At 41.0% G+C, this 72,089-nt stretch overlaps 4 protein-coding genes and 1 pseudogene across 4 annotated transcripts in view; 4 read left to right on the top strand and 1 right to left on the bottom strand.

Annotated features, from left to right (window-relative positions):
- Positions 1–424, top strand: part of LOC121560534 (zinc finger protein 239-like) — an 8,829-nt gene extending 8,405 nt beyond the window's left edge. Inside the window, exon 2 of the mRNA XM_045218171.1 lies at positions 1–424. This exon is cut by the window's left edge and continues 1,200 nt beyond it. The gene's annotated coding sequence lies outside the window, so the exon portion shown is untranslated.
- A 16,941-nt stretch (positions 425–17,365) lies between these two features.
- Positions 17,366–28,069, top strand: LOC121560536 (cilia- and flagella-associated protein 251-like). The gene is made up of 2 exons (XM_041873474.2): positions 17,366–17,958; positions 27,990–28,069. Exons 1-2 carry the CDS (start codon positions 17,541–17,543, stop codon positions 28,067–28,069), a joined length of 498 nt encoding a protein of 165 aa, XP_041729408.2. The 5' UTR covers positions 17,366–17,540.
- Positions 28,070–33,906: 5,837 nt separating this feature from the next.
- Positions 33,907–55,823, top strand: LOC123486991 (zinc finger protein 664-like). The gene is made up of 2 exons (XM_045218170.1): positions 33,907–34,516; positions 54,822–55,823. The coding sequence occupies exons 1-2, from the start codon at positions 34,099–34,101 to the stop codon at positions 55,667–55,669; spliced, it is 1,266 nt and encodes a 421-aa protein (XP_045074105.1). The 5' UTR covers positions 33,907–34,098; the 3' UTR covers positions 55,670–55,823.
- Positions 55,824–59,393: 3,570 nt separating this feature from the next.
- On the top strand, positions 59,394–63,649 carry LOC121555586 (annotated as a pseudogene).
- A 6,385-nt stretch (positions 63,650–70,034) lies between these two features.
- Positions 70,035–71,054, bottom strand: LOC123486992 (zinc finger protein 180-like). Its single transcript, XM_045218172.1, has 2 exons — positions 71,051–71,054; positions 70,035–70,874 (listed from the first exon to the last, which is right to left on the bottom strand). The coding sequence occupies exons 1-2, from the start codon at positions 71,052–71,054 to the stop codon at positions 70,081–70,083; spliced, it is 798 nt and encodes a 265-aa protein (XP_045074107.1). The 3' UTR covers positions 70,035–70,080.
- Between the last annotated feature and the right edge of the window lie 1,035 nt (positions 71,055–72,089).

Here is a 72,089-nt window from a genome sequence, read left to right as displayed (position 1 = left end):
GAAAATGTATTGACTCACTAACTGTAAGGCTCTGGATAAGAGCATCTGCTAAAATGTAAAAAATATGAAATCTTACTCAGAAATAGGCTTACTTTTGTTTGAGTTTCTTCCTCTCGAGACATGATCACGTCTAAAATCAAATTACAATTTTAAAAAGTTTAATTTGGATTGATGGAATACAAGTACTGTATGAACCCTCAGATGTTCATTATATGATTTGGATATTTAAAACATGTAAATGATTAAATTGATGAATCCAATGTGTATTTCTTGATTTTAACCTTGAAACCTCTTTAAGTTAGTTATTGTGTTTCATTGACTTCATTTGTGTACTAGTTTTCAAGCTAAAGATGTATGAAAACTACCTCATGAATGTTCATTATATACATCTACATGATGTATTGTTACACCATGTAGGAGCAGTATAGATCTAGTCTGTTCATTATATACATCTATATGATGTATTGTTACTCCATGTAGGAGCAGTATAGACCTAGTCTGTTCATTATATACATTTATATGATGTATTGTTACACCATGTAGGAGCATTAAAGAGCTAGATGCTTATTTTGATACTGTCTGTTTGGTTGACTGACTGACTGAATAAGAAATTGCCTTAAATACAGATGTAAATCATTTATTCTCACTCATTAAAAATCTTCACTAATCAATCAACACTTACTTCTCTTTGTACGTCTCAGTATAATATTGTTGGCTATTTAGTTAAAAGAAAAACAGCTTTAGGTCTGAAAAACAAAAACTTTTCCATCACTTTCTGGTTCAGTAGCTTCAGCCCAACATCACAAGTGCCTGAATTATTTATTTCCACCATTGCACTGTATACACAGAGAACCAGCATCATAGACACAGAGAACCAGCATCATAGACACAGAGAACCAGCATCATATACACAGAAAACCAGCATTATAGACACAGAAAACCAGCATCATAGACACAGAAAACAAGCATCATAGACACAGAAAACCAGCATTATAGACACAGAAAACCAGCATCATAGACACAGAAAACCAGCATCATAGACACAGAAAACCAGTATCATAGACACAGAGAACCATTATCATAGACACAGAAAACCAGCATCATAGACACAGAAAACCAGTATCATAGACACAGAAAACCAGCATCATAGACACAGAAAAACAGTATCATAGACACAGAAAACCAGCATCATAGACACAGAAAACCCTGCATCATAGACACAGAGAACCAGCATCATAGACACAGAGAACCAGCATCATAGACACAAAAAACCCTGCATCATAGACACAGAAAACCAGCATCATAGACACAGAAAACCAGCATCATAGACACAGAAAACCAGCATCATAGACACAGAAAACAAGCATCATAGACACAGAGAACCAGCATCATAGACACAGAACACCAGTATCATAGACACAGAAAACCAGCATCATAGACACAGAAAACCAGAATCATAGACACAGAAAACCAGCATCATAGTCACAGAGAACCAGCATCATAGACACAGAAAACCCTGCATCATAGACACAGAGAACCAGCATCATAGACACAGAAAACCAGCATCATAGACACAGAGAATCAGCATCATAGACACAAAAAAACTGCATCATAGACACAGAGAACCAGAATCATTGACACAGAAAACCAGCATCATAGTCACAGAGAACCAGCATCATAGACACAAAAAAACAGCATCATAGACACAGAAAACCAGAATCATAGACACAGAAAACCAGCATCATAGTCACAGAGAACCAGCATCATAGACACAGAAAACCCTGCATCATAGACACAGAGAACCAGCATCATAGACACAGAAAACCAGCATCATAGACACAGAGAACCAGCATCATAGACACAGATAACCAGCATCATAGACACAGAAAACCAGCATCATAGACACAGAGAACCAGCATCATAGACACAGAAAACCAGCATCATAGACACAGAGAACCAGCATCATAGACACAGAGAACCAGCATCATAGACACAGAAAACCAGCATCATAGACACAGAGAACCAGCATCATAGACACAGAAAATCTATATCACATTAACAGAAAGAAAACCCTGCATCATAGACACAGAAAACCAGCATCATAGACACAGAAAACCAGCATCATAGTCACAGAGAACCAGCATCATAGACACAGAAAACCCTGCATCATAGACACAGAGAACCAGCATCATAGACACAGAAAACCAGCATCATAGACACAGAGAGCCAGCATCATAGACACAGAGAACCAGCATCATAGACACAGAAAACCAGCATCATAGACACAGAGAACCAGCATCATAGACACAGAAAATCTATATCACATTAACAGAAAGAAAACCCTGCATCATAGACACAGAAAACCAGCATCATAGACACAGAAAACCAGCATCATAGACACAGAAAACCAGCATCATAGACACAGAGAACCTGCATCATACAGTGCATTCGGAAAGGATTCAATCCTCTTCCCTTTTCCAACATATTGTTACATTACAGCCTTATACTAAAACGGGTTAAGTTGGGGGTTTTCCTCATTAATCTACACATAATATCCCATAGGTCACTAACAGGCGGACCGCGGTCCGGATCCGGACCCAGAAGCCGTCCCATACGGACCCGGACCAAAACAAAAGATTATGAATTAAAACCTGACGGGGCGCTTCTATTTTAATATGCACAGCTTTTGTAGTCTTTACGGTACTCGTTTTGTGAATGAGGAAACTCACCGACCAATTGCATGTGAGTTAAGCGATCCCACGTGATACCACTCAGCCAATGAAGTCTTTGCATTCCTGGCGGTAAACATTGGGACTCTACAGTGCAGACAGATGAGAGTTTTAGAGGCAAGTTACCAAGGAAAAGAAAGTCGGATTAAAAAGATAGCGATATATGTAGAAAACAAAGGGAGCGAAAACAGACGAATGAGACGGAGAAAGGGAACGAAACAGACGAGTGAGAAACAGACGAATGAGACGGAGAAAGGGAGAGATACAGACGAGTGTGCCGGAGAAAGCTGAGGAAAATACGAGTGAGACGGAGAAAGTTGACGAAAATATGAGTGAGACGGAGAAAGGGAGCGAAACAGACGAGTGAGGCAGAAAAAGGGTAACAGTTAGAGAAAATAAGGAACAAATGGCACTCTCCAAAAAAAGAAAAGTGGACAATGAAAACAGAGCATTTAATCCAGAATGGACAGACTCATTTCAACAACGTGCTCTTGAGTGTTCCCTCAGAGTTTCTTGGATTTTGGGTAAACACAAAAAGCCATTTACAGATGGAGGGGTTGTCAAAGAATGCATGAGTGCAGTAGCTGAAACACTACTTGAGGGAAAACAAAAAAATGAGCTTTGTGATAAAATAAAGCAAATTCCCATGTCAGCATCATCTGCCACAAAGAAAAGTGAAATATTAACTCAGGATGTGCTAACCCAGCTAGATGAAGCCATGCATAAGGCACCATGTGTAGGCTTAGCTGTGGATGAGTCCACTGACATATGTGACAATGCTCAGCTGTTAGTGTTTGCCAGGTTTTTCAACACAGCCCAGAAAACATTCTGTGAAGACATGTTAGGTGTCACTCCCCTTCAGACCAGTACAAGAGGAGAGGATATCTACCTGGCCATTAAAGAGATGTTAACAAAAAGAGGAATAGAGCCAAAACAAGTGGTTTCAATAACCACAGATGGAGCCCCTTCTATGATAGGGAAAGAAAAAGGAGCTGTAGCAAGACTGAAAGGGGACAATCCTGAGCTTTTATCTTACCATTGCATCATTCATCAATCTGTCCTCTGTGCCTCCCTGTCAGATGAGCATGCTGAGGTGATGAATACAATGATGAAAATGATAAATTTTCTCAGGGCATCCTCTTCCTACCAGCATCGCATGCTTAGGGAATTCCTCAGAGAAGTTGATGCCAATGCTGATGATCTTTTGCTGCACAACAATGTGAGATGGCTCAGCAAAGGCAGGGTGCTAGAGCGCTTTTGGTCCATCAGGAGGGAATTAGCATCTTTTTTGGCAGAGCTAAGCAGTCAGAAGGCAACACAGTTTTCTCTCTTTTTAGAAAATGAGAAATGGATGGATAATGTGGCCTTTTTGGTTGACATCACGTCACATCTGAATGAACTGAATTTGAGGCTACAGGGCAAGGACAATTCAATTTGTGAACTGATGACAGCTGTTCGCTCCTTTCAGAGGAAACTTGAAGTGTTCAAGGAAGACCTGCAGGAGACTGTGTACACTTCCCAGCAGTGCAGGAACAGGTTCAGGGACAGAGAATTTGTCTTCTTTTGTTGATTTTATTGATAAGCTGATTGTAAACTTCAGCAACCGTTTTGACAGCTTCAGCTTTGGAGAGCAGCTCACCATGTTCATTCAGAACCCATTTCTGATCACAGATGTCAGGGGGTTCTCAAAGGAAGTCACACAGCACTTTAAATGGGTAAATGCTGGGTCTCTCCAGATGCAATTGGTTGATCTCCAAGCAGATGTGGCCCTGAAAGAGCAGTTTGTAAGAACTGACCCTTCCACTTTCTGGTTCCAAATGGTCCCTGAGACTGCTTTCCCGGGTCTGAGGAAAGTAGCCCTATACATCTTGACCATGTTTGGCTCCACATACAACTGCGAGGCAGCTTTCTCCACAATGAACATAATTAAAACTAAATATCGTTCCAGGCTCACCAATGAGCACCTTCACATGTGTATGAGAATGGCCCTGACTCCATTCAAGCCCAGGTTTAAAATTCTGGCAAGACAGGCTAAAGCTCAATTCTCTCACTGAGCAAAAACATGGTGGAGTGGGATATGAGGGGAAGAAAGTGATATTCTAAAACTGTTCAATTGTTAAGATCTGTTGAGATTTATTATTTGTAAAATTGGTTGAGACTGTTGAGTCAAGATGTGAAACAGAAAAGGGGAAATTCAAACTTTTCCTCCCTTTATATTATTTTTCTGAAGTTAAGCACTTTTTTTTGAAAATGCACAATTTTCACATTTTATTTATTTTCTCTTATTTTGACATGCAGCCCTAGTTTTATTTAGTTAATTAATGAGAGCACATTGTACATATCTACAGTCATACATATATGTTCAGTAGGGCTGCCCTCTTAGTCGATTAGTCGACTAATCGGTCGTTTTGGTCTTAGTCGACTAAGATTTCTTTAGTCGATAAGTCATTTTTTATGCTTATTCATGCTTAATTACTCATTTCCAAGTAACTTATGAGAACATTTCTGGTGAACACGAGATTTAAAGTGGTGCTTTTGCAGGATTAATTTCGGAGAAACTCAGTTTTACAGATGGTTAATTAACTACATTTATATTGCGCTTTTCTAGTCTTGCACAGCTCTGTCGATTAAATCAACTAATCGATTAGTCGACAAACTCATATAAGTGTTAGTCGACTAAGAATTTCTTTAGTCGAGGACAACCCTAATGTTCAGTTCTATGTTTCGTGATAATAAATATTGTCAACAAGTTTTTGAATTGTACTGAATTAATTTGATTAGACGGTCAGTTATTGATTACATTCAGAACTACTAGGCTACTTAAATATATATACCACTAAATTGTTAGACATTATGATCTTCTGGACCTTTGCTTCAAAACATTTTCTCTAACTGGACCTTTTTTAAATTTTGTTGAATACCCCTGTAATATCCCATAATGACAAAGCAAAACGTTTTTTTTTCTTCAAATTTATAAAAACAGAAATACCTTATTTACATAAGTATTCAGACCCTTTGCTATGAGACTCGAAATTGAACTCAGGTGCTTCCTGTTTCCATTGACCATCCTTGAGATTTTTCTACAACTTCATTAGAGTCCATCTGTGTTAAATTCAATTGATTGGACATGATTTGGAAAGGCACACACCTGTCTATGTAATGTTGCACAGTTGACAGTGCATGTCAGAGTAAAAACCAAGCCATGAGGTCGAAGGAAATGTCAAACTGAGCAATCGGGGGAGAAGGGCCTTGGTCAGGGAGGTGACCAAGAACCCGATGGTCACTCTGACAGAGTTCCTCTGTGGAGATGGGAGAACCTTCCAGAAGGACTCCCCAAATACAGGTAAGCTTGTAGCGTCATCATACCCAATAAAACTAGAGGCTGTAATCGCTTCCAAAGGTGCTTCAACAAAGTACTGAGTAAAGGGTCTGAATACTTACAGTACCAGTCAAAAGTTTGGACACACTGTCGTATCGCGTCGATGCTGGTAATTATTGCTGTCAAACAAAGAGTCCGCTTAGGCTGTCCTTTGATTATAAGTTTTATTTATATCACAAAGATGTCAGCATAAGGTTACAGACCCTGCAGGGCTGGAGAACAGTTTCCAAAGATAATCTGTCTGTTCTAACCTCTTCTTTGCTTTTACCCAGTATATATAATCTTCCCAAGATATGGGTGGCTCCCTCTACTGTCCAATCCCCTGTCTACAACACACTTCCTGTCGGTTGTATGTGGCGTCACACTAAAACATTCCTTCTGACACTAAATAAACATCCTTTCAGTTCCACTTAAAAAACATTAACAAAGACATAATACTAATACACTACATTCCCCCCTTCGAGACGAACTAAAAGTCTCGAAAACAAACAGACTAGGATTATGACAAGTAACAATTTATCTTATTGAGTATCTTTAACATTAAAGCAAAAACATTTTCCTCTAGAGTGTAAATACCTTTCTATGAACTATGAACAAATGTTTATGAAGTGTGAATACATTACTATGAAATATGAACAAATCTTTATGGAGTGTGAGAGCGAAAAACTGTCTGGCAACCTTCGTTCCAAATATCCATCCATCAATCAAGACAGTAAAATTCTCTCACGGTCCCTCTGCCCCAGGCAACCACCTAGGTACTCCCGATGAATTCATAAATCTTTATCAATGCATTTGAAACTATGATGCAATTAAATACACATGAAAGCCCCAGCAAACAAAATACTATCCAAAATGTCCAAGGCTGGTCAACCCATCGGACCCTACAGTGGATCTCTCCCTGCCTAAACTCCCTGTCCCTAAGCATTCACGAAATAAACAAAAACATCTAAGATCCCCACATGTATCCAATAATCATCAAATATCATTCTACAAAAATTAATACCTAAGAATATGACACACATTATGTATTACACATGCAAATATGTCTATATTTAATTGCAGACACTGGAATGTAGTCCACTACACTTCATCTCCTCCGTAGTCTCCTCTTCCAATGCATCGTTGATGATGGAATCGGAATCTTTCCACACCTTCCTTGTTCCATCTCCTCCAGTCATTCTCCTTTCATATTGTCCCTTCATATTGTCCTTGTTTGAGTATTTCAATCTTTACATTTTCCCCCCAAATGCTTCTGGAAGAAAAGAAAAGACCAAACAGTATCTTTTGCAAAACAACACTTTCAAATTAAACATCAATATCAACTAAGAATATAAAAATTATATATAAATGATGTATGAATCACATTATCCTATTTCCCCCTTTGATTCATAAAATCATACTAAAATCACACTAATATTGATTTTTTTTTTTTAATGATCAAATAATCAAAAAGGATATTTATCCATCAATACTCCATCCAGTCCCCCCTTCTCCATCTTCATCCAGATCAGGAACAGTCAACAACGGCATCTGAGTGTTGTCTCCAGGCATCACAACTCCAACCCATCTTAATATCATAGCTTTCGCAAAGGTCAGTAACAAAGTACAAAAACAAAACATCACACACAACGCTATCAGAGCTGCAACTAAAATCTGAACCATCACTGCTCCTACTGGGCCTAACTGATCTTGCAACCAAGACTTCGCTGACCATCCAGCTCCTTCAGATCTACCAAACGCATCCCTTATATTCTTCAATGAATCTATAACTATCTGGAATCAAAGTATAGGTAATATTATCAAGATGATCTGCCAAAAAATGTTACACCATACCATGGAAAAAGTCCCCACTTCTCTCTTAGACTTATCCTCCAATGATAGGCTTCAAGACTATGAAATGTCGCCATGTCTCTTTTCACCCTATTTCCAAACCTAGATTCAGATTTATCTGTGTCCGGTGCTACCCCTCTTTAATGGTAGAAACCTCATATGGAAGCTTGAACGTTGACATGTAACAACATCCTGTCCATCCATAGGGTAAGAATATATACGCTTTATCACCACAAACCCTCCAAATATCTCTAAAATTCCCAATAGTCACATTGTCAGGCAAAAAGCTAATCTTTTAACCATCAAAGTCCTGCTCTTCTTACTAACTGGAACATAAAAAGTAACATTATATTTCTCATTACTACCCTTAAGGTCATGCTTACCCAAAGTCATCATATAATCATCACAATCTGATATTCCCATAAACATACCCTTTACCTCATATGTTTTATTAGAACAAAAACAACTTTTAGCCTTCACTGGTTTCACCTCCAATGCTTCAGGGTTCGCTGTTACCTGATTTTCCTTCCCATCTAACAAATTCACATAGGGTAATTCATTTAACCAAGAACACTTAAACCTAGGCTTAAACCAATGTTTTGACAACGACATTATTTTATCTGTTACTGATTGTTGCTGATACAATAGCCATGACAAAGCATAAGACTGACACATACTTGATAGAGGCTGAGCGACCGTCTCTAAACTGTAACCCCACGTGTCTGGTGCTGGAATTCTCAACAGACATGAACCCTCAAGATTCCTCACTGATCTTACAGAATGAGCTAGCTGCTGGAACCAAAGATTCCTACCTGCCCATCCATCTTTAATTTTCACAACAGAAGAATCAAACCCATATGCCTTCCATTTAGTTTCTCTCTTCCCCTAACGAGCGGTACTGATCAGATACCTCTCCTTGTCTGTCATTAAAATCAAAGACCTCATCCTATACCTTCATGATAGTATCCTTCACTATTTCAGATGAATCTATATTGTTCTCTACCACTATCTGCTCTCCCTATTTTAACCCTATCCTTACTACCATTGACAGCACTCTCCATCCGTACCATAAACTCCTGAGTCCCTCTTGCTACCCCCTTTAATATCAGAAAAGTTGTTGTCGGTGTCGATGTCATACTTCCTACATTTGTTATTGCCGTCGCATCATTAATCCCTTCCAAAGTTACTATTAAAGTAGTTGATTTAGTTGATGTATTAACACCCTTAACTACTTCTAGTGGGAAAGCTACCAATATCCTCTGTGTATTATTTACTGTTGGAGTGGCTACTGTAATATACTTCTCCTGAACTCCTTTGGTGACTGTGGAAGCTTCAACAGACTTCAACTCTTCCATTATAAGCGTCACTTTACGAATTACATAGCCTTTTAACCAATAATTCTTAACCGGAACAAATTTTAATGCTTGCACTAGATAAGTACACATATATTCTCCCTAATCTTCTCTTATCATTCAGCAACGCATACTTTCTCAATGCATCTGCTCCTAACAGATCTAAACTCCTACCATATCTATCTTCCCACTAAACTCTAAAATTTCTTCACCACTGTTCTCTCTCTCTTACTACTAACTCTGAAAGTTTACTGTCTTAGAGTTCCTTCAACCCTAGTTCTCCTAACTTTTTTAATCTAATCTTTTCTCCTAACCTTTAAAAACCTTTTCCACTGATTTATTCACAAAATCCCTTTACCACCAATTTTAGAATATGTGATTGGGAAGTCCCCACCTGCTTCTGACTTCTTTACACACAGACTTGGCAAACGACTAAACATCTTTTAGCCTAGTTTGAAAACCCTTGGTGTAGAAATGTAACCAAGAATAAGTCACCCCTTTTTAACTTTATTTTCCAGACAGATTGTCTAATAGGCAGTCTAATAGATTATCATCCTTCCTATGATATTATATTTTCAAGCAAATATGATTCCCAAAAACCCTATTCTTTTAAAATCTTCTACCAGACAGCCGTCTAGTGTACATCTTATTGTACAGTTCAATTTACACCATGCATCTCTTCCCAACAATGCAATAGGTATATGTTCTAATATTAGTATGTCTATTTTAATTTGTCTTTGATTTTTATAGAAGAGCTCAATTGGTTCCTTAAGAGTAATCAACGGTTTTACTACCTCAAATCCCTATCCTAATTAGTTAATTTTACATAATGAGATGTTTAACCTCTTTAGGCTCAACACAGATAAAAGCTTTTCACCATCATTTCTCATAGTCCTTTTTATTTCACTTCAATTGTTAGATATTTTCCTTCTTCTCCCTAAATCGGTTCTATCAGCTGACACCCCCCTTCGTATCTTCTAGGCAGTCTAGAATCCTTGCTCCTTTAAGGGTTCACCTAGAGAACAGGTGATCTTCACTTGCTCCTTTATCTTCCTCAGAAATGTCCTCTGTTGTTTCCTCCTGGCCCATTGCAGTCACAGGTAAAGTAACCAATCTGTCCACAATTATAACATTCTTCTGAAAGTTGCTGGAAGTGTGGCTGAAATCTTCCTCCTCCTTCTAAGCCTTCTCGTCCTCTTCCTCTCCAATTCTGTGTCTGTCCAGAAACTGGCTGTGGATATGAAACAACTGGTACCTCCCTTGGTGGCTGGTACAATTGCGGTTGGAACTGGTCCTGTTGAAGCTGTGGCAGTGATTGTTGATTTGGTGCACACTGATTCTGCATAACCAAAGCTTGTTTCTTCTCCTTCTTATTCTCCACCAGTTGTATTTGATTGAGTTTTCTGAGAGTTTCTTGGTCCTGTTCTTTCTGGTTGTGTTCCTTTTTCCTGTACAGATCCACTTGATGGGCTATATGATCGGTATAGACGCCTTTTGTCATGCTTCCAAGTCCAACCACCTCTGCCAGTTTGTTCCTTACTGGTGAGGGCAGTCCCATTTGCAGTTTAGCTCTCAAAATTGACTGCTCAATTTGACTCACATCTGGATCATTTCCAGTAATATTTCTCCACACTTGATGAACTCTTGACACATAGGCTCTCTGATTTTCTTGTTGTCCTAGTGGGTCAATCAGAATATTATCAGGATGCACATTTGTTGGAAATGTATCTTTCAATGCTCTCCACAGACGATTCCTACTTGCAGCCAACAATTCAGGATCGTTCACTGCAGTCCCTACATATCTATTAAGTCCCGCTCTCTGAAAGACTTCTTCCATATCTGGAATCCCAATGAGATTAGCCAAAAGTCTCTTAACGTCTCCTATGGCTGACTGTGTTCCCACCGTAATTTCTTCCAATTTCGAAATCCAAGGATAGGCCCCATCTTGAAGAATAGGCAGCTTCTCAAGTATATTTGACATATCGGTATTTTGCAAAGGCTTATATTCTAAGTTTTGACCTCGAATGATAACTGGCATAATTTTACTCGTGGCCTCTTTCCTTGGCCTCAATTCATATTTTCCCTCAACTTCTTTGGATTCTTTTCTCCACAGTTTCTCCCTCTGTATCTTCAGCGTCTTGAGTTGTTCCTCTAGTTCTCTTACCTCTTCGAAAGTCCTCGCTTTATCCAGGCCTGATAAGCATCGGTCTATATCTCTTTCTATTTCTTCTGTGCCAGTGCTTGTAGGATAAACTCCTCTTGAATACACAGCACCTTTAGTCTCCTCTTTATCGCTGTCTTCATCTTTGCTTTCATCAGAACTAGAATATCTTGTATCCTTCTTCTTCAAACCTTCCTCACCCCTTCTCTCCGTTCTGGCCAACCTCCGTTTGATCACAGGATCATATCCACCCATGATCTCCTCTGAATCACTCTGATCATCATCGTCCTCATCCAGTTTCATCCTATTTATTAACCTCATTCCACCCTTAGTTTCCAGACATCTCGTTTTCTTTTTACTTTTGGAGTCTGGATGCATTTTTATGGTCGTTTCTGCTTGTCCTCTCTCTATTATATGTTCATCTTCATCTCTGATGCAATAATCACCCTGCTGGATGATCACTGGAAGCTAAGGATAAACATCCCTAAGCTCTACTTCCTTCTCATAAGGTGGGGGTCTTTTCGCTGAATCCGTATGTGAGAAAGGTATACTGACTTCTGCCCTTAGTTTTTCTGTTGCCTTCTCTTCCTTTAGCATTTTCTCTATACCTTTGTTTCTCTTATCGTTGGTATCTTTCATCAGTTTTTGTCCTTCATCTTCAAACAGCTTAAGAACACCCAGCTCCCTTTGTCTCTTTTCTTTACGTCGTTCCCTTTTTTTTTCCCTTCTTTTGATCTGCTTTGTAAATTGACAGAAGCACTTTCATGATGTTGATGACGTCAGGGTTAAGAGTCCCTTCCACTGGCCATGGTTGGTCAATGTCAGGCCAACGTTTGTTCCATTTGCCGGATAACCTCGCAATACCCTTAACTAAAGGATTACTATTTTCAACTATATCAACCGGTGTAATGACTTTCATAGCCTTGCTGTCCTTTCTCCCCATTGTAACAACCCTTTTATATTCCTTTATTGTGAATTATTTTATTTTAGACTATATAGCCTATGGATTCCCCCCTTTAATTATTAATATAAACTAAGAAACCCCCCAAAAAATAAATAATCTATCAATAAAAATATGAATATTAAAAATAAAAAAAATTCTATTAAAAAAAAATATATTCAAAAAAAAAAAAAATATATATATTTCTAATTAAAATAAAAAATCTATTAAAAAATCTATTAAAAATTATGAATATTTAAAACAATTTTTTTATTTCCATATCCTATTTTACCAATTTATCAATTAGTGGCTATCTTACCACAACCCATCCGGAAAGTAAATGCAAGTAGTCAACTTCAGACTACAATACCCATAAACCCCCTTGCTTTATAAGCACCCAATTATCTTAATTTTACAGAATAATGTCAGTACTCGATTTCCAACAGAACTCCAATCAACCCAAGTGATGCACAGAAACTCCAAAATGCAAATTTTTAATGAATCAGTATTTGCCAAGCCTCTGTGAAATTGTCATAACATCAAATAGTCTCCTGAGTGGGGCAGTGGTCTAAGGCACTGCATCGCAGTGCTAACTGTGTCACTAGAGATCCTGGTTCGAATCCAGGCTCTGTCGCAGCCGGCCGCGACCGGGAGACTCATGGGCGGCGCACAATTGGCCCAGCGTCGTCCAGGGTAGGGGAGGGAATGGCCGGCAGGGATGTAGCTCAGTTGATAGAGCATGGCGTTTGCAACTCCAGGGTTGTGGGTTCGATTCCCACAGGGGGCCAGTATAAAAAAAAAAGATGTAAGTCGCTCTGGATAAGAGCGTCTGCTAAATGACTAAAATGTAAATAAAATGTAAATATCCTGTAGGGGAAGATTTTGTAAACAGAATAGTACCAAAACCTTTTTGACTCGATCCTCGGTCGCGTCACCCCTTGTCACGTGACGTACACGCCCCTCCTCTCTTTCTCTCTCTCTCTCTCTCTCTCTCTCTCTCTCCTCTCGTCCTAGCTTCCTATTTCCTCTCATATGACAAAAGAGCATAGAAACAGACAAGAATTTAAAGTTTATACATTCACTGAGTTATTTCCAGCATTCAATATTCCACTCACATTCGCTCCAAGTATTAACTCAGGAATAAATAGCTCAATAACATTTTTGTTTATTTTAATCCGGTCATTTTATTTTATTTATTTTAATCCGTCAACAGTTTCATTTTCAAACAACAGCCGACGTAACACCCAGACCATTCCATTCGTTTTCACATCTCTACGTTCGTCTGTGTTTGTCTCTCCCCTTGCAGTGTAACAGAAGTATGACCAATTTACCCAAAATCCCCCGTGTTGTAGTTTTACTAAAATCCCTCGTGTTGTAGTGTAGTGCCGTAAAATCAAACGTGTCATAATCTAGTGCCGTAAAATCCCCGTGTCGTAACCTAGTGTAGTAAAATCAAACGCATGCGCAATACATTCAACGATACGATTTCACCATGGAAGGGAAATTATCAGTTCTCTCCCCAACCCAAACACACAGTTAACAGTCCTGCTGTAGCTCCGTTTTCCCCTCATAGTCAAACAACATTTAACAGAGCTCACAACGCATAGAACCTGAATTCTACACACACAAACATAATTTAAGAGGCTTTATTCCATCGCAATGGCCCTCTAAGGTCACCTGTTAGCATGTAGCATGTAACACAATTAGCATTTAGCATTAGCATTTAGCATTAGCATTTAGCCTCAGCATATATCATGTGGCGTGCAACATGTAAAAATGTAACCTGCATTGCCCTTTTTGTCTTATTCTCTACCTTTTATGCTGCCGTGAGTTCAATGAATATCTAACGAGAGGTCCCCCCAAACAGATATCCCGTCGGATAAAAGATGAGCAGTAACCACAATCAAATAAATTCCACAAACCCGAGTTCTTAGAACCCACCTAATACACATCTAATGCGCAGAAGGTTTTTCGGCCCATCCTGGATGGCCCCCCTGGGGTCTTTACAAGATTGCAATGCCCTAATTGTATACGTATATCTGCCTTTTTATATCTGCCTTTTTATATCTGCCTTTTTATATCTGCCTTTTACTACCATCGATTGCTCTAGACTTCCTATTGAAGCCTATTTCTTCTCCTTTTGCGCCGTTCACCAATGTAACCCAAATTTAGAATAATTATTACGAACCCTTTGTCGACAGCAACAAAAACACATCAGCACACACCCTAGTAATTTTACACGGTACACCCCTCCAATGCGCACTCATAAGCCAGCGAACCAACGCCCAAAATTTGTGAGGAATCTCACCTTATAGCGGGAGTCACCTCGTGGCTCATGAATGGAACACAAGGACGATGCAGACCGATCCCGGACGAGCCCCCCATTTGTCGTATCGCGCTCGATGCTGGTAATTATTGCTGTCAAACAAAGAGTCCGCTTAGGCTGTCCTTTGATTATAAGTTTTATTTATATCACAAGATGTCAGCATAAGGTTACATACCCTGCAGGGCTGGAGAACAGTTTCCAAAGATAATCTGTCTGTTCTAACCTCTTCTTCGCTTTACCCAGTATATATAATCTTCCCAAGATATGGGTGGCTCCCTCTACTGTCCAATCCCCTGTCTACAACACACTTCCTGTCGGTTGTATGTGGCGTCACACTAAAACATTCCTTCTGACACTAAATAAACATCCTTTCAGTTCCACTTAAAAAACATTAACAAAGACATAATCCTAATACACTACAACACCTACTCATTCAAGGGTTTTTCTTTATTTGTTACTATTTTCTACATTGTAGAATAATAGTGAAGACATCAAAACTATGAAATAAAATTTGTTTTATATACCTTTTGATTTTGGATCCCGCAATGCTGTTAGCCACAGTTGCTGTGACCGCTACTATCTGTCCCGGGATCCTGCCAAAACGTCTCAAGTTGTTTGCCGTAGTTAGCTACTAGCCTAGCTGGTAGCTATCAAGCTAGCAGGGTTTTCCACGAACAGCTTGAACACAGCCTGCTGCGCGGTTAGCCCTTGTGGCTGGGACCGCGGAGGTGTCCCAGGCTAATTGTGGCTGTATTCCCTGCTACCTGACCTGGCTGAAACTGCGTTGTATAGCTACCAACATTAGCCGATGCTGCTACCAACAGCAGTTCGTGCAAAGACGATGCTTTCGTGTTCACCGCTCTGAGAAGATTTAAAGGAGGACACATCTTTTTAGTTTTCGCCATTTTTGTGTGTTCTTTTTTTAGAATTCCCTGTAAGGAGAGAGACAAGGAAGCCCAGAAATCCTAGCTGGCCGGCAGTCTCAAATGGAGGACTATATTGAACGTTTTCAACGCTGCAGGAGCTGTGTTTATTTTGCTTTATTCCGGGACAATGTGGACCGCCCGGACTTTCAATGTATTAACTGTTTGCTTGCAGAAAACTACAGGGGCGAAGTGGCTACTCTTAGCAAACAAGTGGCAAACTTACACATTTACATTTTAGTCATTTAGCAGACGCTCTTATCCAGAGCGATTTACAGTTAGTGCATACATTATTTATTTTTTCATACCCCCTGTGGGAATCGAACCCACAACCCTGGCGTTGCAAACGCCATGCTCTATCAACTGAGCTACATCCCTGCCGGCCATTCCCTCCTCTACCCTGGACGACGCTGGGCCAATTGTGCGCCGCCCCATGGGTCTCCCGGTCACGGCCGGCTACGACAGAGCCTGGATTCGAACCAGGATCTCTAGTGGCACAGCTACTGGGGAATCCTCCACAAGCTACTGGGGATAATAGCAGACAGTACTGCCACTCCTATTTGCCATCTCTTCAATCTAAGCTTACAAAAAGTGTGTGCCCTCAGGCCTGGAGGGAAGCAAAAGTCATTCCGCTACCCAAGAATAGTAAAGCCCCATTTACTGGCTCAAATAGCCGACCAATCAGCCTGTTGCTAAACCTTAGTAAACTTTTTGGGGGAAAATGGTATTTGACCAGATACAATGCTATTTTACAGTAAATAAATTAACAACAGACTTTCAGCTTATAGGGAAATTGATAATAGAAAGACGGTGGCTTGTTAGACCTGGAAATATCACAGTTACATAAGTACTCAGATCCTTACTCAGTACTTTGTTGATGCACCTTTGGCAGCGATTACAGCCTTGAGTCTTCTTGGGTATGACCCTACAAGCTTGGAACACCTGTATTTGGGGAGTTTCTCCCATTCTTCTCTGCAGATCCTCTCAAGCTCTGTCAGGTTGGATGGGGAGAGTCGCTGCACAGCTGTTTTCAGGTCTCAGAGATGTTAGAACGGGTTCATTTCTGGGCTCTGGCTGGGCCATTCAAAGACATTCAGAGACTTGTCCAAAACAGTTTGGACCTACTCAGTACTGTTACACCATGTAGGAGCAGTTTGGACCTACTCAGTACTGGTACACCATGTAGGAGCAGTTTGGACCTACTCAGTACTGGTACACCATGTAGGAGCAGTTTGGACCTACTCAGTACTGGTACACCATGTAGGAGCAGTTTGGACCTACTCAGTACTGGTACACCATGTAGGAGCAGTTTGGACCTACTCAGTACTGGTACACCATGTAGGAGCAGGTTGGACCTACTCAGTACTGGTACACCGTGTAGGAGCAGTTTGGACCTAGTTGCCTTATTGGGATATTATCTGTTCATTTGACTGATTTCCTAAATGCAGATGTGCAGTAGTATGGTAGGTTGTTTTAAATTCTCACTCATTAAAGATATTCATTAATCAACACATGCTTCTCTTTGTACGTCTCAATATAATATTATTTAATGAAATAAATGAAAAATCAACTTTTGTCTCAAAATAAAATGAACATTTCCCTTGACTGTGTTACCCTTCCCACCCAGCAGATGGCGATGTGCCTGTTTCAGGCGATGCTGCCAGTGTGACGTATAATCTAGTGGACGGAACATTTCTTCAACAACAACAGCTAGTCAATCACCTCCGTAGCTTCATAGCCAAAAAAACATTGAAGCTCTTTAAACTCTGTCGGTGTATATTAGCCACTGTGTTTTAAACACACTTGTCGTATCTACTTGCTAGTTACCCTATTTAATATTTACGTTGTTGTTAGTCAGCTAGCTAGCTGGCAGGGTAAATTATCAGTAGCCTAGGCACTAATGCTAACTGGCTATCTAGCTAACATCCCAACCATGAGCTCACTAAGCTACTCTCCTCCTTCTAAAGAAGAGGTCTGCTGGACGGAGAAAGAAGCTCTGGGGCTGAACATTGTCGTGAAAGAGGAGAAGGAAGAGGAGGATGTCACAGTAAAACAAGAAGTAGAGGGTGGTGAGGCTGTTACCATGAAAGAAGAAGAGAAAGACGTTAAATTGACCGAAGATGAAGAAGCTTTTAGATTGAAAGAGGAGGAGGATGTCACAGTGAAAGAAGAGGGAGACGCGTTCAGAGTGAAAGAGGAGGAGGGGGAGATGACTGTCGCAGTGAAAGATGAGGAAGACATTTTTGGAATAAAGGAAGAGGGGGAGATTACTGTCACATTGGAAGAAGAAGAGGAGACTGGAGATCTGATTAACAACAGTGAGTAATATATTAAAAACAGGAGCACAAACTCTGCAGTTGTTGAACCGATGTGTGGTTTTAAAGGGCCATTCTAATTAAGGTCTACACTTTAATATGTTGTTCTGTAGGAATTGTTAAATCTACAAAGAGTGGGGGGCGGCCAACAAAACGTTAATGGATCAAATGCTTCACATTATATATTTCACTACCTTTGTAAACATCTGAATATCTCTTTCTGTAGTGCTTTACTCAGTGTCTGTGCTTGACATCATATAAAAGCATAAAACAACTCGTGTGTGACTCGTGTCAAGACAAAGAAGGATCATTTTGATCTGGATAAAATTTATAAAAAAATAATTACTACAGGTTATTTAAAATCCTTAAGAGTTTGACGCACCATCAAAATCCGTCAGTTGAAGCTAGAGACATTGAGACGCAGCATGGGCTGAGTCTTAATCCACCCCATCTGCCTGTTGGCCTTCCGCTACTGCGGTGGAAGGTGGCCGAGCTACAGCGGTGTTTGTCAGACCATGATACATCCCGAAAATCGATCTTCTCACGGAAACGTCTGTAGCGTCCGAACGGTTTGGCCTAAAAAACTATTATGGAAAAGGGACTATTTTCTTCCGTTTTGCTCCACAACCCCCTCGTCTGAAGGTAACCCGTACAAACAAATGGAAGTAAGGGGTTAAATATGTGTCCAAAAATATTTCCTGAGTTTTCTTATATCTCCTAGATATGGGACAGACAGTGGATGAATCAAATGACCCTCCATTGTTAAAACAGTGGATGAATCAAATGACCCTCCATTGTTAAAACAGTGGATGAATCAAATGACCCTCCATCGTTAAGATAGTGGATGAATCAAATGACCCTCCATCGTTAAGACAGTGGATGAATCAAATGCGTTATTATCTTAAATATTGAACAAAATGTGGGCTACAGAGAGAAACAGAATAGTTCAATTTGAAACCATATGGCATAAAATATTACAAGCACTAGATATTCAAAGGATGAGGAAGGAGAGAAAATCAGATTGAGACAAACAGGATGGGTGGATATGGTGGGAACATGTGGGTCTGAGCAGGTGGGATGTCAATGTTTTGTAGTAAATGTTTAGTTGTCAATTGTCTTTGTCTAAGTATGTCATTGTAGTCAGAAAAATACAATATAATCTTTCAAAAACATACAGTTATCTATTTAAAAATAAATATCCCAAGTAGAGATATTTACGGGTCCAAAAGACAGTTCGAAACGAAATAATTTCTACAAATGAAACAAAACATACATAAAGAACTGGTTTAGATTATTAAATAGACCTACAATAACAATAATAATAATAAAACTAATCATAAATACGAAAATAAATAAATACAAATTTGAGAAATTGCATCAAACCTGAATAGCGAGTTGAACAAAGTTCTCATCTTTTTCAGCTAAAACGTTTCTAAGAATTGAAAAATCTGTCTGTGCCCTTGAGCAAGGCACTTAATCCTAATCAAATCAAATCATCAAATCAAATCAAATTTTATTGGCCACACGCGCCGAATACAACAGGTGCAGACATTACAGTGAAATGCTTACTTACAGCCCTTAACCAACAGTGCATTTATTTTTAATAAAAAGTAGAATAAAACAACAAAAAAGTGTTGAGAAAAAAAGAGCAGAAGTAAAATAAAATAACAGTAGGGGAGGCTATATATACAGGGGGGTACCGGTGCAGAGTCAATGTGCGGGGCACCGCTAGTTGAGGTAGTTGAAGTAATATGTACATGTGGGTAGAGTTAAAGTGACTATGCATAAATAATTAACAGAGTAGCAGCAGCGTAAAAAGATGGGGTGGGGGGCAGTGCAAATAGTCCGGGTAGCCATGATTAGCTGTTCAGGAGTCTTATGGCTTGGGGGTAGAAGCTGTTGAGAAGCCTTTTGGACCTAGACTTGGTACACTCCGGTACCGCTTGCCGTGCGGTAGCAGAGAGAACAGTCTATGACTAGGGTGGCTGGAGTCTTTGACAATTTTGAGGGCCTTCCTCTGTAAGTCGCTCTGGATAAGAGCATCTGCTAAAATGACTAAAAAAATAAACCATTCCCCTTGTCGGCTTCTTTTCACTATAATCTTTCTCCTCTACCTGTCGTTTTAGTATAAGGAAAAAGGCCTCCATCTTCACAATGAACAGTAACCTAGGCCAAGGCTCCGTTCACTCGCTCCCTCTCTCTCCTCAGCAGCAGGCGCACGTGACGTGAGCAGTCGGAACCAGTTTCAGCTGGACATAAGCTGTACGTTTTATGGTGTTGCAATGGTCTGACACAGATAACAAGCTCCACGCGGTCATCAGGAGGGGTCCAGTCGGTAAATACATTTTAATTGCACATACCCCAGACTCGTGGCAATTATATCAGATCCAAGACAAAAGTCGGAATTTGGGACCCGGATCCCGGGTCGGATCTAGGAATTCCGGGTCTGTTAGACCCGTGCAGAACTCTAGCACCAACTCCTCTGTAAAGTACAAATGAACAATAAAAGGGGACATGAATAGCCATGCTAGCCCAATGACGACGTGTGCAGAGAAAAGTACAGCCACTAGCTAGCATGTACAGCATTCACAAATCAACAGATACAAAGTTAATGACTGAAATGAATACATATCACAATATCATGGTGGGAAACCATTATAAAACACTGGTAGTAATATCAGGAATGGAACTATTCAGATTCTGGAACTATACAGATTCTGGAACTATACAGATTCTGGAACTATTCATATAACCAAGCTGCTTGATGTCGGGAGAGGTTGTGTTTTCTCTAGCAGGAGGAGCTTGGCTTCTTATATGGTGTTGAGTAAAGCTTAAACCATGTATTTAGATTGTAGGTAGGTATTGTAGTTAGGTATTATAGGTAGTTTACTTAGGTAGTTATTGTAGGTTATTGTAGGTTATTGTAGGTAATTATTGTAGGTAAGTATTGTATTCGGCGGACCCGGCGAAGCACGAGGCTAGCTAACCTACTACTTGGACCAACAAAGCTAGCTAGCTAGCGGGTAGCTACTGGTAACTTTTAGCAACTGTGGTTAGTTGTTTCCAATGTTATTTCACGCTTAAGAGTACCTGTAATTGAGCCAGCTAGCTGCCTACCATTCAGCTGTTTTTCTAACCTCATTATCCGAGGCATTAACGTTAGGTGGTTGGTAGCTGCTGTACTTAATTACAGCTACTGATTGCAGTCTGCCACCCAGACAGCTGGCGTCGGGTAAGTTTGGCTTTATACATAGCTTGGGCTTTGTCGAGTAAGGCTTAAACTATGTATTTAGATTGTAGTTAGGTATTATAGGTAGGCATCGTGGGCTGTATATTATTAGGTATTATAGGTAGGCATCGTGGGCTGTTGTGGGTAGTTGTTGTATGTAGTTATTGTAGGTTACTTTTGTATTCGGCGGTGCGGCGGTGCCGGGTGTAGCACGAAGCTAGCTAGCTAACTCACCTCCTGGACTAGTTGGAGTAGCTATTAGCAACGGTAGCAACTAAATACAATATCCTTTTAGCCAGCTACATTCGTTCGCAGCGACGCCGTTTTTCAAACAAAGTCAACACAGCAGCCATTGCTAGCTAGCCAACACTACCAGCTAGCTGTACTGTGGTAGCTAAATACAATATCTTTGTGCTAGCTAGCCAACGTTTAATTATTGCTGCGTTATGAAAGAACTAGACACGGACACGAATTATCTGTTTAGTGTGTTAACACACTATTGGTAGTTTGTTGTAACCAAGTATTGGTGCTAAACTGTGTGTTATTGGATGCTAGCATGCTAGTTAGCTATGGCGTCATAGTTAGCTAGCTGAATAAAGTAAGTTGAGTCTATTCCTTGAAACATTGAACCGCTGTAGTTTACAACAATTCTAATTTCTAAAGTGGAAGTTGGGAGAGTTTTATTCGGGTGGTTCAGTGAAACAATTATAGTTTCTGAGGTGGAAGTTGGGAGAGTTATATTTTTTTGGTAAGGGAGGCCCTGCTCTCTCCTTTCCCAGATGTTTAGTTCATTTCATTCCGATCTCCTCTGCATTATTGTAGCCATCTGCTACAGCCTGTCAACTATGCCTCTGCCTATCCCTGTTCTCTCCTCTCCGCACAGGCTACACAAACGCCTCACACCGCGTGGCTGCTGCCTCTCTAACCTGGTGGTCCCTGCACGCACCACACACCTGGAGTTCCAGGTCTCAGGCAGCCTCTGGAACTGCCGTTCTGCTGCCAACAAGGCTGACTTCATCCCAGCCTATGCTACCCTCCAGTCCCTCGACTTCCTGGCGCTGACGGAAACATGGATTACCACTGAAAACACTGCTACTCCTACTGCTCTCTCCTCGTCTGACCATGTGTTCTCGCATACCCCGAGAGCATCTGGTCAGAGGGGTGGTGGCACAGGAATCCTCATCTCTCCCAAGTGGTCATTCTCAATTTTTCCCCCTAACCCATCTGTCTATCTCCTCATTTGAATTCCACGCTGTCACAGTCACTAGCCCATTTAAGCTTAATATCCTTGTCATCTATCGCCCTCCAGGTTCCCTTGGAGAGTTCATCAATGAGCTTGACGCCTTGATAAGTTCCTTTCCTGAGGATGGCTCACCCTTCACAGTTTTGGGGGATTTCAACCTCCCTACGTCTACATTTGACTCATTTCTCTCTGCCTCCTTCTTTCCACTCCTCTCCTCTTTTGACCTCACCCTCTCACCGTCCCCCTACTCACAAGGCAGGCAATACGCTTGACTTCATCTTTACTAGATGTTGCTCTTCTACTAATCTCACTGCAACTCCCCTCCATGTCTCCGACCACTACTTTGTATCCTTTTCTCTCTCGCTCTCCTCCAACACTACTCACTCTGCCCCTACACAGATGGTAACGCGCCGCCCGCAACCTTCGCTCTCTCTCTCCCACTACTCTCTCCTCTTCCATCCTATCATCTCTTCCCTCTGCTCAATCCTTCTCCCTCCTATCTCCTGATTCTGCCTCCTCAACCCTCCTCTCCTCCCTTTCTGCATCCTTTGACTCCCTGTGTCCCCTATCCTCCCGGCCGGCTCGGTCCTCCCCTCCAGCTCCGTGGCTTGATGACTCATTGCGAGCTCACAGAACAGAGCTCCGGGCAGCTGAGCGGAAATGGAAGAAAACTAAACTCCCTGCCGACCTGGCATCTTTTCACTCCCTCCTCTCTACATTTTCTTCATCTGTTTCTGCTGCTAAGGCCACTTTCTACCACTCTAAATTCCAAGCATCTGCCTCTAACCCTAGGAAGCTCTTTGCCACATTCTCCTCACTGCTGAATCCTCCCCCCCACCCCCTCCTCCTCCCTCTCTGTGGATGACTTTGTCAACCACTTTGAAAAGAAGGTTGACGACATCCGATCCTCGTTTGTTAAGTCTAATGACACTGCTGGTCCTGCTCACACTGCCCTACCCTATGCTTTGACTTCTTTCTCCGTCTCTCTCCAGATAAAATCTTGCGACTAGTGACTGCAGGCCGCCCAACAACCTGCACGCTTGACCCCATCCCCTCCTCTCTTCTCCAGACCATCTCCGGTGACCTTCTCCCCTACCTCACCTCGCTGATCAACTCATCCTTGACCGCTGGCTATGTCCCTTCCGTCTTCAAGAGAGCGAGAGTTGCACCCCTTCTCAAAAAACCAATACACGATCCCACTGATGTCAACAACTACAGACCAGTATCCCTTCTTTATTTTCTTTCCAAAACTATTGAGCGTGCCGTCTTTAGCCAACTCTCTTGCTATCTCTCTCAGAATGACCTTCTTGATCCAAACCAGTCAGGTTTCAGGACTGGTCATTCAACTGAGACTGCTCTTCTCTGTGTCACGGAGGCTCTCCGCACTGCTAAAGCTAACTCTCTCTCCTCTGCTCTTGTCCTTCTAGACCTGTCTGCTGCCTTTGATACTGTGAACCATCAGATCCTCCTCTCCACCCTCTCCGAGCTGGGCATCTCCCGGCGCGGCTCACTCCTGGATTGCGTCCCTACCTGACCGGTCGCTCCTACCAAGTGGCGTGGCGAGAAGCTGTCTCCGCACCACGTGCTCTCACCACTGGTGTCCCCCAGGGCTCAGTTCTAGGCCCTCTCCTTTTCTCCCTATACACCAATTCACTTGGCTCTGTCATATCCTCACACGGCCTCTCCTATCATTGCTACGCTGACGACACACAACTAATCTTCTCCTTTCCCCCTTCTGATAACCACGTGGCGAATCGCATCTCTGCATGTCTGGCAGACATATCAGTATGGATGACGGATCACCACCTCAAGCTGAACCCTGGCAAGACGGAGCTGCTCTTCCTCCCGGGAAGGACTGCCCGTTCCATGATCTCGCCATCACGGTTGACAACTCCGTTGTGTCCTCCTCCCAGAGTGCGAAGAGCCTTGGCGTGACCCTGGACAACACCCTGTCGTTCTCCGCTAACATCAAGGCGGTGACCCGATCCTGCAGGTTCATGCTCTACAACATTCGGAGAGTACGACCCTGCCTTACACAGGAAGCGGCACAGGTCCTAATCCAGGCACTTGTCATCTCCCGTCTGGATTACTGCAACTCGCTGTTGGCTGGGCTCCCTGCCTGTGCCATTAAACCCCTACAACTCATCCAGAATGCCGCAGCCCGTCTGGTGTTCAACCTTCCCAAGTTCTCTCACTTCACCCCCCTCCTCCGCACACTCCACTGGCTTCCAGTTGAAGCTCGCATCCGTTACAAGACCATGGTGCTTGCCTATGGAGCAGTGAGGGGAACGGCACCTCCGTACCTTCAGGCTCTGATCAGTCCCTACACCCAAACGAGGGCATTGCGTTCATCCACCTCTGGCCTGCTGGCTCCCCTTCCTCTGCGGAAGCATAGTTCCCGCTCAGCCCAGTCAAAACTGTTTGCTGCTCTGGCACCCCAATGGTGGAACAAGCTCCCTCACGACGCCAGGACAGCGGAGTCACTCACCACCTTCCGGAGACATTTGAAACCCCACCTCTTTAAGGAATACCTGGGATAGGATAAAGTAATCCTTCTCCCCCCCCCCCCCCAAAAAAAAAAAACATTGTAAAGTGGTTATCCCACTGGCTATAGGGTGAATGCACCAATTTGTAAGTCGCTCTGGATAAGAGCGTCTACTAAATGACGTAAATGTAAATGTAAAAATTCAGATTCTGGAACTATTCAGATTCTAGAACTATTTAGATTCTGGAACTATACAGATTCTGGAACTATACAGATTCTGGAACTATTCAGATTCTGGAACTATACAGATTCTGGAACTATTTAGATTCTGGAACTATTCAGATTCTGGAACTATTCAGATTCTGGAACTATTCAGATTCTGGAACTATTTAGATTCTGGAACTATACAGATTCTGGAACTATACAGATTCTGGAACTATTTAGATTCTGGAACTATTTAGATTCTGGAACTATACAGATTCTGGAACTATACAGATTCTGGAACTATTTAGAATCTGGAACTATTCAGATTCTGGAACTATTCAGATTCTGGAACTATTCATATTCTGGAACTATACAGATTCTGGAACTATTCAGATTCTGGAACTATTTAGATTCTGGAACTATACAGATTCTGGAACTATACAGATTCTGGAACTATACAGATTCTGGAACTATTCAGATTCTGGAACTATTTAGAATCTGGAACTATTCAGATTCTGGAACTATACAGATTCTGGAACTATACAGATTCTGGAACTATACAGATTCTTGAACTATTTAGATTCTGGAACTATTTAGATTCTGGAACTATACAGATTCTGGAACTATACAGATTCTGGAACTATTTAGAATCTGGAACTATTCAGATTCTGGAACTATTCAGATTCTGGAACTATACAGATTCTGGAACTATTCAGATTCTGGAACTATTCAGATTCTAGAACTATACAGATTCTGGAACTATTCAGATTCTGGATCTATTCAGATTCTGGAACTATTCAGATTCTGGAACTATACAGATTCTGGAACTATACAGATTCTGGAACTATTCAGATTCTGGAACTATTCAGATTCTGGAACTATTTAGATTCTGGAACTATACAGATTCTGGAACTATACAGATTCTGGAACTATACAGATTCTGGAACTATTCAGATTCTGGAACTATTTAGAATCTGGAACTATTCAGATTCTGGAACTATTCAGATTTTGGAACTATTTAGATTCTGGAACTATACAGATTCTGGAACTATTTAGATTCTGGAACTATTTAGATTCTGGAACTATACAGATTCTGGAACTATACAGATTCTGGAACTATACAGATTCTGGAACTATTTAGAATCTGGAACTATTCAGATTCTGGAACTATTCAGATTCTGGAACTATTCAGATTCTGGAACTATTTAGATTCTGGAACTATACAGATTCTGGAACTATACAGATTCTGGAACTATTCAGATTCTGGAACTATACAGATTCTGGAACTATTTAGATTCTGGAACTATTCAGATTCTGGAACTATTCAGATTCTGGAACTATACAGATTCTGGAACTATACAGATTCGGGAACTATACAGATTCGGGAACTATTCCGATTCTGGAACTATTCAGATTCTGGAACTATACAGATTCTGGAACTATTCAGATTCTGGAACTATTTAGATTCTGGAACTATTCAGATTCTGGAACTATTCAGATTCGGGAACTATACAGATTCGGGAACTATACAGATTCGGGAACTATTCCGATTCTGGAACTATACAGATTCTGGAACTATTCAGATTCTGGAACTATACAGATTCTGGAACTATACAGATTCTGGAACTATTTAGATTCTGGAACTATACAGATTCTGGAACTATTTAGATTCTTGAACTATTTTGATTCTGGAACTATTTAGATTCTGGAACTATTTAGATTCTTGAACTATTTAGATTCTGGAACTATTTAGATTCTGGAACTATTTAGATTCTGGGGAATTATATCAAATGAAATTCAACACGTGGACTGTTTCAACGTATTTCTGTCTCCAATAAAACAAACATTTCAATTTATTATACTCAAAATGTCAAGGGTAGCCCCATCTTAACTTAACCCCTTATGTACCATTCTAGCCCCATCTTACCTTAACCCCTTATGTACCATTCTACCCATCTTAATTTAACCCCTTATGTACCATTCTAGCCCCATCTTAACTTAACCCCTTATGTACCATTCTAGACCCATCTTAACCCCTTATGTACCATTCTAGACCCATCTTAACTTAACCCCTTATGTACCATTCTAGACCCATCTTAACCCCGTATGTACCATTCTAGACCCATCTTAACTTAACCCCTTATGTACCATTCTAGACCCATCTTAACTTAACCCCTTATGTACCATTCTAGACCCATCTTAACCACTTATGTACCATTCTAGCCCCATCTTAACTTAACCCCTTATGTACCATTCTAGCCCCATCTTAACTTAACCCCTTATGTACCATTCTAGACCCATCTTATCTTAACCCCTTATGTACCATTCTAGCCCCATCTAGCCCCATCTTAACTTAACCCCTTATGTACCATTCTAGCCCCATCTTAACTTAACCCCTTATGTACCATTCTAGACCCATCTTAACTTAACCCCTTATGTACCATTCTAGCCCCATCTTAACTTAACCCCTTATGTACCATTCTAGCCCCATCTTAACTTAACCCCTTATGTACCATTCTAGCCCCATCTTAACTTAACCCCTTATGTTCCATTCTAGCCCCATCTTAACTTAAGCCCTTATGTACCATTCTAGCCCCATCTTAACGTAACCCCCTTATGTACCATTCTAGCCCCATCTTATCTTAACCCCTTATGTACCATTCTAGACCCATCTTCTTAACCCGTTATGTACCATTCTAGACCCATCTTACAGGGATTACCCATGAATCATGACTATCAACCAATCAGCATCCAGGATCCACATTTACGGTTTTATAATGAGGGATCTAGTCTGGATTAAACCTCATTGGAAGAAGAGCAGGAGATTTCATTTAGATATCTCTCTGTTTAACTAAATACTCTGTCTTTGGCAGGAGAGAGACCAGACTCTCATTCTGACAGACGCAAGAAGAGTTCTTCGGGGAACCAGACACAGAGATGGCCAAACCAGTGAGACGACACCACTGCTCCCAGTGTAGTTTGAGTTTTAAGTGGTTATGGAAGCTTATACAGCATGAGGGGACACACACATGGGAGAAACCACACCCCTGCTCCCAGTGTGGAAAGAGATTTACCCTGTTAGGGAACCTGAAAAAGCATAAAGGAATACACACAGGAGAAAAGCCTTTCCAATGTTCCCAGTGTGGAAAGAGATTTTCACGATCAGAGCACCTAAAATCACATGGTAGGACACACACTGGGGAGAAACCACACCACTGCTCCCAGTGTGGAAAGAGATTTACCCAGTTAGGGAGCCTGAAAAAGCATAAAGGAATACACACAGGAGAAAAGCCTTTCCAATGTTCCCAGTGTGGAAAGAGATTTTCAGGTTTACAGCACCTAAAATCACATGAGAGGACGCACACAGGGGAGAAACCATACCATTGTGCCCTGTGTGGAAAGGATTTTACCCAGTTAGGGAACCTAAAAAAACATGAGATGAAACACACAGGAGAAAAGCCTTTCCAATGTTCCCAGTGTGGAAAAAGATTTTCACGATCACAGGAACTAAAATCACATGAGAGGACACACACGGGGGATAAACCACACCACTGCTCCCATTGTGGAAAGGGTTTTACCCAGTTAGGGAGCCTGAACAAACATAAGAGAATTCACTCTGGAGAAAAGCCTTACCACTGCGCCCAGTGTGGAAAGCGTTTTACCCAGTTAGGGAGCCTGAACAACCATAAAATAATACACACAGAAGAAAAGCATTTCCATTGTTCCCAGTGTGGAAAGAGATTTTCACGATCACATGACCTAAAATCACATGAGAGGACGCACACAGGGGAGAAACCGCACCACTGCTCCCAGTGTGAAAAGAGTTTTACCCAGTTAGGAAGCCTGAACAAACATAAGAAGAGAATACACTCTGGAGAGAAATCTTAACATACTTTCCTGGACAGAGGACCTTAAATCACATGACAGAATAGAGAGGCTGTGTTCTGACTTATTTATTTATTTTTAAATGAAATCATATTGTTTATGATATTGTCCCCTTTAGCTCAGTTGGTAGAGCATGGCGCTTGCAACGCTAGGGTTGTGGGTTCTTTTCCCATGGGGGGCCAGTATGAAAATGTATTGACTCACTAACTGTAAGGCTCTGGATAACAGCATCTGCTAAATGACTAAAATGTAAAAAATATGAAATCTTACTCAGAAATAGGCTTAGTTTTGTTTGAGTTTTTCCCGCTCGAGACATGATCATGTCTAAAATCAAATTACAATTTAAAAAAGTTTAATTTGGATTGATGGAATACAAGTACTGTATGAACCCTCAGATGTTCATTATATGATTTGGATATTTAAAACATGTAAATGACTAAATTGATTAATCCAATGTGTATTTCTTGATTTTAACCTTGAAACCTCTTTAAGTTAGTTATTGTGTTTCATTGACTTCATTTGTGTACTAGTTTTCAAGCTAAAGATGTATGAAAACTACCTCATGAATGTTCATTATATACATCTACATGATGTATTGTTACACCATGTAGGAGCAGTATAGACCTAGTCTGTTCATTATATACATCTATATGATGTATTGTTACACCATGTAGGAGCAGTATAGACCTAGTCTGTTCATTATATACATCTATATGATGTATTGTTACACCATGTAGGAGCAGTATAGACCTAGTCTGTTCATTATATACATCTATATGATGTATTGTTACACCATGTAGGAGCAGTATAGACCTAGTCTGTTCATTATATACATCTATGTGTTGTTACATGTAGGAGCATTAAAGAGCTAGATGCTTATTTTGATACTGTCTGTCTGTTTGACTGACTGACTGAATAAGAAATTGCCTTAAATACAGATGTAAATCATTTATTCTCACTCATTAAAAATCTTCACTAATCAATCAACACTTACTTCTCTTTGTACGTCTCAGTATAATATTGTTGGCTATTTAGTTAAAAGAAAAACAGCTTTAGGTCTGAAAAACAAAACTTTTCCATCAATTTCTGGTTCAGTAGCTTCAGCCCAACATCACAAGTGCCTGAATTATTTATTTCCACCATTGCACTGTATACACAGAGAACCAGCATCATAGACACAGAAAACCAGCATCATAGACACAGAAAACGCTGCATCATAGACACAGAAAACCAGCATCATAGACACAGAGAACCAGCATCATAGAAACAAAAAACCCTGCATCATAGACACAGAGAACCATTATCATAGACACAGAAAACCAGCATCATAGACACAGAAACCCAGCATCATAGACACAGAAAACCTGTATCATAGACACAGAAAACCAGCATCATAGACACAGAAAACCAGTATCATAGACACAGAAAACCTGTATCATAGACACAGAAAACCAGCATCATAGACACAGAAAACCAGTATCATAGACACAGAAAACCAGCATCATAGACACAGAAAACCAGCATCATAGACACAGAGAACCAGCATCATAGACACAGAGAACCAGAATCATAGACACAAAAACCCTGCATCATAGACACAGAAAACCAGCATCATAGACACAGAAAACCAGTATCATAGACACAGAAAACCAGCATCATAGACACAGAGAACCAGCATCATAGACACAGAGAACCAGCATCATAGACACAGAGAACCAGCATCATAGATACAGAAAACCAGCATCATAGACACAGAGAACCAGCATCATAGACACAGAGAACCAGCATCATAGACACAGAAAACCAGCATCATAGACACAGAGAACCAGCATCATAGACACAGAAAATCTATATAACATTAACAGAAAGAAAACCCTGCATCATAGACACAGAAAACCAGCATCATAGACACAGAAAACCAGCATCATAGACACAGAAAACCAGCATCATAGACACAGAGAACCTGCATCATACAGTGCATTCGGAAAGGATTCAATCCTCTTCCCTTTTCCAACATATTGTTACATTACAGCCTTATTCTTAAACGGGTTAAATTGGGGGTTTTCCTCATTAATCTACACATAATATCCCATAATGACAAAGCAAAACGTTTTTTTTTCTTCAAATTTATAAAAACAGAAATACCTTATTTACATAATAAGTATTCAGACCCTTTGCTATGAGACTCGAAATTGAACTCAGGTGCTTCCTGTTTCCATTGACCATCCTTGAGATTTTTGTGTTTTTGAGTCCATCTGTGTTAAATTCAATTGATTGGACATGATTTGGAAAGGCACACACCTGTCTATGTAATGGTGCACAGTTGACAGTGCATGTCAGAGTAAAAACCAAGCCATGAGGTCGAAGGAAATGTCAAACTGAGCAATCGGGGGAGAAGGGCCTTGGTCAGGGAGGTGACCAAGAACCCGATGGTCACTCTGACAGAGTTCCTCTGTGGAGATGGGAGAACCTTCCAGAAGGACTCCCCAAATACAGGTAAGCTTGTAGCGTCATACCCAATAAAACTAGAGGCTGTAATCGCTTCCAAAGGTGCTTCAACAAAGTACTGAGTAAAGGGTATGAATACTTACAGTACCAGTCCAAAGTTTGGACACACCTACTCATTCAAGGGTTTTTCTTTATTTGTTATTATTTTCTACATTGTAGAATAATAGTGAAGACATCAAAACTATGAAATAAAATTTGTTTTATATACCTTTTGATTTTGGATCCCGCAATGCTGTTAGCCACAGTTGCTGTGACCGCTACTATCTGTCCCGGGATCCTGCCAAAACGTCTCAAGTTGTTTGCCGTAGCTAGCTACTAGCCTAGCTGGTAGCTATCAAGCTAGCAGGGTTTTTCCACGAACAGCTTGAACACAGCCGCGCTGCGCGGTTAGCCCTTGGTGGCTGGGACCGCGGAGGTGTCCCACGCTAATTGTGGCTGTATTCCCTGCTACCTGACCTGGCTGAAACTGTGTTGTATAGCTACCAACATTAGCCGATGCTGCTACCAACATTAGCCGATGCTGCTACCAACATTAGCCGATGCTGCTACCAACATTAGCCGATGCTGCTACCAACAGCAGCACGTGCAAAGACGATGCTTTCGTGTTCACCGCTCTGAGAGGATTTAAAGGAGGACACATCTTTTTAGTTTTCGCCATTTTTGTGTGTTATTTTTTTTAGAATTCCCTGTAAGGAGAGAGACAAGGAAGCCCAGAAATCCTAGCTGGCCGGCAGTCTCAAATGGAGGACGCTATTGGACGTTTTCAACGCTGCAGGAGCTGTGTTTATTTTGCTTTATTCCGGGACAATGTGGACCGCCCGGACTTTCAATGTAGCAACTGTTTGCTTGCAGAGAACTACAGGGGCGAAGTGGCTACTCTTAGCAAACAAGTGGCAAACTTACACATTTACATTTTAGTCATTTAGCAGACGCTCTTATCCAGAGCGACTTACAGTTATTGCATACATTATTTATTTTTTCATACCCCCTGTTGCAAACACCATGCTCTATCAACTGAGCTACATCCCTGCCGGCCATTCCCTCCTCTACCCTGGAAGACGCTGGGCCAATTGTGCGCCGCCCCATGGGTCTCCCGGTCACGGTCGGCTATGACAGAGCCTGGATTCTAACCAGGATCTCTAGTGGCACAGCTACTGGGGAATCCTCCACAAGCTACTGGGGATAATAGCGCACAGTACTGCCACTCCTATTTGCCATCTCTTCAATCGAAGCTTACAAAAAGTGTGTGCCCTCAGGCCTGGAGGGAAGCAAAAGTCATTCCGCCACCTAAAAATAGTAAAGCCCCATTTACTGGCTCAAATAGCCGACCAATCAGCCTGTTGCTAAACCTTAGTAAACGTTTGGAAAAAATTGTATTTGACCAGATACAATGCTATTTTACAGTAAATAAATTAACAACAGACTTTCAGCTTATAGGGAAATTGATAATAGAAAGACGGTGGCTTGTTAGACCAGGAAATATCACATTTACATAAGTACTCAGATCCTTTACTCAGTACTTTGTTGATGCACCTTTGGCAGCGATTACAGCCTTGAGTCTTCCTGGGTATGACACTACAAGCTTGGAACACCTGCATTTGGGGAGTTTCTCCCATTCTTCTCTGCAGATCCTCTCAAGCTCTGTCAGGTTGAATGGGGACCGTCGCTGCACAGCTATTTTCAGGTCTCTCCAGAGATGTTCGATCGGGTTCATTTCTGGGCTCTGGCTGGGCCATTCAAAGACATTCAGAGACTTGTCCAAAACAGTTTGGACCTACACAGTACTGTTACACCATGTAGGAGCAGTTTGGACCTACACAGTACTGTTACACCATGTAGGAGCAGTTTGGACCTACACAGTACTGTTACACCATGTAGAAGCAGTTTGGACCTACTCAGCATTGTTACACCATGTAGGAGCAGTTTGGACCTACTCAGTACTGGTACACCATGTAGGAGCAGTTTGGACCTACTCAGTACTGGTACACCGTGTAGGAGCAGTTTGGACCTACTCAGTACTGGTACACCATGTAGGAGCAGTTTGGACCTACTCAGTACTGGTACACCATGTAGGAGCAGTTTGGACCTAGCTGCCTTCTTGGGATATTATCTGTTCATTTGACTGATTTCCTAAATGGAGATGTGCAGTAGTATGGTTGGTTGTTTTAAATTCTCACTCATTAAAGATATTCATTAATCAACACATGATTCTCTTTGTACGTCTCAATATAATATTATTTAATGAAATAAATGAAAAATCAACTTTTTGTCTCAAAATAAAATGAACATTTCCCTTGACTGTGTTACCCTTCCCGCCCAGCAGATGGCGATGTGCCTGTTTCAGGCGATGCTGCCAGTGTGACGTATAATCTAGTGGACGGAACGCTTCTGCAACAACAACAGCTAGTCAATCACCTCCGTAGCTTCATTGCCAAAAAAACATTGAAGCTCTTTAAACTCTGTCGGTGTATATTAGCCACTGTGTTTTAAACACACTTGTCGTATCTACTTGCTAGTTACCCTATTTAATATTTACGTTGTTGTTAGTCAGCTAGCTGGCTGGGTAAATTAGCAGTAGCCTAGTCACTAATGCTAACTGGCTATCTAGCTAACATCCCAACCATGAGCTCACTAAGCTACTCTCCTCCTTCTAAAGAAGAGGTCTGCTGGACGGAGAAAGAAGCTCTGGGGCTGAACATTGTCGTGAAAGAGGAGAAGGAAGAGGAGGATGTCACAGTAAAACAAGAAGTAGAGGGTGGTGAGGCTGTTACCGTGAAAGAAGAAGAGAAAGACGTTAAATTGACCGAAGATGAAGAAGCTTTTAGATTGAAAGAGGAGGAGGATGTCACAGTGAAGGAAGAGGGAGACGCGTTCAGAGTGAAAGAGGAGGAGGGGGAGATGACTGTCGCAGTGAAAGATGAGGAAGACATTTTTGGAATAAAGGAAGAGGGGGAGATTACTGTCACATTGGAAGAAGAAGAGGAGACTGGAGATCTGATTAACAACAGTGAGTAATATCTTTAAAATCAGGGGCACAAATTCTGCAGTTGTTGAACCGATGTGTGGTTTTAAAGGGCCATTCTAATTAAGGTCTACCCTTTAATATGTTGTTCTGTAGGAATTGTTAAATCTACAAAGAGTGTGGGGCGGCCAACAAAACGTTAATGGTCAAATGCTTCACATTATATATTTCACTACCTTTGTAAACATCTGAATATCTCTTTCTGTAGTGCTTTACTCAGTGTCTGTGCTTGACATCACATAAAAGCATAAAACAACTCGTGTGTGACTTCAAATGATGAAGTGGACAGAATCAAGACAAAGAAGGATCATTTTGATCTGGATTACATTTATTAAAAAAAAGAATTACTACAGGTTATTTAAAATCCTGAAGAGTTTATTGACGCACCCCGAAGGTCAATCTAAGTAACATAATAAAAAATAATCTCCATCAAAATCCGTCAGTTGAAGCTAGAGATATTGAGACGCAGCATGGGCTGAGTCTTAATCCACCCCATCTGCCTATGTCGGCCTTCCGCAACTGCGGTGGAAGGTGCCCGAGCTACAGCGGTGTTTATCAGACCATGATACATCCCGAAAATCGATCTTCTCACGGAAACGTCTGTAGCGTCCGAACGGTTTGGCCTAAAAACTATTATGGAAAATACTTATGGACTATTTTCTTCCGTTTTGCTCCACAACCCCCTCGTCTGAAGGTAACCCGTACAAACAAATGGAAGTAAGGGGTTAAATATTTGTCCAAAAATATTTCCTGAGTTTTCTTATATATCCTAGATATGGGACAGACAGTGGATGAATCAAAATGACCCTCCATTGTTAAAACAGTGGATGAATCAAATGACCCTCCATCGTTAAGACAGTGGATGAATCAAATGACCGTCCATCGTTAAGACAGTGGATTAATCAAATGACCCTCCATCGTTAAGACAGTTGATTAATCAAATGACCCTCCATCGTTAAGACAGTGGATGAATCAAATGCGTTATTATCTAAATATTGAACAAAATGTGGGCTACAGAGAGAAACAGAATAGTTCAATTTGAAGCCATATGGCATAAAATATTACAAGCACTGGAGATATTCAAAGGCTGAGGAAGGAGAGAAAATCAGATTGAGACACAGGATGGGTGGATATGGTGGGAACATGTGGGTCTGAGCAGGTGGGATGTCAATGTTTTGTAGTAAATGTTTAGTTGTCAATTGTCTTTGTCTAAGTGTCATTGTAGTCAGAAAAATACAATATAATCTTGCAAAAACATACAGTTATCTATTTAAAAATAAATATCCCAAGTAGAGATATTTACGGGTCCAAAAGACAGTTCGAAATTAATTTAGCCAACGAAATAATTTCTACAAAATGAAACAAAACATACATAAAGAACTGGTTGAGATTCTTAAATAGACATTTACATTTGACATTTTAGTCATTTAGCAGACGCTCTTATCCAGAGCGACTTACATCAGCAATTAGGGTTAAGTGCCTTGCTTAAGGGCACATCGACAGATTTTTCACCTAGTCGGCTCGGGGATTAGAACCAGCGACCTTTCGGTTACTGGCACAACGCTCTTACCCACTAAGCTACCTGCCGCCCTACAATAGACCTACAATAACAATAATAATAATAAAACTAATCATAAATACGAAAATAAATAAGTACAAATTTGAGAAATTGCATCAAACCTGAATAGCGAGTTGAACAAAGTTCTCATCTTGTTCAGCTAAAACGTTTCTAAGAATTGAAAAATCTGTCGATGTGCCCTTGAGCAAGGCACTTAACCCTAATCAAATCAAATCATCAAATCAAATCAAATGTTATTGGCCACATGCGCCGAATACAACAGGTGCAGACATTACATTGAAATGCTTACTTACAGCCCTTAACCAACAGTGCATTTATTTTTAATAAAAAAGTAGAATAAAACAACAAAAAAGTGTTGAGAAAAAAAGAGCAGAAGTAAAATAAAATAACAGTAGGGAGGCAATATATACAGGGGGGTACCGGTGCAGAGTCAATGTGCGGGGGCACCGGCTAGTTGAGGTAGTTGAAGTAATATGTACATGTGGGTAGAGTTAAAGTGACTATGCATAAATAATTAACAGAGTAGCAGCAGCGTAAAAAGATGGGGTGGGGGGGCAGTGCAAATAGCCCGGGTAGCCATGATTAGCTGTTCAGGAGTCTTATGGCTTGGGGGTAGAAGCTGTTGAGAAGCCTTTTGGACCTAGACTTGGTACACTCCGGTACCGCTTGCCGTGCGGTAGCAGAGAGAACAGTCTATGACTAGGGTGGCTGGAGTCTTTGACAATTTTGAGGGCCTTCCTCTGTAAGTCGCTCTGGATAAGAGCATCTGCTAAAATGACTACAAAAATAATAATAACAAAAATAAACCATTCCCCTTGTCGGCTTCTTTTCACTGTAATCTTTCTCCTCTACCTGTCGTTTAGTATAAGGAAAAAGGCCTCCATCTTCGCAATGAACAGTAACCTAGGCCAAGGCTCCGTTCACTCGCTCCCTCTCTCTCCTCAGCAGATAGCAAGCTCCACGCGGTCATCAGGAGGGGTCCAGTCGGTAAAGACATTTTAATTGCACATACCCCAGACTCGTGGCAATTATATCAGATCCAAGACAAAAGTCAGAATTTGGGACCCAGATCCCGGGTCGGATCTAGGAATTCCGGGTCTGTTAGACCCGTGCAGAACTCTAGCACCAACTCCTCTGTAAAGTACAAATGAACAATAAAAGGGGACATGAATAGCCATGCTAGCCCAATGACGACATGTAGAGAGAAAAGTACAGCCACTAGCTAGCATGTACAGCATTCACAAATCAACACATACAAAGTTAATGACTGACATGAATACATATCACAATATCATGGTGGGAAACCATTATAAAACACTGGTAGTAATATCAGGAATGGAACTATTCAGATTCTGGAACTATTCAGATTCTGGAACTATTCAGATTCTGGAACTATTCAGATTCTGGAACTATACAGATTCTGGAACTATTCAGATTCTGGAACTATTCAGATTCTGGAACTATTTAGATTCTGGAACTATACAGATTCTGGACCTATTCAGATTATGGAACTATTCAGATTATGGAACTATACAGATTCTGGAACTATACAGATTCTGGAACTATACAGATTCTGGAACTATACAGATTCTGGAACTATTCAGATTCTGGAACTATTCAGATTCTGGAACTATTCAGATTCTGGAACTATTTAGATTCTGGAACTATACAGATTCTGGATCTATACAGATTCTGGAACTATTCAGATTCTGGAACTATTCAGATTCTGGATCTATACAGATTCTGGAACTATTCAGATTCTGGAACTATTCAGATTCTGGAACTATACAGATTCTGGAACTATACAGATTCTGGAACTATACAGATTCTGGATCTATACAGATTCTGGAACTATTCAGATTCTGGAACTATACAGATTCTGGAACTATTCAGATTCTGGAACTATACAGATTCTGGAACTATACAGATTCTGGAACTATACAGATTCTGGAACTATTTAGATTCTGGAACTATACAGATTCTGGATCTATACAGATTCTGGAACTATTCAGATTCTGGAACTATTCAGATTCTGGAACTATACAGATTCTGGAACTATACAGATTCTGGAACTATACAGATTCTGGAACTATACAGATTCTGGATCTATACAGATTCTGGAACTATTCAGATTCTGGAACTATACAGATTCTGGAACTATTCAGATTCTGGAACTATACAGATTCTGGAACTATACAGATTCTGGAACTATTCAGATTCTGGAACTATTCCGATTCTGGAACTATACAGATTCTGGAACTATTTAGATTCTGGAACTATTTAGATTCTGGAAATATACAGATTCTGGAACTATTTAGATTCTGGAACTATTTAGATTCTGGAACTATTCAGATTCTGGAACTATACCGATTCTGGAACTATACAGATTCTGGAACTATTCAGATTATGGAACTATACAGATTATGGAACTATACAGATTATGGAACTATACAGATTCTGGAACTATTCCGATTCTGGAACTATTCCGATTCTGGAACTATTCCGATTCTGGAACTATACAGATTCTGGAACTATACAGATTCTGGAACTATTTAGATTCTGGAACTATACAGATTCTGGAACTATTTAGATTCTGGAACTATTTAGATTCTGGAACTATTTAGATTCTGGAACTATTCAGATTCTGGAACTATTTAGATTCTGGAACTATTCAGATTCTGGAACTATTCAGATTCTGGAACTATACAGATTCTGGAACTATACAGATTCTGGAACTATACCGATTCTGGAACTATTTAGATTCTGGGGAATTATATCAAATGAAATTCAACACGTGGACTGTTTCAACGTATTTCTGAAGTCTCCAAAAAAACTAACATTTCATTATAACATTATTATACTCAAAATGTCAAAGGTTTGTCACACAGTTCCTTAACTGTTGAATGGTAAAGCAAGCATGTATCCAGGTAAGCATTGACAGATTCCAATGGCAAACATAAAGATGGCAGAATTCAGATATGACGTCATTGTTTTTTTCCACAGAGTTTGTAAACTACAATTCAATGTGCCAATAAATCAGCACAATAAACTTTTTTTTATTTCTTTATTTTTGGGGCGTCTTGAAGCTAAAATTGTTAATGATGATACAAAAAAGGAGTAACGTGGAGGAATGTACAATACGGCCAACTTAGCAAAAAAAGGAATTAGTGGTAAGTGCAGACGGCTGCCATCTTTATGCGTCTCCGCCATTGATATTGATGGTATAAAGGTACAAATATTATGAAAATAATAAAAATCTTGAAATCAATGTCAAAATGTCACCCTGAGCGATTTCCTTCCTCTCCAGACAACTGAGTTAGGAAGTTTGTATCTTTGTAGTGACTGGGTGTATTGATACACCGTCCAAAGTGTAATTAATAACTTCACCATGCTCAAAGGGATATTCAATGTATTTTTAAATGTTTTTTTAAAAACCCATCAACCTATAGGCGCCCTTCTTTGGGAGGCATTGGAAAACCTCCCTGGTCTATGTGGTTGAATCTGTGTTTGAAATTCACTGCTCGACCGAGGGACCTTACAGATAATTGTATGTGTGGGGTACAGAGATGAGGTAGTCCTGACGCTTGTAACGAGTCGCTAGGTGTGGCTGGTAGGAAGGCCACGAAGAGGAACAATGACAGAAGGGCACAGTTTAAACCAGCCTGGCGGATTTATTAAAAATAAAAAGGTTCACAAAGCTGCTTCTCAAACAGTAACTGAAAACAAAACACTCTCCCACTCTCTCTCCTTAACTGAACCCAGAGTTATCCTTACTAGCTGGGCTGCTACCCAGATTACCAGCTTCACTTGCGGTCCGGTCACTTCTTCCTGTCGAGAACACAATGTCCAGGACTTCAAACAAATGTCTGTAGAGCTCAGCCTCCGGCGTCCAGCCAGGAGCTCCCCCCGTACTGAACTAAAGCATCCCCTTAAATTCCCCAGGCGTGTTGCAGCTGAACGAGGCTGAGTGGCCTTAGGTGTGGGCGTAGCCCTGCAGCCTAGCTTGCTGGTTGTGGCTGAAATTTATTATGTGACTTGTTAAGCAAATTTGTACTCCTGAACTTATTTGGCTTGCCTTAACAAAGGGGTTGAATACTTAATTGACTCAAGACATTTCAGCTTTTCATTTTGTACTGATTTGTTTAAAAAAACACACACAAAAAACATAGATCCACTTTGCCATTATGGGATATTGTGTGAAGGCCAGTGACACAACATCTCACTATAATCCATATTAAATTCAGGCTGGAACACAACAACATGTGGAACAAGTGGAGAGGTATAAATCCAGAAGTGAAGAGGTATAAATCAGCTATGAAGAACTGTTGAAAACTGTATTTTTAGTCATCTTCCAATAGCAGACTGCTATCACCTGTTCTAATCACTGTTCAACTGAAGCCCCATCTTAACTTAACCCCTTATGTACCATTCTAGCCCCATCTTAACTTAACCCCTTATGTACCATTCTAGACCCATCTTAACTTAACCCCTTATGTACCATTCTAGCCCCATCTTAACTTAACCCCTTATGTACCATTCTAGACCCATCTTAACTTAACCCCTTATGTACCATTCTAGCCCCATCTTAACTTAACCCCTTATGTACCATTCTAGACCCATCTTAACTTAACCCCTTATGTACCATTCTAGCCCCATCTTAACTTAACCCCTTATGTACCATTCTAGACCCATCTTAACTTAACCCCTTATGTACCATTCTAGACCCATCTTAACTTAACCCCTTATGTACCATTCTAGCCCCATCTTAACTTAACCCCTTATGTACCATTCTAGCCCCATCTTAACTTAACCCCTTATGTACCATTCTAGACCCATCTTAACTTAACCCCTTATGTACCATTCTAGACCCATCTTAACTTAACCCCTTATGTACCATTCTAGACCCATCTTAACTTAACCCCTTATGTACCATTCTAGCCCCATCTTAACTTAACCCCTTATGTACCATTCTAGACCCATCTTAACTTAACCCCTTATGTACCATTCTAGCCCCATCTTAACTTAACCCCTTATGTACCATTCTAGCCGCATTATGTACCATTCTAGCTCCATCTTAACTTAACCCCTTATGTACCATTCTAGCTCCATCTTAACTTAACCCCTTATGTCACATTCTAGTAGCAAACCAACAATTGGCCACTAGGTGTCATTATAGTAATTAAAGCGATTCCATATAAATAAACATGTTCCATATATTTATATTCAGTCGTAAATCACCAAAATAAGTTCTATACATATTTTATTTTACATACAAACCAAATGCTAGGCTGGAAGCATGGGGTGATAATGTCTAGATGATTCTTTCTAGTGGAGATTAGTTTATGAATTGCCTGGCAGGGCTGTGGGACAGTGGATGTGTAGGAATAATTCAAATGGAACTGTTAACAGGCATTACCCGGGATTAACGTGAATAACTAACAGCTATCAACCAATCAGCATCCAGGATCCACATTTTGTTAAATAATGAGGGATCTAGTCTGGATTCAACCTCATAGGAAAACAGTTTTATCATGGAGGTTTCATTCAGGTCTCTCTGTTTAACTAAATACTCTGTTTTTGTCTTTGGCAGGAGAGAGACCAGACTCTCCCTCTGACAGCAGTAAGAGTCCTTCAGGGGAACCAGACCCAGAGACGTCCAAACCAGCGAAACGACACCACTGCTCCCAGTGTAATATGGGTTTTAAGTGGTTATGGAAGCTAAAAGAGCATGAAAGGAAACACACAGGAGAAAAGCCCTTCCAATGCTCCCAGTGTGGAAATAGATTCTCACGATCACATGACCTAAAATCACATGAGAGGACGCACACAGGGGAAAAACCACACAATTGCTCCCAGTGTGGAAAGCTTTTTTCCCGTTTAGATAACCTGAACAAACATAAGAGAATACACTCTGGAGAGAAGCCTTACTCCTGTTCCCATTGTGGAAAGAATTTTAGGTTGTCAGATAACCTGAAGTCGCATGAGAGGACACACACAGGGGAGAAACCTTACCATTGCTCCCTGTGTGGAAAGGATTTTACCAAGTTAGGGAACCTGAAAGATCATGAGAAGAAACACACAGGAGAAAAGCCTTACCACTGCTCCAAGTGTGGAAAGAGATTTTCAACATCATCGGACCTAATAAAGCATGAGCGGACACATACAGGGGAGAAATCTTACCATTGCTCACAGTGTGGAATTAGTTTTTTACGATCACATGACCTAAAATCACATGAGAGGACGCACACAGGGGAAAAACCACACAGTTGCTCCCAGTGTGGAAAGTGTTTTTTTGCATTTAGGGAACCTTAACAAACATAAGAAAATACACTCTGGAGAGAAGCCTTACCCCTGTTCCCACTGTGGAAAATTCTTTAGGTTGTTAGATAACATGAAGGCGCATGAGAGGACGCACACAGGGGAGAAACGTTACCATTGCACCCTATGTGGAAAGAGATATGCACGATCATATGACCTAAAATCACATAAAAGGACCCACACAGGGGAAAAAACCACACAATTACACACACAGGGGAAAAACCACACAATTGCTCCCAGTGTGGAAATAATTTTACCCAGTTAGAGAACCTGTTGCCATTGTGGAAATATATTTTCAGGATCACATTACCTAAATTCACATCAAATCAAGATTTATTTATACAGCACATTTCAATCAATGTGCTTTACAGAAGAAGAAAAAAATGAACAAAAAAAATGAAAATGAAATATTTACACAACAAACATACGATAAAAAACTAAAGAATAACAAAAGAAAATGAACGACTAAAAAGCAACTTGAGGAAAAGCAAAGCTAAAATGGTGTGTCTTAAAATCTCTTTTAAATATGTCCACAGTTTCGTTCCCCCTCAGGTTCTCTGGCTATTCCAGAGGCTGGGAGGCATAGTAACTAAAGGCTGCCTCTCCATGCCTCTTGGTCCTGGGCTTTGGGATAGTTAAAAAGGCCAGTGCCAGAGGACCTGAGGGACCTACTGGGTACATATCTCAAAAGCATTTCTGACGTGTATTGGAGTGCACAATCGTGGATTGATTTAAAAACCAATAGAATAATCTTTAAATTCATTCTAAAACTCACAGGCAGCCAGTGAGACCTTAAAACCGGTGTAATGTACAGTGGGGAAAACAAGTATTTAGTCAGCCACCAATTGTGCAAGTTCTCCCACTTAAAAAGATGAGAGAGGCCTGTAATTTTCATCATAGGTACACGTCAACTATGACAGACAAATTGAAAAAAAAATCCAGAAAATCACATTGTAGGATTTTTAATGAATTTATTTGCAAATTATGATGGAAAATTAGTATTTGGTCACCTACAAACAAGCAAGATTTATGGCTCTCACAGACCTGTAACTTCTTCTTTAAGAGGCTCCTCTGTCCTCCACTCGTTACCTGTATTAATGGCACCTGTTTGAACTTATCAGTATAAAAGACACCTGTCCACAACCTCAAACAGTCACACTCCAAACTCCACTATGGCCAAGACCAAAGAGCTGTCAAAGGACACCAGAAACAAAATTGTAGACCTGCACCAGGCTGGGAAGACTGAATCTGCAATAGGTAAGCAGCTTGGTTTGAAGAAATAAACTGTGGGAGCAATTATTAGGAAATGGAAGACATATAAGACCACTGATAATCTCCCTCGATCTGGGGCTCCACGCAAGATCTCACCCTGTGGGGTCAAAATGATCACAAGAACGGTGAGCAAAAATCCCAGTACCACACGGGGGGACCTAGTGAATGACCTGCAGAGAGCTGGGACCAAAGTAACAAAGCCTACCATCAGTAACACACTACGCCGCCAGGGACTCAAATCCTGCAGTGCCAGACGTGTCCCCCTGCTTAAGCCAGTACATGTCCAGGCCCGTCTGAAGTTTGCTAGAGTGCATTTGGATGATCCAGAAGAGGATTGGGAGAATGTCATATGGTCAGATGAAACCAAAATATAACTTTTTGCCATCTGGATCTTGTTTTATTAATAGTGAAATCAGACCTTCCTGCTGAGTACCTGTCAGACTACCATTTCTATAGGAGTAGTTAAAACAAGCTAATAAAGGAGCTTTGAGTATATAAAAAGGCTTGATATACCTCTACCGGTATGCCATCTAGCCCTGGTGCCATCTAGCCCTGGTGCCATCTAGCCCTGGTGCCATCTAGCCCTGGTGCCATCAAGCCCTGGTGCCATCTAGCCCTGGTGCCATCTAGCCCTGGTGCCATCTAGCCCTGGTGCCATCTAGCCCTGGTGCCATCAAGCCCTGGTGCCATCTAGCCCTGGTGCCATCTAGCCCTGGTGCCATTTAGCCCTGGTGCCATCTAGCCCTGGTGCCATCTAGCCCTGGTGCCATCAAGCCCTGGTGCCATCAAGCCCTGGTGCCATCTAGCCCTGGTGCCATCTAGCCCTGGTGCCATCAAGCCCTGGGGTTTTTCCAGACAGAAAGGATTTAATAGCCTCTAAACGTTATTCCTCTATCATTTGGCTTTCGCACTGATCATTTTATGCATTTGTTAATCTTCCTTTTTTTATTATTTGGAAAGAAATTCCTTTACCGTAATCGTCGTTCAGAGGACGAGACGGAAAATAAAAACATCTGCTGAAAAATATTTAGTTTCCTCTTGAAAATATCATTCGGAGAATCGTAGATTCTTTAGTAACGAGTTTCTGCTCATTCTTTTTGGTAGCGTTTTTTCTGTGTTGGAGATTCAGGAAGAGTTTGGTGCATTTTTCTCCATATTCCGTCCAGTTTGCTTTATCTCTGTCTAATAGATAACATCAGATAGTTCCGGAATAAGTTCTTCCAGTTCTTTTAGGTTTTTCCTCTAACCTCTTCTGTGTCTCTGTAGTATCGTTTTTATAGCTATCTACCTGTACTATTAGTTCATGTGTTTTCCCTTGTTAGTCTTTAGACAGAAACTGCTTTTTTTTAAATATTATTGATGAATATTGAATTGAATGACCTCTGAAGGTACATTTGAAGGTATCCCAAACAATAAGGGGGATTTGCTGAACCTATATTGTACTGGAAAAAATTTAGTTATAAATTATTTTCTCTTAGTTTAGAATAAATTGTCCTCCAGTAGACTTTTATCAGATTTCCAATATCATCGTCCACGTGGACGTTCTGTAAGAGTTAGGTGATAATTAATATCATCAGACCTTTTGAGTTCCTTTGTCCATGACAGAAAATTATTTCACCACCCCATTCCTTTTTCCACGCAACTTCATCTAAGTATGTAGAGTGAGTTTCCTGTAAACACTATATGTTATATTCCTTTTCTTTTAGCTACATAAAGACTGATCTTCTTTTCTTGTAATCTGCTAAACCGTTACAATTATAACTGGCTATACTTATTTCACCCCTTACTATAACTAGATACTATTCTCAGTCTAAATCTACCACAATTTGTGCTTGTAAAGTTACTGCCGTAAGAGGTATTATGATGGTCAAAAAAATAGAGATTTTCGAAATGTCTGATGTTTAGAATTCAAGAAACAGTTTCTAGCAAAAAAATTGTTTGATTCCCCGTTTGCCTGTGAGCCCAATGCCACAGATGTTAGAAAATTGAGTCAAGATATTATATATGTGTAGTAGATCTGAGTAGGTTGATGTGTGTGATATTGGATGTGATTTAGTGATGTCCAAAATAAATAAATAACCCGGACAATTTGCATGGTTGAGTGTCTATGTGTGTAACATGGAGTTAGTATAGCCTTAATATTCAGGATGACAACTGTAATCCATATCGTATCGACATCGTAGTTGCACCATAGCTACATTAAACATCATTTTCATAGAAAAAAAACCCCCACATCCAAGCATTTCCATAGTAATTGACGTTTCACGTGATCATGAAAGAGACATTGCATTACTATAGAGAACGGCTTCACTACAGTACCAATGTATCCCGTACAAGATGTTATAATTCCCCAACGTCCCTGTTCTGATATCTAAACATAGATAAACATGTAGACAGACATACAAAAGATAGACAAACAGAAAACATATTAAATTATAGATAAGTTCTCAACAATAGAGAGAGAGGGGGAGATGAGAGAGGAGAGATGAGAGAGGAGAGAGAGAAAGAGAGAGGGAGGGAGAGAGAGGAGAGAGAGAGAGAGAGAGAGAGAGAGAGAGAGAGAGAGAGAGAGAGAGAGAGAGAGAGAGAGAGAGAGAGAGAGAGAGAGAGAGAGAGAGAGAGAGAGAGAGAGAGAGAGAGAGAGAGAGAGAGAGACAGAGAGAGAGAGAGAGAGAGAGAGAGAGAGAGAGAGAGAGAGAGAGAGAGAGAGAGAGAGAGAGAGAGAGAGAGAGAGAGAGAGAGAGAGAGAGAGAGAGAGAGAGAGAGAGAGAGAGAGAGAGAGAAAGAGAGAGAGAGAGAGAGAGAGAGAGAGAGAGAGAGGAGAGAAGAGAGAGAGAGAGAGGGAGAGAAGAGAGAGAAAGAGAGAGAGAGAGAGAGAGAAAGAGAGAGAGAGAGAGAGAGACTGAGAGAAGAGAGAAAGAGAGAGACTCGCAAAATTTGATTTATGGTAAAACAATCTCTGCAGCACTCCACCAATCAGGCCTTTACGGTAGAGTGGCCAGACGGAAGCCACTCCTCAGTAAAAGGCACATGACAGCCCGCTTGGAGTTTGCCAAAAGGCACCTAAAGGACTCTCAGACCATGAGAAACAAGATTCTCTGGTCTGATGAAACCAAGATTTAACTATTTGGCCTGAATGCCAAGCTTCACGTCTGGAGGAAACCAGACACCATCCCTACGGTGAAGCACGGTGGTGGCAGCATCATAGTGTGGGGATGTTTTTCAGTGGCAGGGACTGGGAGACTAGTCAGGATCGAGGCAAAGATGAACGGAGCAAAGTACAGAGAGATTGTTGATGAAAACCTGCTCCAGAGCACTCAGGACCTCAGACTGGGGCGAAGGTTCCCCTTCCAACAGGACAACGACCCTAAGCACACAGCCAAGACAACGCAGTAGTGGCTTCAGGACAGGTCTCTGAATGTCCTTGAGTGGCCCAGCCAGAGCCCGGACTTGAACCTGATCGAACATCTCTGGAGAGATCTTTGTTGAAGCACCTTTGGCAGCGATTACAGCCTCAAGTCTTCTTGGGTATGACGCTACAAGCTTGGCACACCTGTATTTGGGGAGTTTCTCACATTCCTCTCTGCAGATCCTCTCAAGCTCTGTCAGGTTGGATGGGGAGAGTCGCTGCACAGCTGTTTTCAGGTCTCTCCAGAGATGTTAGATCGGGTTAATTTCTGGGCTCTGGCTGAGCCATTCAAATACATTCAGAGACTTGTCCAAAACAGTTTGGACCTACTCAGAACTGTTACACCATGTAGGAGCAGTTTGGACCTACTCAGTACTGGTACACCGTGTAGGAGCAGGTTGGACCTACTCAGTACTGGTACACCATGTAGGAGCAGTTTGGACCTACTCAGTACTGGTACACCATGTAGGAGCAGTTTGGACCTACTCAGTACTGGTACACCATGTTGGAGCAGTTTGGACCTACTCAGTACTGGTACAACATGTAGGAGCAGTTTGGACCTACTCAGTACTGGTACACCATGTAGGAGCAGTTTGGACCTACTCAGTACTGGTACACCATGTAGGAGCAGTTTGGACCTACTCAGTACTGGTACACCGTGTAGGAGCAGTTTGGACCTACTCAGTACTGGTACACCATGTAGGAGCAGTTTGGACCTACTCAGTACTGGTACACCGTGTAGGAGCAGTTTGGACCTACTCAGTACTGGTACACCATGTAGGAGCAGTTTGGACCTACTCAGTACTGGTACACCATGTAGGAGCAGTTTGGACCTACTCAGTACTGGTACACCATGTAGGAGCAGTTTGGACCTACTCAGTACTGGTACACCATGTAGGAGCAGTTTGGACCTACTCAGTACTGGTACACCGTGTAGGAGCAGTTTGGACCTACTCAGTACTGGTACACCATGTAGGAGCAGTTTGTACCTACTCAGTACTGGTACACCGTGTAGGAGCAGTTTGGACCTACTCAGTACTGGTACACCATGTAGGAGCAGTTTGGACCTACTCAGTACTGGTACACCATGTAGGAGCAGTTTGGACCTACTCAGTACTGGTACACCATGTAGGAGCAGTTTGGACCTAGCTGCCTTATTGGGATATTATCTGTTCATTTGACTGATTTCCTAAATGCAGATGTGCAGTAGTATGGTTGGTTGTTTTAAATTCTCACTCATTAAAGATATGCATTAATCAACACATGCTTCTCTTTGTACGTCTCAATATAATATTATTTAATGAAATAAATGAAAAATCAACTTTTTGTCTCAAAATAAAATGAACATTTCCCTTGACTGTGTTACCCTCCCCGCCCAGCAGATGGCGATGTGCCTGTTTCAGGCGATGCTGCCAGTGTGACGTATAATCTAGTGGACGGGACGCTTCTTCAACAACAACAACAGCTAGTCAATCACCTCCGTAGCTTCATAGCCAAAAAAAACATTGAAGCTCTTTAAACTCTGTCGGTGTATATTAGCCACTGTGTTTTAAACACACTTGTCGTATCTACTTGCTAGTTACCCTATTTAATATTTACGTTGTTGTTAGTCAGCTAGCTGGCTGGGTAAATTAGCAGTAGCCTAGTCACTCATGCTAACTGGCTATCTAGCTAACATCCCCGACCATGAGCTCACTAAGCTACTCTCCTCCTTCTAAAGAAGAGGAGGTCTGCTGGACGGAGAAAGAAGCTCTGGGGCTGAACATTGTCGTGAAAGAGGAGAAGGAAGAGGAGGATGTTACAGTAAAAAAAGAAGTAGAGGTTGAGGCTGTTACCGTGAAAGAAGAAGTGAAAGACGTTAAATTGACCGAAGATGAAGAAGCTTTTAGATTGAAAGAGGAGGAGGATGTCACAGTGAAAGAAGAGGGAGACGCGTTCAGAGTGAAAGAGGAGGAGGATGTCACAGTGAAAGAAGAGGAAGACGCGTTCAGAGTGAAAGAGGAGGAGGGGGAGATGACTGTCGCAGTGAAAGAAGAGGAAGACATTTTTGGAATAAAGGAAGAGGGGGAGATTACTGTCACATTGGAAGAAGAAGAAGAGACTGGAGATCTGATTAACAACAGTGAGTAATATATTAAAAACAGGAGCACAAACTCTGCAGTTGTTGAACCGATGTGTGGTTTTAAAGGGCCATTCTAATGAAGGTCTACACTTTAATATGTTGTTCTGTAGGAATTGTTAAATCTACAAAGAGTGGGGGGCGGCCAACAAAACGTTAATGGATCAAATGCTTCACATTATATATTTCACTACCTTTGTAAACATCTGAATATCTCTTTCTGTAGTGCTTTACTCAGTGTCTGTGCTTAACATCACATAAAAGTATAAAACAACTCGTGTGTGACTTCAAATGATGAAGTGGACAGAATCAAGACAAAGAAGGATCATTTTGATCTGGATTAAATTTATTTAAAAAAGAATTACTACAGGTTATTTAAAATCCTTAAGAGTTTATTGACGCACCCGTGCGTCAATCTAAGGAACATAATGAAAAATATTTACGGGTCCAAAAGACAGTTCGAAATTAATTTACCCAACGAAATAATTTCTACAAAATGAAACAAAACATACATAAAGAACTGGTTTAGATTCTTAAATAGACCTACAATAACAATAATAATAATAAAACGAATCATAAATACGAAAATAAATAATACGAATTTGAGAAATTGCATCAAACCTGAATAGCGAGTTGAACAAAGTTCTCATCTTTTTCAGCTAAAACGTTTCTAAGAATTGGGGTTTCAAATGTCTCCGGAAGGTGGTGAGTGACTCCGCTGTCCTATTGTCGTGAGGGAGCTTGTTCCCAATGGTGGAACAAGCTCCCTCACGACGCCAGGACAGCGGAGTCACTCACCACCTTCCGGAGACATTTGAAACCCCACCTCTTTAAGGAATACCTGGGATAGGATAAAGTAATCCTTCTACAATAAAAAAAAAAAAAAATTGTGAAGTGGTTATCCCACTGGCTATAGGGTGAATGCACCAATTTGTAAGTCGCTCTGGATAAGAGCGTCTGCTAAATGACGTAAATGTAAATGTAAATGTAATGGAAAAATCTGTCGATGTGCCCTTGAGCAAGGCACTTAACCCTAATCAAATCATCAAATCAAATTGTATTGGCCACATGCGCCGAATACAACAGGTGCAGACATTACAGTGAAATGCTTACTTACAGCCCTTAACAAACAGTGCATTTATTTTAAATAAAAAAGTAGAATAAAACAACAAAAAAGTGTTGAGAAAAAAAAGAGCAGAAGTAAAATAAAATAACAGTAGGGAGGCTATATATACAGGGGGGTACCGGTGCAGAGTCAATGTGCGGGGGCACCGGCTAGTTGAGGTAGTTGAAGTAATATGTACATGTGGGTAGAGTTAAAGTTACTATGCATAAATAATTAACAGAGTAGCAGCAGCGTAAAAAGATGGGGTGGGGGGGCAGTGCAAATAGTCCGGGTATTCATGATTAGCTGTTCAGGAGTCTTATGGCTTGGGGGTAGAAGCTGTTGAGAAGCCTTTTGGACCTAGACTTGGTACACTCCGGTACCGCTTGCCTTGCGGTAGCAGAGAGAACAGTCTATGACTAGGGTGGCTGGAGTCTTTGACAATTTTGAGGGCCTTCCTCTGTAAGTCACTCTGGATAAGAGCGTCTGCTAAAATGACTAAAAAAATAATAATAACAAAAATAAACCATTCCCCTTGTCGGCTTCTTTTCACTGTAATCTTTCTCCTCTACCTGTCGTTTTAGTATAAGGAAAAAGGCCTCCATCTTCGCAATGAACAGTAACCTAGGCCAAGGCTCCGTTCACTCACTCCCTCTCTCTCCTCAGCAGCAGGCGCACGTGACGTGAGCAGTCGGTTTCAGCTGGACATAAACTGTACGTTTTATGGTGTTGCAATGGTCTGACACAGATAACAAGCTCCACGCGGTCATCAGGAGGGGTCCAGTCGGTAAATACATTTTAATTGCACATACCCCAGACTCGTGGCAATTATATCAGATCCAAGACAAAAGTCAGAATTTGGGACCCGGATCCCGGGTCGGATCTAGGAATTCCGTGTCTGTTAGACCCGTGCAGAACTCTAGCACCAACTCCTCTGTAAAGTACAAATGAACAATAAAAGGGGACATGAATAGCCATGCTAGCCCAATGACGACGTCTGCAGAGAAAAGTACAGCCACTAGCTAGCATGTACAGCATTCACAAATCAACAGATACAAAGTTAATGACTGAAATGAATACATATCACAATATCATGGTGGGAAACCATTATAAAACACTGGTAGTAATATCAGGAATGGAACTATTCAGATTCTGGAACTATTCAGATTCTGGAACTATTTAGATTCTGGAACTATACAGATTCTGGAACTATACAGATTCTGGAACTATTTAGATTCTGGAACTCTACAGATTCTGGAACTATACATATTCTGGAACTATTTAGATTCTGGAACTATTCAGATTCTGGAACTATACAGATTCTGGAACTATACAGATTCTGGAACTATTCAGATTCTGGAACTATACAGATTCTGGGACTATACAGATTCTGGAACTATTTAGATTCTGGAACTATACAGATTCTGGAACTATTGGATCTATACAGATTCTGGAACTATTCGGATTCTGGAACTATACAGATTCTGGAACTATACAGATTCAGGAACTATACAGATTCTGGATCTATACAGATTCTGGAACTATTCAGATTCTGGAACTATACAGATTCTGGAACTATTCAGATTCTGGAACTATACAGATTCTGGAACTATACAGATTCTGGAACTATACAGATTCTGGAACTATTCAGATTCTGGAACTATACAGATTCTGGATCTATTCAGATTCTGGAACTATTTAGAATCTGGAACTATTCAGATTCTGGAACTATTTAGATTCTGGAACTATACAGATTCTGGAACTATACAGATTCTGGAACTATTCAGATTCTGGAACTATTTAGATTCTGGAACTATTCAGATTCTGGAACTATTCAGATTCTGGAACTATTTAGATTCTGGAACTATTCAGATTCTGGAACTATTCAGATTCTGGAACTATTTAGATTCTGGAACTATACAGATTCTGGAACTATTTAGATTCTCGAACTATTTAGATTCTGGAACTATACAGATTCTGGAACTATTTAGATTCTGGAACTATACAGATTCTGGAACTATTTAGATTCTGGAACTATACAGATTCTGGAACTATTGGATCTATACAGGTTCTGGAACTATTCAGATTCTGGAACTATACAGATTCTGGAACTATACAGATTCTGGATCTATACAGATTCTGGAACTATTTAGATTCTGGAACTATACAGATTCTGGAACTATTTAGATTCTGGAACTATACAGATTCTGGAACTATTGGATCTATACAGATTCTGGAACTATTCAGATTCTGGAACTATACAGATTCTGGAACTATACAGATTCTGGATCTATACAGATTCTGGAACTATTCAGATTCTGGAACTATACAGATTCTGGAACTATTCAGATTCTGGAACTATACAGATTCTGGAACTATACAGATTCTGGAACTATTTAGATTCTGGAACTATACAGATTCTGGAACTATTTAGATTCTGGAACTATTTAGATTCTGGAACTATTTAGATTCTGGAACTATTCAGATTCTGGAACTATTCAGATTCTGGAACTATACAGATTCTGGAACTATACAGATTCTGGAACTATACAGATTCTGGAACTATTTAGATTCTGGAACTATTTAGATTCTGGAACTATACAGATTCTGGAACTATTTAGATTCTGGGGAATTATATCAAATGAAATTCAACACGTGGACTGTTTCAACGTATTTCTGAAGTCTCCAATAAAACAAACATATTATACATTATTATACTCAAAATGTCAAGGGTTTGTCACACAGTTCCTTAACTGTTTAATGGTAAAGCAAGCATGTATCCAGGTAAGCATTGACAGATTCCAATGGCAAACATAAAAATGGCAGAATTCAGATATGACGTCATTTTTTTCCCCACTGAGTTTGTAAACTACAATTCAATGTGCCCATAAATCAGCACAATAAACTTTTTTTATTTCTTAATTTTTGGGGCGTCTTGAAGCTAAAATAGTTAATGACGATACTAAAAAAGGAGTAACGTGGAGGAATGTACAATACGGCCAACTTAGCAAAAAAAGGAATTAGTGGTAAGTGCAGACGGCTGCCATCTTTATGCGTCTCCGCCATTGATATTGATGGTATAAAAGTACAAATATTATGAAAATAATAAAAATCTTGAAATCAGTCATGACAAATAAAGGGACATTCCGTATACAAATAAACAGTTTCCATCCAATTTTATACACAATAAGCATTTATTATTCTAGACACGTTCAATACCTGTATATTCAACAATAAACCAACCAAAATATCTACTAATACATTTTCTTTCTGATACAAAAATGTTTCTAGTAATCCTGTTTACGGACTGATGGCTGATTCTGATAAATGCAGAAAATTGCCTTTTCAAAATAAAACCTCTACCACAGCGAGCATGTTATTTTTGTGAAGCATATTTTATTCTGAGTTCAGACATAGCTCAGTTGGTAGTTGGGTTCGATTCCCACGGGGGGCCAGTGACTACAATGTAAATAACGTTTTTATGTGAAATTGACTTCTAAGACAATTTACATTGTTGTTCCCAACTCACTTCATTCACGCTAAACAGGGAGGCTCGCTTGGCTGGTGCTGGATCACATGATCAAATACATCACTGGATCTATCACCTGTTCTAATCACTGTTCAACTGAAGACCCATCTTAACTTAACCCCTTATGTACCATTCTAGCCCCATCTTAACTTAACCCCTTATGTACCATTCTAGCCCCATCTTAACTTAACCCCTTATGTACCATTCTAGCCCCATCTTAACTTAACCCCTTATGTACCATTCTAGCCCCATCTTAACTTAACCCCTTATGTACCATTCTAGCCCCATCTTAACTTAACCCCTTATGTACCATTCTAGCCCCATCTTAACTTAACCCCTTATGTACCATTCTAGCCCCATCTTAACTTAACCCCTTATGTACCATTCTAGCCCCATCTTAACATAACCCCTTATGTACCATTCTAGCACCATCTTAACTTAACCCTTTATGTACCATTCTAGACCCATCTTAACTTAACCCCTTATGTCCCATTCTAGCCCCATCTTAACTTAACCCCTTATGTACCATTCTAGACCCATCTTAACTTAACCCCTTATGTACCATTCTAGACCCATCTTAACTTAACCCCTTATGTACCATTCTAGCCCCATCTTAACTTAACCCCTTATGTACCATTCTAGACCCATCTTAACTTAACCCCTTATGTACCATTCTAGCCCCATCTTAACTTAACCCCTTATGTACCATTCTAGCCCCATCTTAACTTAACCCCTTATGTACCATTCTAGACCCATCTTATCTTAACCCCTTATGTACCATTCTAGCACCATCTTACAGGGATTACCCATGAATCATGACTATCAACCAATCAGCATCCAGGATCCACATTTACGGTTTTATAATGAGGGATCTAGTCTGGATTAAACCTCATAGGAAGAAGAGCAGGAGATTTCATTTAGATCTCTCTCTGTTTAACTAAATACTCTGTCTTTGGCAGGAGAGAGACCAGACTCTCATTCTGACAGACGCAAGAAGAGTTCTTCGGGGGAACCAGACACAGAGACGGCCAAACCAGTGAGACGACACCACTGCTCCCAGTGTAGTTTGAGTTTTAAGTGGTTATGGAATCTTATACAGCATGAGGGGACACACACATGGGAGAAACCACACCCCTGCTCCCAGTGTGGAAAGAGATTTACCCTGTTAGGGAACCTGAAAAAGCATAAAGGAATACACACAGGAGAAAAGCCTTTCCAATGTTCCCAGTGTGGAAAGAGATTTTCACGATCAGAGCACCTAAAATCACATGGTAGGACACACACTGGGGAGAAACCATACCATTGTGCCCTGTGTGGAAAGGATTTTACCCAGTTAGGGAACCTAAAAAAACATGAGATGAAACACACAGGCGAAAAGCCTTTCCAATGTTCCCAGTGTGGAAAAAGATTTTCACGATCACAGGAACTAAAATCACATGAGAGGACACACACGGGGGATAAACCACACCACTGCTCCCATTGTGGAAAGGGTTTTACCCAGTTAGGGAGCCTGAACAAACATAAGAGAATACACTCTGGAGAAAAGCCTTACCACTGCGCCCAGTGTGGAAAGCGTTTTACCCAGTTAGGGAGCCTGAACAACCATAAAATAATACACACAGAAGAAAAGCCTTTCCAATGTTCCCAGTGTGGAAAGAGATTTTCACGATCACATTACCTAAAATCACATGAGAGGACGCACACAGGGGAGAAACCGCACCACTGCTCCCATTGTGAAAAGAGTTTTACCCAGTTAGGAAGCCTGAACAAACATAAGAAGAGAATACACTCTGGAGAGAAATCTTAACATACTTTCCTGGACAGAGGACCTTAAATCACATGACAGAATAGAGAGGCTGTGTTCTGACTTATTTATTTTTAAATGAAATCATATTGTTTATGATATTGTCCCCTGTAGCTCAGTTGGTAGAGCATGGCGCTTGCAATGCCAAGGTTGTGGGATCTTTTCCCACGGGGGGCCAGTATTTAAATGTATTGACTCACTAACTGTAAGGCTCTGGATAAGAGCATCTGCTAAAATGACTAAAATGTAAAAAATATGAAACCTTACTCAGAAATAGGCTTACTTTTGTTTGAATTTGTTCCTCTCGAGACATGATCATGTCTAAAATCAAATTACAATTTAAAAAAGTTTAATTTGGATTGATGGAATACAAGTACTGTATGAACCCTCAGATGTTCATTATATGATTTGGATATTTAAAACATGTAAATGATTAAATTGATGAATCCAATGTGTATTTCTTGATTTTTAACCTTGAAACCTCTTTAATTTAGTTATTGTGTTTCATTGACTTCATTTGTGTACTAGTTTTCAAGCTAAAGATGTATGAAAACTACTGTGTTCTGACTTATGTTTTTTATGTTTATTTTTATTAATGAAATCATGTTTATATGAAAAATAGGCCTTCTTTTGTTTTAGTTTCCTCTCAAGAATGTCTAAAATCAATTTACTATTTTTATTAATAATTTGGATTGATACAATACAAGTACTGTATGAACCGTCAGATGGTCATTATATGATTTTGATATTTAAAAATTAAAAATAATAAAATAGATTAGTAGAATGTGTATTTCTTGATTTTAACCTTGAAATCTCATGAATGTAGTTGTTGTGTTTCATTGAGTTAATTTGTGTAGTCTTCTCTTCAAGCGAAAGGTGTATGAAAATTTGATTACGTTGTTCTGATAACGTTGACAATTTTTTGACATGAAGAACACTCACTACCTCATGAATGTTCCCAAAAGTATTATTCCATCATGTAAGAGGTGCTGATTGTATAAAGCATTTTATTAATGCAACTTATTTTTTAATATAAATCTGAAAATAAATAGCATGTGGAACGCCATTAGTGAATGTTCATTATATATATATATATATATATATATATGATTATATTATATACATCTATGTATTGTTACAGTGGCTTGCGAAAGTATTCACCCCCCCGTGGCATTTTTCCTTTTTTTTTTTTTGCCTTACAACCTGGAATACAAATTGATTTTTGGGGGGGTTGTATCATTTGACTTACACAACATGCCTACCACTTTGAAGATGCAAAATACGTTTTGGGGTGAAACAAACAAGAAATAAGACAAAAGATTCTCGATTGGATTGAGGTCTGGGCTTTGACTAGGCCATTCCAAGACATTTAAATGTTTCCCCTTAAACCACTCGAGTGTTGCTTTAGCAGTATGCTTAGGGTCATTGTCCTGCTGGAAGGTGAACCTCCGTCCCAGTCTCAAATCTCTGGAAGACTGAAACAGGTTTCCCTCAAGAATGTCCCTGTATTTAGCGCCAGCCATCATTCCTTCAATTCTGACCAGTTTCCCAGTCCCTGCCAATGAAAAACATGAATGGATGGTGTTCTCGGGGTGATGAGAGGTGTTGGGTTTGCGCCAGACATAGCGTTTTCCTTGATGGACAAAAACCTCAATTTTAGTCATTTTAGTCATCTGACCAGAGTACCTTCTTCCATATGTTTGGGGAGTCTCCCACATGTCTTTTGGCGAATACCAAACGTGTTTGCTTATTTTTTTCTTTAAGCAACTGCTTTTTTCTGGCCACTCTTCCGTAAAGCCCAGCTCTTGGAGTGTACGGCTTAAAGAGGTCCTATGGACAAATACTTCAATCTCCGCTGTGGAGCTTTGCAGCTCCTTCAGGGTTATCTTTGGTCTCTTTGTTGCCTCTCTGATTAATGCCCTCCTTGCCTGGTCCGTGAGTTTTGGTGGGCGGCCCTCTCTTGGCAGGTTTGTTGTGGTGCCATATTCTTTCCATTTTTTAATAATGGATTTAATGGTGCTCCATGGGATGTTCAAAGTTTCAATTTTTTTTTATAACCCAACCCTGATCTGTACTTCTCCACAACTTTGTCCCTGACCTGTTTGGAGAGCTCCTTGGTCTTCATGGTGCCGCTTGCTAGGTGGTGCCCCTTGCTTAGTGGTGTTGCAGACTCTGGGCCCTTTCAGAACAGGTGTATATATACTGAGATCATGTGACAGATCATGTGACACTTAGATTGCACACAGGTGGACTTTATTTAACTAATGATGTGACTTATGAAGGTAATTGGTTGCACCAGATCTTATTTAGGGGCTTCATAGCAAAGGGGGTGAATACATATGCACGCACCACTTTTCCGTTATTTATTTGTTCGAATTATTTGAAACAAGTTATTTTTTTCATTCCACTTTACCAATTTCGACTATTTTGTGTATGTCCATTACATGAAATCCAAATAAAAATCCATTTAAATTACAAGTTGTAATTCAACAAAATAGGAAAAACGCCAACGGGGATGAATAATTTTGCAAGGCACTGTACGTGTTAGACCTAAATGGTTATTATCTGTCTGTTTGACTGAATGAATCAGAAATTGCCTAAATACAGATGTATAGTAGATGTTAAGTTTGTTTTAAATTCTCACTCATTAAAAATGTTCACTAATCAACACATGCTTCTCTTTATACATCTCAATATAATATTGTTAGCTACTTAGTTAAATGGAGAAAAAAACAAAACAGTATTGTCCCATCACTGCAACTCCCATACGGACTCGGGAGAGGCGAAGGTCGAGAGCCATGCGTCCTCTGAAACACGACCCCCGCCAAGCCGTACTGCTTCTTGACACACTGCTCGCTTAACCCGGAAGCCAACCGCACCAATGTTTCAGAGGAGACGCCATACAACTGGCGACCATGTCAGCATGCATGCGCCCGGCCCGCCACAGGAGTCGCTAGAGCGCGATGGGACAAGGACATCCCGGCCGGCCTAATCCGGACGACGCTGGGCCAATTGTGCGCCGCGTCATGGGTCTCCCGGTCGCGGCCGGCTGCGACACAGCCCCGGGATCGAACCCGGGTCTGTAGTGACGCCTCAAGCACTCAGATGCAGTGCCTTACAACGCTGCACCGGAAATTAATAACTTTTCCATCAACTTCCGGGTCAGTAGCTTCAGCCCAACATCACTCACACACACACACACACACACACACACAGACATAGAAAACACAGGAGACTCTTTACAGTTCACACCTGGGTCTCACACATTATGTAAAATATAAAATACTTACAAATATCTGAGGTGAGCTTGATACCAAAAGAGGCAATCTGCAGTTGCTACATCCATTTGTGGACTTATAAATGAATGATATATACCCATTTGATTCTTGAAGAATATAATTTATAAATGCATCTTGAGCTTAGTTCAACTGTCGTACCCCATCAGCACCCAAAATATAAGCCTTAAAACATGGTTAAAACCAATCATTGTGATATCATGGATGGTCAATCCTTGCATCTGTCTATGAATTTGAGTGGTTACATTTCTCCAGGGTTGTCCCTGAGCGTTTCACCGAAACAGTGGCGGGGAACTTGTTTTTGCTGCTGATTGCTCCTTTTAAGGCACAATTCCATTGGTTCCAAAAGGAGAGAATAATATATTTATAAGTATTGGACATAAACAATAATAATAAATAAACTCAACTGCGTTACCCACTCCTGTCAGCAGATGGCGATGTGCGTCTTTCAGGCGACGCTGTCAGAGTGTGACGTATAATCTAGTGGACGGAACGCTTCTTCAACAACAGCCAGTCAGCCACCTCGGTAGCTTTTTAGCTTCAAGCTCTTAGACGCTTTCGTGTATATTATCCAGTGTGTTTTAAAAGCGCTCCTGTCACCTTATGTCGTATAGCTAGCTAGTTACCCCTTGAATTTAATATTTATGTTGCTATAGCTAGCTAATGCTAACATCTCCGACCATGAGCTCACTAAGCTACTATCCTCCTGCTAAACAAGAGGAGGTCTGCTGGACGGAGAAAGAGGGTCTTTGGCTGAACATTGTCGTGAAAGAGGAGAAGGATGAGGAGGATGTCACAGTAAAACAAGAAGTAGAGGGTGAGGCTGTTACCGTGAAAGAAGAAGAGAAAGACGTTACAGTGAAAGAAGAGGAAGAAGCGTTAAGAGTGAAAAGAGAAGAGAATATTACCGTGAAAGAAGAGGATGCCGTTTTTGGAGTGAAGAGGGAGGGAGAGATAACTGTCACATTGAAGGAGGAGGAGGAAGAGACTGAAGGTCTAATTAACACCAGTAAGTGCTGTCTTAAAAATAGTATCACTAACTGTTGTTGAACTGAGACTTGGTTTTAAAACGGCATTCAACTGAAGTGATACATGTGATTATGTTCTTTTTTAATGTAGAAATTGTAAAAACTATATTAAGTAGCCTAATAATGGACTAAAGGAGCCGTTTGAACCAGAATATGGGCTTACAGGAGACGTTCAATATGGATATCTTCCTTTTCAAGCTTAATAATGTCAAAATACGTTCTGGACTAAGCAAATAATGGAGTTTCGCTGAGCAACTATGATCAGTACTGCTGTCCCACCGGTATGTACTCCCAAAAAAGGTTTAAATAAAAAGTTACAAGCAACCAAAATAATACCTTAAATACCTTGTCTGGAAATAAGTGTTGTTTTTGAGCCCCAAATCCACCTCTTCTGCACCCAGGAGGATACAATTGAGATCTTCCCTGTATGTAGCCTCTGCTTCCAGGCTGATGAGGTGAAAGCCTGGTGGACACTTTACTCAGTACTTTGTTGAAGCACCTTTGGCAGCGATTACAGCCTCGAATCTTCTTGGGTATGACGCTACAAGCTTGGCACACCTGTATTTGGGGGGTTTCTCCATTCTTCTCTGCAGATCCTCTCAAGCTCTGTCCGGTTGGATGGGGAGTGTCGCTGCACAGCTATTTTTAGGTCTCTCCAGAGATATTAGATCGGGTTCAAGTCCGGGCTCTGGCTGGGCCACTCAAGGACATTCAGAGACTTGTCCCGAAGCACTCCTGCGTTGTCTTGGCTGTGTGCTTAGGGTCGTTGTCCTGCTGGAAGGTGAACCTTTGCCCCAGTCTGAGGTCCTGAGCGCTCTAGAGAAGGTTTTCATCAAGGATCTCTCTGTACTTTGCTCTGTTCATCTTTCCCTCGATCCTGATAGTCTCCCAGTCCCTGCCGCTGAAAAACATCCCCACAGCATGATACTGCCACCACCAAGTTTCGCCGTAGGAATGGTGCCAGGTTTCCTCCAGACATGACGCTTGGCATTCAGGCCAAAGAGTTCAATCTTGTTTCTCATGGTCTGAGAGTCCTTAAGGTGCCTTTTGGCAAACTCCAAGCGGGCTGTCATGTGCCTTTGACTGAGGAGTGGCTTCTGTCTGGCCACTCTACCGCAAAGGCCTGATTGGTGGAATGCTGCAGAGATGGTTGTCCTTCTGGAAGGATCTCCCATCTCCACAGAGGAGCTCAGTCAGAGTGACCATCAGGCCCTTCTTCTCCGATTGCTCAGTTGCATTTTAAAATAAGGCTGTAACAAAATGTGGAAAAAGTCAAGGGGTCTGAATACTTTCCGAATGCACTGTATTATTATCAGCCTATAACATGACATTATCTATTATTATAGAGCTCTGATCAGCCTATAAACATGATCTAATATTATAGAGCTCTGATCAGCCTATAAACATGACATTATCTATTATTATAGAGCTCTGATCAGCCTATAAACATGACATGATCTATTATTATAGAGCTCTGCTCAGCCTATAAACATGACATTATCTATTATTATAGAGCTCTGATCAGCCTATAAACATGACATGATCTATTATTAAAGAGCTCTGTTCAGCCTAAAACATGACATTATCTATTATTATAGAGCTCTGATCAGCCTATAAACATGACATTATCTATTATTAAAGAGCTCTGCTCAGCCTATAAACATGACATTATCTATTATTATAGAGCTCTGTTCAGCCTAAAACATGACATTATCTATTATTATAGAGCTCTGCTCAGCCTATAAACATGACATTATCTATTATTAAAGAGCTCTGCTCAGCCTATAAACATGACATTATCTATTATTAAAGAGCTCTGATCAGCCAAAACTACATTATCTATTATTATAGAGCTCTGATCAGCCTATAAACATGACATTATCTATTATTATAGAGCTCTGATCAGCCTATAAACATGACATTATCTATTATTATAGAGCTCTGATCAGCCTATAAACATGACATTATCTATTATTATAGAGCTCTGCTCAGCCTATAAACATGACATTATCTATTATTATAGAGCTCTGATCAGCCTATAAACATGATCTATTATTATAGAGCTCTGCTCAGCCTATAAACATGACATTATCTATTATTATAGAGCTCTGCTCAGCCTATAAACATGACATTAATTATTATAGAGCTCTGATCAGCCTATAAACATGACATTATCTATTATTATAGAGCTCTGCTCAGCCTATAAACATGACATTATCTATTATTATAGAGCTCTGCTCAGCCTATAAACATGACATTATCTATTATTATAGAGCTCTGATCAGCCTATAAACATGACATTATCTATTATTATAGAGCTCTGATCAGCCTATAAACATAACATTATCTATTATTATAGAGCTCTGCTCAGCCTATAAACATGACATTATATATTATTATAGAGCTCTGATCAGCCTATAAACATGTCATTCCATGAGAGCAAGATTAGATTTGAAGCTCTACATCTCAAGTTTATTTTGTATTATAATAATAATAATATAATAATATTATGTTGTGAAGACTGACCTCAGGCTATTGTGGGATATAGTCTGGATTAAACCTCATAGGAAGACGGTTTTAGCATGTGGAGGTTTCATTCAGGTCGCTGTTTAGCTAAATTATATGTCTGTCTTTGGCAGGAGAGAGACCAGACTCTCACTCTGACAGCGGGAAGAGTCCTTCAGGGGAACCAGACCCAGAGACGGCCAAACCAGAGAGACGACATCAGTGCTCCCACTGTGAAAAGAGTTTTACTCATTTAGGGAGTCTGAAAATGCACGAGACAATACATACAGGAGAAAGGCCTTACCACTGCTCCCACTGTGGAAAGAGTTTTACTCAGTTAGGGGCCCGGTTGGGCTGAGAGAACACACACAGGAGAGAAGCCTTATCACTGTTCCCACTGTGGAAAGAGTTTTACTCATTTAGGGAGTGTGAAAATGCACGAGAGAATACATACAGGAGAAAAGCCTTACAACTGCTCCCACTGTGGAAAGAGTTTTACTCAGTTAGGGGCCCTGGTTGGGCATGAGAGAACACACACAGGAGAGAAGCCTTATCACTGTTCCCACTGTGGAAAGAGTTTTATGTGGTATGGGAGCCTGAATGAGCATGAGAGGACACACACAGGAGAAAGGCCCTACCAATGTTCCCAGTGTGAAAAGAGTTTTACCCATCAAGGGAGCCTGAAAGTTCATGAGAGAACACACACAGGAGAAAAGCCCTACCAATGTTCCCAGTGTGAAAAGAGTTTTACCCGATCATGGGGCCTGAAAAAGCATGAGAGAACACACACAGGAGAAAAGCCCTACCAACATACTAAAACACAGGAGGAGAAGACATACCACTGCTCTCATTGTGGAAAGACATTTTCCCAGTCAGAGGACCTGAAATCCCATGAGAGAATAGAGAGGCTGTGTTCTGACTTGTGTTTTTGATAAAAAATGCTAGCTAGTTTCGTCAACAACAACAACAGCTAGTCAGCCACTTTGGTAGCTTGCTAGACAACATAGCCGAAACATTATAGCTCTTGAGATTATTTCGGTGTATATTACTCACTGTGTTTAAGAAAATATATGTTGTATAGATAGTTACCCCATTTATTTCATATGTAAGTTACTAATCAGCTGGCTGAATAGCTAGAATAGCCTACCACTAGGCTAGTAGATCATCTTAACTAGCTAAAATCCTCCTATCTGGCTAAGTAACACTAGGCTAATGCTAACAAGCTAGCTAACATCCTCCTATCTGGCTAAGTAACACTAGGCTAATGCTAACAAGCTAGCGAACATCCTCCTATCTGGCTAAGTAACACTAGGCTAATGCTAACAAGCTAGCTAACATCCTCCTATCTGGCTAAGTAACACTAGGCTAATGCTAACTAGCTAGCTAACATCCCCGACCATGAGCTCACTAAGCTACTCCCCTCCTGCTAAAGAAGAGGAGGTCAGCTGGACGGAGAAAGAGGGTCTGTGGCTGAACATTGTCGTGAAAGAGGAGAAGGAAGAGGAGGATGTCACAGTAAAGAAAGAAGATGAGGAAGTTACAGTGAAAGAAGAAGAAGAAGAGAGAGGAGGATGCCGTTCTCGGAGTGAAGGAGGAGGGAGAGATAACTGTCATGTTGGAAGAGGAGAAGGAAACAGTACTTACTTGAGGGAGTGTGCAATTGGCATGCTGACTGCAGGAATGTCCACCAGAGCTGTTGCCAGAGAATTTAATGTCAATTTCTCTACCATAAGCCGATCCCACAGACCACGTGTAACCACACCAGCCCAGGACATCCACATCCGGCTTGTTCACTTAAGGGATCGTCTGAGATCAGCCGCCCGAACAGCTGATGAAACCCTGAGGAGTATTTCTGTCTGTAATAAAGTCCTTTTGTGTGGAAAAAACTCATTCTGATTGGCTAGGCCTGACTCCCCGGTGGGTGGACCTATGCCCTCCCAGGCCCACCCATAGCTGCACCCCTCCCCAGTCATGTGAAATCCATAGATTAGGGCCTTATTAATTTATTTCAATTGACTGATTTCCTTATATATAAATTAACTGTAACTCATTAAAATCTTTGAAATTGTTGCATGTTGCATTTATATTTTTGTTCAGTATACTTTTATGAGAAAATGTGCAAGAATTGAAAGTGCCAACAAATGTTATAGTCATCATAAGAGTATTTTGCTGTCATAATACAAACAAATCTGCTCCTCCTCGATTAACTTCATTCTTTTCAGCTTCTGCCCACCACCTAATAACACAACCACACCACAGATAGAACAATGAGCCAGATATTTCACCAAATGTATAAATGTTAAGCATCCGGTTGACGTTTCCACTCACTACCAAATATGGTGATGAGAGGAAGCCCAGTGGCGGGAGAAGATGGAGATCGAGTGAGACATTCTGCACATTTTCTCCTCGATTAAACATTTAATCTCAATACAGTTTTATGTTTCCAAAACTTGAATCTATAATAAAAACAGTGGTCTAGGTTTTGTAGACTTTACCCTTTGCCACTGAAAAAAATAAAAATAAAATAAAGGGCGAATTGCCTGCCGTTCTGTACTTTTTGGACTCTGATCTGGATTACTGATCTCTGCCTGCCCTAACACTGCCTGCCGTTCTGTACTTTTTGGACTCTGATCTGGATTACTGATCTCTGCCTGCCCTAACACTGCCTGCCGTTCTGTACTTTTTGGACTCTGATCTGGATTACTGATCTCTGCCTGCCCTTGACCTGTTGTTTACCTGCCCCCTGATTTCGTAATAACCTTTTGTTACTTCGACAATGTCAACATCTGGGTCTTCTCCTGAAACGTGATACAGTGAATGGGAGTATATTTAGGTGGTTTAAATCATTAACTTTCCTGCTAACCTTCTAAAAGTTGACGGTGCCAAAATCTTGCCAATGCATTCATTATTCTACTAACTATGACTGAGTGTGAGACATGTTTTCCATAATGTACAGTACCAGTCTAAAGTTTGGACACCTATTCATTCAAGGGTTTTCCTTTATTTTTACTATTTTATTTACATTGTAGAATAATAGTGAAGATGTCAAAACTATGAAATAACACATATGGAATCATGTAGTAACCAAAAAAGTGTTAAACAAAGTCGGGGGAGAAGGGCCTTGGTCAGGGAGTTGACCAAGAAAACAATGGTCACTCTGACAGAGTTCCAGAGTTCCTCTGTGGAGATGGGAGAACCTTCCAGAAGGACAATCTACTCTGCAGCACTCCACCAATCAGGCCTTTATGGTAGAGTGGCCAGACGGAAGCCAATCCTCAGTAAAAGGCACATGACAGCCCACTTGGAGTTTGCCAAATGGCATCTAAAGGACTCTCAGACCATGAGAAACAAGATTCTCTGGTCTGATGAAACCAAGATTGAACTCTTTGGCCTGAATGCGAAATGTCACGTCTAGGGGAAACCAGGCACCATCCCTACAGTGATGCATGGTGGTGGCAGCATCATGCTGTGGGGATATTTTTAAACGACAGGGACCGGGAGACTAGTCAGGATCGAAGGAAAGATGAACGGAGCAAAGTACAGAGAGATCCTTGATGAAAACCTGCTCCAGAGCACTCAGGACCTCAGACTGGGGGGCGAAGGTTCACCTTCCAACCGGACAACGACCCTAAGCACACAGCCAAGACAACGCAGGAGCGGCTTCGGGACAAGTCTCTGAATGTCCTTGAGTAGCCCAGCCAGAGTCCGGACTTGAATCCGATCAAACATCTCTTGAGAGACCTGAAAATAGCTGTGCAGTGACGCTCCCCATCCAACCTGACAGAGCTTGAGAGGATCTGCAGAGAAGAATGGGAGAAACTCCCCAAATACAGGTGTGCCCAAGCATGTAGCGTCATACCCAAGAAGACTTGAGGCTGTAATCGCTGCCAAAGGTGCTTCAACAAAGTACTGAGTAAAGGGTCTGAATGCTTATGTACATTTCATATTTCAGTTTGTATTTGTTATACATTTGCCAAAAATTCTAAAAACCAGTTTTTGCTTTGTCGTTATGGGGTATTGTGTGTGTGTGTGTATATTGATGAGGGATAAAAACAATTTAATCCATTTTAGAACAAGGCTGTAACGTAACAATGTGGAAAAGTGAAGGGGTCTGAATACTTTCCGACTGCACTGTATATGAAGTGCCGTGGAGGGCACAATATTACAATGTTGCAGTCCAGAAAAGAGAGCTTTACCATCTCTGCCAAAAGCCTGGGCCTCTGATGGAGGCTGTAGAACTGTCATCAACATGCTTCAGTATTCTCCCTTCTCTCTAGGAGCATTTGGGTGCCAAGATCCACATAGGCTCCTCTGGACCGTACCAGAACCCATAGGCTCCTCTGGACCGTACCTCTCCCAGAACCCATAGGCTCCTCTGGACCGTACCTCTCCCGGAACCCATAGGCTCCTCTGGACCGTACCTCTCCCAGAACCCATAGGGTCCTCTGGACCGTACCTCTCCCAGAACCCATAGGCTCCTCTGTACCGTACCTCTCCCAGAACCCATAGGCTCCTCTGGACCGTACCTCTCCCAGAACCCATAGGCTCCTCTGTACCGTACCTCTACCAGAACCCATAGGCTCCTCTGGACCGTACCCCTCCCAGAACCCATAGGCTCCGCTGGACCGTACCTCTCCCAGAACCCCATAGGCTCCTCTGGACCGTACCTCTCCCAGAACCCATAGGCTCCTCTGGACCGTACCTCTCCCAGAACCCATAGGCTGCTCTGGACCATACCTCTCCCAGAACCCATAGGCTCCTCTGGACCATACCTCTCCCAGAACCCCATAGGCTCCTCTGGACCGTACCTCTCCCAGAACCCATAGGCTCCTCTGGACCGTACCTCTCCCAGAACCCATAGGCTCCTCTGGACCGTACCCCTCCCAGAACCCATAGGGTCCTCTGGACCGTACCTCTCCCAGAACCCATAGGCTCCTCTGTACCGTACCTCTCCCAGAACCGATAGGCTCCTCTGGACCGTACCTCTCCCAGAACCCATAGGCTCCTCTGGACCGTATATATGAAGCGATGTATGTAGAAAAGTTATTCAAGCAACCTTTTTCAGCGAGCGGTTGATTGGACTGGCAGTGGACGAAGTGCACACTGTTGTTCACCGGTTAGTCTATATTTCAGTCTACATGTTCAGATGAACTCCTGGCTAGCTATTGCCGCTAGCTAGCTGTATCATTCATCCTACTTCGCTATCAACTGGCTAGCTGCATCTATCATTCATCCTACTTCACTATCAACTGGCCAGCTGCATCTATCATTCATCCTACTTTACTATCAACTGGCCAGCTGCATCATTCATCCTACTTTACTATCAACTGGCCAGCTGCATCATTCATCCTACTTCGCTATCAACTGGCTAGCTGTATCATTCATCCTACTTTACTATCAACTGGCCAGCTGCATCATTCATCCTACTTTACTATCAACTGGCTAGCTGTATCTATCATTCATCCTACTTTATTATCAACTGGCTAGCTGTATCATTCATCCTGTTCACCGGTTAGTCTATATTTCAGTCTACATGTTCAGATGAACTCCTGGCTAGCTATTGCCGCTAGCTAGCTGTATCATTCATCCTACTTTACTATCAACTGGCTAGCTGTATCATTCAACCTACTTTAAAATCAACTGGCTAGCTGTATCTATCATTTATCGTACTTTACTATCAACTGGCCAGCTGTATCATTCATCCTACTTTACTATCATCTGGCCAGCTGCATCATTCATCCTACTTTACTATCAACTGGCCAGCTGCATTTCATCATACTTTATTATCAACTGGCTAGCTGCATCATTCATCCTACTTTACTATCAACTGGCCAGCTGTATCTATCATTCATCCTACTTTACTATCAACTGGCCAGCTGTATCATTCATCCTACCTTACTATCAACTGGCCAGCTGCATCATTCATCCTACTTTACTATCAACTGGCTAGCTGCATCATTCATCCTACTTTACTATCAACTGGCCAGCATGTATATATCATTCGTCCTACTTTACTATCAACTGGCCAGCTGCATCATTCATCCTACTTCGCTATCAACTGGCCAGCTGTATCATTCATCCTACTTTACTATCAACTGGCTAGCTGTATCATTCATCCTACTTTACTATCAACTGGTAAGCTGCATCATTGATCCTACTTTACTATCAACTGGCCAGCTGTATCATTCATTCTACTTTACTATCAACTGGCCAGCTGTATCTATCATTCATTCTACTTTACTATCAACTGGCCAGCTCTATCATTCATCCTACTTTACTATCAACTGGCTAGCTGCATCTATCATTCATCCTACTTCGCTATCAACTGGCCAGCTGCATCATTCATCCTACTTTACTATCAACTGGCCAGCTGTATCATTCATCCTGCTTTACTATCAACTGGCCAGCTGCATCATTAATCCTACTTTACTATCAAATGGCTAGCTGCATCATTCATCCTACTTTACTATCAACTGGCCAGCATGTATATATCATTCATCCTACTTTACTATCAACTGGCAAGCTGAATCATTCATCCTACTTAACTATCAACTGGCTAGCTGCATCATTCATACTACTTTACTATCAACTGGCTAGCATGTATATATCATTCATCCTACTTTACTATCAACTGGCCAGCTGCATCATTCATCCGACTTTACTATCAACTGGCTAGCTGCATCATTCATCCTACTTTACTATCAACTGGCCAGCTGAATCTATCATTCATACTACTTTACTATCAACTGGCTAGCTTTATCTATCATTCATCCTACTTTATTATCAACTGGCTAGCTGTATCTATCATTCATCCTACTTTACTATCAACTGGCTAGCTGTATCAACTGGCTAGCTGCATATATCATTCATCCTACTTCGCTATCAACTGGCCAGCTGCATCATTCATCCTACTTTACTATCAACTGGCCAGCTGTATCATTCATCCTACTTTACTATCAACTGGCCAGCTGCATCATTCATCCTACTTTACTATCAACCGGCTAGCTGCATCTATCATTCATGCTACTTTACGATCAACTGGCCAGCTGCATCATTCATCCAATTTTACTATCAACTGGCTAGCTGCATCATTCATCCTACTTTACTATCAACTGGCAAGCTGTATCTATCATTCATCCTACTTTACTATCAACTGGCTAGCTGTATCTATCATTCATCCTACTTTACTATCAACTGGCCAGCTGCATCATTCATCCTACTTTACTATCAACTGGCCAGCTGTATCTATCATTCATCCTACTTTACTATCAACTAGCCAGCTGAATCATTCATCCTACTTTAATATCAACTGGCCAGCTGTATCATTCATCCTACTTTACTATCAACTGGCCAGCTGCATCATTCATCCTACTTTACTATCAACTAGCTATCTGCATCATTTATCCTACTTTACTATCAACTGGCTAGCTTGATATCTATCATTCATCCTCTGGATAAGAGCGTCTGCTAAATGACTAAAAATGTAAAATGTAAATGGTTCTACATTGTGAAATTCATTAAAATACTCATACAACAATGTTAAAACATTGTGACATTATTTAATTGATATCATGAAACAACTCCTTCATGTATGTACTTTCTGATGTTTAATCAGAGTTCTTTTACCAGCGTATCTCTTGCCACATTGATCACAGCTATAAGGTTTCTCTCCAGTGTGCGTTCTCAAATGTTCCATCAGGTTCCTTGAATCACTTAAACTCTTCCCACAGTCAGAGCAGCAGTGAGATTTCTCTCCTGTGTGTATTCTCTGGTGTGATTTTAAACACCCTGATGAAACAAAACTCTTTCCACAGTCAGAGCAGTGGAAAGGTTTCTCTCCAGTGTGTGTTCTCTGATGTACCTTCAGGCTGCTTGAATCACTAAAACTCTTCCCACATTGATCACAGCTATAAGGTTTCTCTCCAGTGTGCGTTCTCAAATGTACCACCAGGATGCTTGATCGACTAAAATTCTTCCCACATTGATCACAGCTATAAGGTTTCTCTCCAGTGTGCGTTCTCAAATGTGCCATCAGGTTGCTTGATGCACTAAAACTCTTCCTGCATTGATCACAGCTATAAGGTTTCTCTCCAGTGTGCGTTTTCAAATGTTCTTTTAGGCAGCTTGAGTGAGTAAAACTCTTCCCACATTGATCACAGCTATAAGGTTTCTCTCCTGTATGGATTCTCAGATGTGTTTTAAGGTCTGCTGAAGAGGTGAATCTCTTCCCACAGTCAGAGCAGCAGTGAGAATTATCTCCTGTGTGTATTCTTAGGTGTAGTTGTAGTGAATCTGATCTTGAGTAACTCTTCCCACAGTCAGAGCAGCAGTGAGATTTCTTCCCTGTGGGTTTCCGCTGGTGTTTCTTGAGGTGTTCTGATCTGGAGGGACTCTTCTCTGCCTCGTCAGCGTCATGATGTTGTTGAGGCTCCCCAGAGGATCCACGATAGTCACGTCTCTCTTCTGTGTGAACGACAAAGTCAGACAGATGGTTAAAGGCCCACAACAGCAGAAATACTGTTTATTTGAGATAAAAGGTTATGCCCAGAGCGTACCCATGAAGCTGTACAACAATTGACATCTGTTAAATTATTTGACAATTGTCTTAAGACAGTCAAGGGAGCAATAATAGTAATATTTTGTCTTGTTTTCACATTAGTAGTAACATCGATGATTGTAGGCTAGAAATATTAATACGCACAAAACATATTAACAAAATCATCCACTGTGAAAGTTGATACTTGCAGGCCCTTCATATGTAGGCTATGAGCAGCACTTCGTTAAATTGATCAAATCAGTTATTGTTTTCTTGATCAAACCGTGAGCAACACCTGTCAAACTCATTTCTCTCAAAACACAGGGATGTCGATTCACACGGGACTAGTATTACCAGAGGACCTTGGAGTTCGCCAAAAAATATTTGTACATAATATAACCATATACAATTTATGTATCACATGTCTTAGAGCGATGGACTGTGCCATCTCCGTGGCCTCCACAAAGTCTTGTGCACCAGCTGTTCCGGACGACTGTTTGATCACTCTCTCCTTAACCGATGTGAGTAAGACCGTTAACCCCTGTAAATCTAAGCCGTTGGGGGAGGGGGTCTAAACGGACATATGGAATTGTTTTAAGATGGTCGTACTATGGATTACTTAAATTACTTAGATTGAAGCAAATTTGCGTCAATTGACTCCAAGGGGTTAAACAGGTGAATCTTCACAGACAGATTACCAGGACGCGTACTCAGAGCATGCACTGACCAGCTGGCAAGAGTCTTCACTGACATTTTAAAACGTCTCCCTGACCGCGTCTGTAATACCTACATGTTTCAAGCAGAGGCATTAATATGGAGTTGGTCCCCCCTTTGCTGCTATAACAGCCTCCACTCTTCTAGGAAGGCTTTCCACTAGATGTTGGAACATTGCTGCGGGGACTTGCTTCCATTCAGCCACAAGAGCTTTAGTGAGGTCGGGCACTGATGTTGGGCGATTAGGCCTGGCTCGCAGTCGGCCTTCCAATTCATCCCAAAGGTGTTCTAAGGGGTTGAGGTCAGGGCTCTGTGCAGGCAAGTCAAGTTCTTCCACACCGATC

This window comes from Coregonus clupeaformis, unplaced genomic scaffold (genome assembly GCF_020615455.1).
Source record: "Coregonus clupeaformis isolate EN_2021a unplaced genomic scaffold, ASM2061545v1 scaf1413, whole genome shotgun sequence".
Classification (NCBI taxonomy): domain Eukaryota; kingdom Metazoa; phylum Chordata; class Actinopteri; order Salmoniformes; family Salmonidae; genus Coregonus; species Coregonus clupeaformis.
The sequence above is the reverse complement of the archived record's forward strand: the minus strand, read 5'-3'. Positions and strand labels throughout refer to the sequence as shown.

What these genes read in the sequence shown, in the direction of transcription:
- LOC121560536 (XM_041873474.2), top strand. Translation starts at nt 17,541, where the DNA reads ATGCTAACTGGCTATCTAGCTAACATCCCAACCATGAGCTCACTAAGC. An exon ending in TGGAGATCTGATTAACAACA is followed by an intron (nt 17,959 to 27,989) that starts GTGAGTAATATA and finishes TGTCTTTGGCAG; the next exon opens with GAGAGAGACCAGACTCTCAT.
- LOC123486991 (XM_045218170.1), top strand. Translation starts at nt 34,099, where the DNA reads ATGCTAACTGGCTATCTAGCTAACATCCCAACCATGAGCTCACTAAGC. An exon ending in TGGAGATCTGATTAACAACA is followed by an intron (nt 34,517 to 54,821) that starts GTGAGTAATATC and finishes TGTCTTTGGCAG; the next exon opens with GAGAGAGACCAGACTCTCAT.